Source organism: Haliotis asinina, chromosome 10 (genome assembly GCF_037392515.1).
Source record: "Haliotis asinina isolate JCU_RB_2024 chromosome 10, JCU_Hal_asi_v2, whole genome shotgun sequence".
NCBI classification, from domain to species: domain Eukaryota; kingdom Metazoa; phylum Mollusca; class Gastropoda; order Lepetellida; family Haliotidae; genus Haliotis; species Haliotis asinina.
The window spans coordinates 25,067,730-25,139,818 of record NC_090289.1 but is presented as its reverse complement, the minus strand read 5'-3'; the positions used below and the strand labels follow the sequence as shown (position 1 = coordinate 25,139,818).

At 38.7% G+C, this 72,089-nt stretch overlaps 3 protein-coding genes across 5 annotated transcripts; 1 reads left to right on the top strand and 2 right to left on the bottom strand.

Annotated features, from left to right (window-relative positions):
* Positions 1 to 19,657: 19,657 nt before the first annotated feature.
* LOC137298252 (uncharacterized) lies at positions 19,658 to 43,573 on the bottom strand. Of its 3 annotated transcripts, none has more exons than XM_067830427.1 (9): positions 43,297 to 43,551; positions 41,047 to 41,358; positions 32,390 to 32,423; positions 31,862 to 31,965; positions 30,983 to 31,030; positions 29,736 to 29,884; positions 28,821 to 29,004; positions 25,112 to 25,146; positions 19,658 to 24,075 (listed from the first exon to the last, which is right to left on the bottom strand). In XM_067830427.1, exons 1-9 carry the CDS (start codon positions 43,481 to 43,483, stop codon positions 23,986 to 23,988), a joined length of 1,143 nt encoding a protein of 380 aa, XP_067686528.1. In that variant the 5' UTR covers positions 43,484 to 43,551; the 3' UTR covers positions 19,658 to 23,985. The 3 variants fall into 3 exon arrangements, with proteins under 3 accessions (XP_067686528.1, XP_067686527.1, XP_067686529.1); XM_067830426.1 differs by having other exon boundaries at positions 22,341 to 24,075; positions 30,983 to 31,057; positions 43,297 to 43,573; XM_067830428.1 differs by having other exon boundaries at positions 23,647 to 24,075; positions 30,983 to 31,057; positions 43,313 to 43,375.
* Positions 43,574 to 47,586: 4,013 nt separating this feature from the next.
* On the bottom strand, positions 47,587 to 59,555 carry LOC137298397 (ras-related protein Rab-13-like). The gene is made up of 6 exons (XM_067830655.1): positions 59,392 to 59,555; positions 58,738 to 58,803; positions 54,553 to 54,625; positions 53,711 to 53,907; positions 53,076 to 53,146; positions 47,587 to 49,422 (listed from the first exon to the last, which is right to left on the bottom strand). Exons 1-6 carry the CDS (start codon positions 59,485 to 59,487, stop codon positions 49,230 to 49,232), a joined length of 696 nt encoding a protein of 231 aa, XP_067686756.1. The 5' UTR covers positions 59,488 to 59,555; the 3' UTR covers positions 47,587 to 49,229.
* Positions 59,556 to 59,848: 293 nt separating this feature from the next.
* Positions 59,849 to 69,738, top strand: LOC137298317 (dnaJ homolog subfamily C member 22-like). Its single transcript, XM_067830521.1, has 4 exons — positions 59,849 to 60,039; positions 61,512 to 61,793; positions 66,083 to 66,546; positions 68,814 to 69,738. The coding sequence occupies exons 1-4, from the start codon at positions 59,928 to 59,930 to the stop codon at positions 69,036 to 69,038; spliced, it is 1,083 nt and encodes a 360-aa protein (XP_067686622.1). The 5' UTR covers positions 59,849 to 59,927; the 3' UTR covers positions 69,039 to 69,738.
* The last annotated feature ends 2,351 nt before the right edge of the window (positions 69,739 to 72,089 follow it).

Sequence of the window (72,089 nt, the reverse complement as noted above, 5' to 3'; positions counted from 1 at the left end):
CTTTACACTTCGAACATCAACTATTTTTGTGAGTGCTATGATACCATATGTCGAACAACGTTACATATTCCCGAGTTATTATTTACAGACTGCCGTGTTATAACTGAATGGTGTTGAGGTTGGCGTTATGCAGCAAGAAGAATACAGACTGGCATTACTAACCACGGGGCCGTGCGCGGGTTCGATTCCCACATGAGTACAAAGTGTGAAGCCCAGTTCTGGTATCCTGCGCCGTCATATTGCTTGCATACTGTTGAAAAAAGAGGCGTAAAACAACATTCACTCGTTCACACCAACCAACCTAAATCATGTTTCGTCTTCATCTGGGATACAGTCAGAAGTGATGTTTGTGAAACCCACGAGTAGCTAACACACGTTGACACAAAGTCAAGAGATTGCAGTATATAATACAACTCTGTTACCTGAGCCCGCAGATATTTGTATGTTTAATTACATGGGGTCTTTCACTCGCCATACAAAGCCAAGACACAATATCTTCAAACAAGATGTATAAGTTACATATTTCGACATTTAATGTATTAAAATAGGAATTTGTATCTCTCAACTTTAACGTACTATATGACATACTCATCCTGAACAATTAAGAACCATGTGTGACGGTGTCGTGCAAACCCTTCTCAACTCAATATGACTGGTCAGTCGGTTACTCAAGTGATACTTGGGGTAGTTTCTGTCCCATATATACTGACCCACTTTCTCAGTCCTGTATCACCACACTTTATTTTCTAACATCCCTGTGGTCTTCTGTGGACAACCACAAAGAGTTTTACCTTCTGTGAAGTCAAGGATTTTCCCGGATCAGATCTACCCTTCGGCTTCCTTCAAAGAAATTGATAGGATTTGGAGGACAAATTCATTGCGATTTCGTTATGTGAGCGATATCAATACCACAACTGTGTTTGTGAACAAGATACTTGACTGTATTGAATTCCAGTGAATAACTGCTCGGAACACCAACTTCGACGACATGGGGAATTGCTTAAACATTCATAGCAGGGAACATAACGAACATGTCAGATAAGAAAACTTTTCAGAATACAACCAATTTGTTAGGCATCACAAGCAGGCGCCACGACTTCTTCCCATTTCCTGTGAAGAATCTTGTAACGTCAATAATGACCCATGCTATGAAGCCTGCCATGTACCTCTCACAATCTCGGATTACACATATTGGAAGCATGCATACATTGTGGCATTCGCAAAACCTGTATCCCATTTGAAGTCAGTATAAACATATGGTTAAATCCTGGTAGAAGCTAAGTCATACTTTAGTTTCTTTGATAGACAACATCAGGACCATTCTTCGTGACATATGTTTACCCAAGTCTGCATACCATGGACAAAGTTGAGACAGGACTAATCTTTAAACGGACGCCTCTTTCTCAGAATAACTGCAGTACTAATCTGTGGATTTCGGTTTGATAAATAGAGGATATTTTGTAGCTGAAAGAGTTTACCAAAGTGCTTAGATAAATGGAAAGATGAAATAGGGTGACGCTTACAAACATCATATTAAACTGGTTGTAGCACAATCTTTCTTGATGAAAGGTCTTTGATTTCAAATTGTGAAATGACCGGTTGATGGGATTGAATATGTTTTAGAGCTCATAACACATGAACGTACTTTGATTTCAAAAAGCAATTAATTTGGACAGGTAATTCGATATGGAATACAGAAAACACTACAGAAAGAATAACCTTACAGTGTGCATTAAACATCAAAACTCGAATGTCGTGTACATACTGCATTTTGTTTCAAACTGTTTTCTGAAAAATGAAATTGTGTTCTGAAAAAATGTTTGAAATTTATGAATACGCATAAAACACCCTAGCGAAAAAGCTTATGTACTTGGTCAAAATAGGAGCCCAAACTGGATACAGCCAAGATGGAATAAAAACCCCATCCATTCATAATAGGGAGCACATAAAGGTTTGCTCACACAGTTATGAAAAAAAACCAAGTTGATTGAAGACGTGTTTTGCCTCTGTTCTAATATTAAATTATGTAATTCTCTAATTATTTCCCTTAAAACCGTTCCATGGTGAGGAAAGTTCAAGCATTTGCCTTTAACTCATACTGACATACTGACAAGGATATGTTGTTTATTATTAAAGCATTCGGTCATTCAATTATGAAAGGATTATTGCTGCAAGACAGTTCGGAAAGTGGATGTAAATTAAACAATCTAACTCACGCACCTATTGTCATTGATTAGACTGGGCCATGCACTATCACACTGGTCGCGCACATTGATTTAGAATTTCAGATAGATGTAAACCGTTGGGAGATTAGTTACAACAGGATGCATTGATTTATATTTTTTCCCATGATACATCAGAAACCAGAAACCTTAGTTTGCTCGAGTGTGCTATAAAGCGATTCTGAACCAACAGCAACCCTGGTTGAAAGGCGATATTACATTATTACAAATCAGGATGAACGGATCAGTCGTTCTCACCTTCATGCAATGACGTCTTTTGTTCTTTGATGTGACTTTGGTTTCAAAAATATGAATACTGACGACCTTGGAATACACAATATATTGTAGAACGTGATCAAATGTAACATAGAATTACAAATTGTAAATAAGCAATTGTTCTCCCAAATAAGATAGTTGTTGCATTTAACAACTTACGAAAAGGCTCACTGCTTTGACCATGGGCTAATTTACATGTGTCAGAGTGGTACACAAAGTGCGTGATCTTGACTGCCTTTGACTTTGTGGCAGCATCAGTGGTTTAGTGGGTTAGATCGCTAGCTTTGTGTACTGCCAGTTACGTATCTTCATATGGGAATGTGGTTTCAAATCATGAGATCGAACTAAAAATGAACCAGCACCTGTACTTTATTGGGAAAGTGTAATATAAATTTTAAAGTAACGTTGTTTTCTAGAATCCTGTATTTAGATTTGGCGAGTTGTGTCATTTAGTCGTGATAAAAAACCTGTGACAATGAATTCAATTCCAAGTTCCTGTTTACGGTTTCAAAGTTTGTCAGCACCATATTCGCACTAGCTGAAGTGGCATATGTCAGATGTCTAGATCTCAGTACCACCAAGATCCAACTGTCTTTATCCATTCTGACTTAACATCAAGAACAAGTTGTTTCTTTTTCGATACGAATAGCAGTTGACTTTCTAAATGGTCTTCCATCACAACGTTCTTGTTTGCCCGAAGTGCTTCATTTGTAGCATCATAGATAAAGCTGAATGTCATACATGCCTTAGTTCCTTTTCCTTTGAGTTCAAATAAGAAATGTGAAATTCGATACAAATGTAACTTCAAACCAAAATGGAGTAAATCGAACGTGAAAGTGTTAACAAAAGTACATTTGAGTGTTTGGTCCGGCTGATTTCCATGTGAAATTGAGTGAGTAGAAAGACTTGGCCAAGTACCCCATTCAAAGCTTTTAGATTGTACCTTCAATCAGACCCATGCCTCCCAAATAGTATCACTGTGTTACTGAAAATGTTTCCCATATTCTCCATATCCCCAGTCAGAGCATACATGTCATGAACTAACGTATGGGATTACAGTAAATGAAGCTGAAGATGAAATGTTACCATTCTTGAATTCCATTCATTCTTTGGGGTAATACAAGCAGCTGTTTGATACTCACTGAAAAAAAGACTTGAAAATAGCACGATTGGGAAAATGAGACAAAATCTATTCAACGAAATTGAGTGATTTGCTTCCGACTTGCAGCCCCAGAATGGAATCTGTGAGAATGTCTGTTCCTGATGTGCGTACTTTGGTCCTTAATAAGAAGTTATTTGTGGTAGATACTGTATCTCATGGGCATCTATAATCCTTCCCTTCATCAGGGAACATTTACTCAGCGATCAGTGACTTGCGTTCCTTGCTTGACATATGTATTTGTGTTACATCATTTGTTATTGACTGAGGTCGATACGAACGAACTGCGTTATAAAACCATTGGAAAGATTGTCGTGGTGGCTTTCCGCCGTCAGGAACAAAGGGATACACTGAAATAGTGAGTGAGCTGGTTTTGCGGCCCTTTCAGCAACATTCCAGGAATATATTTTCGTTGCGGAACACCAGAAATGTGCTTCACAATTTGCATCCATATGTGGAATCGAACCCGGGACTTTGGCGTGATGAGCGAACGCTTCAACAACCAGGCTACCCCACCGCCGCTACACTGAATTAACATTCAGTTAGCTATATGTATCAAAGTAAGTGAATGGTATTTTATGGAAGAGTCGGCAAATCCGCCTTCCACTTCGAACATCAACTATTTTTGTGAGTGCTATGATACCATATGTCGAACAACGTTACATGTTCCTGAGTTCACAGACTGCCGTGTTATAACTGAATGTTGTTGAGGTTGGCGTTAAGCAGCATGAAGAATATAGACTGATATTACTAACTACAGAGCCGTGTCCGGGTTCGATTCCCCACATGGGTATAAAGCGTGAAGCCCAGGTCTTGTGTCCTCCACAGTCAGATTGCTGGAATATTGTTACAGAAGACGTAAAACAAACTCACTCGCTCACATAAACCAGCCTATGTCAGTTGATTGTGAAGCTATGAGCAAAAAGCAAAGGGAAAGTCAGTTTGATTAAGTCCACCAAGTGTCGTCTTCATGTGGGAGTGCATCAGAAGTTATGCAGATCTGAGACATATATTACAAACCCACGAGTACCTAACACACGTTCACACAAAGCCAGTTCAACGAAGGACAACAGGTCGCAGTGCATAATACCGCTGTGTTAGCCGAGCCTGGGGATGTACAGAGAACAAAATGATGTTTGTACTTGCAATTACATAGGATCCCTTACTCGCCATACAAAGCCTTATCAAACAGTGAAGTTAAAGTTCAGATTTTTTATCACTTCCCCAAGCTGTTTCGTTTTGAAATCTTCGATAGTATCTTTTGACAAACATGCCTGCTGACGCGGTCTTCGGGGCAGTCCTTGGGCAAATGACCTTCAAGATCATGCACAATTCAGGCCGTCCAGAAGAACGTTTTTAAAAATGTGTGAATGCATCATAGTTATGGAATTGTTTCACGACACTTATTAGAAGATATTCGACATGCAATAAGAGAATGTATCTCATTTATGTAATTCATGGATTTCTATATTTACTTTATTGCCCTTATATCAACCTTAACAGAAATGAACATTTTGTGGCATTATGCTATCACAAATCCCCCCGCGCGCGCGCGCGCGTGTGTGTGTGTGTGTGTGTGTTTGTATGTTTTGTCTGTTATATATATGTGTGTGTGTGTTTGTGTCTTGTCTTGTCGTTCAGGCATGTTGTATACATTAATTTTTGTTCATCAGTTTGCAAAAAAGCAGTTTCAATGTAAGTGATGAAATCGTCTGGTTAAGGTGTATATATGCAACATATCGTAACCTTATAGAAAATCAAAGTTGGAAAGTCAGACTCATAAAGTTACTTACTTCGGTTTCTAATAATAAAATACAGACGTTACATATGTTCAGTAACAAGCAAACTATATCTTATAGTTTCTCAGCAACCAATCCAAATAGAATGTTTTGCAATGTAATAATAACTTTACAGATTACATTTGGCTGTGAGGGGCTCAGAAGGTCAGGCAGTCAACAAATGTTATCTCTCCGCCATTACTACCACATTCTGGACCCGCAGTCTCATAAACAAGGGCATGTTAATCCCGTCCTTGGTCAACTTTGTCCTAAGCTATTTGACAGGTTCAAGCCATCCTCCATTTTGATTAGATTTGTGAGTACCGCTTGTCTTCCACGTGGAAGTATTTCACTCACAACTAATTAGACTCTCTCAGCGTTGCTTGTGCAGCAGCCTACATGCCTTCCTTTTCAGTTCCAGTCTGCCTGGAAGCATCAATGTTTAATGCTATTCCACGGTTATCCTTCAATTACATCATCACTTTAGTCACCATTTCCAGTCCTTTTCTTTACCATTCCGATGTCTCACCGCTACAGCTACATTTAAAAGTAAAATGATACTCTTTAAAACCAAATTTGATCCTATTATTTTGGGCTTATTTTGGGTTTTTTTGTAAAATATATACAACTCGGTCAAAGTTAATTTAGTGTGAATTTCCATTTTAAAGTGGGAAGATGTATTTAGATAAATAGGCGTAGGATTGGGATAGGAATTGTGAGGAATTCAATTTACGACATTTTTTCAACTCACTTCAGCTGTAACTCTGGGTAATAATGTCACGTTTTTTGTCTGTCTATAGAGTGATGACGAATGTACTCAGTAGGTGTCAGTGTTGAAAACTCTCTAGTGTGAATTTGTTTTAAGGCCTCTCTATTTTACAGTAATTGCATTTCAACATGACCTCTGGTTTAAACAGCAACAATGCCCCTGTGTCAGGCTTTCATGACTTAAACATGAACACAGTGTTGTTTCTTCTTGTACATTTTGTTTTCAAAATATTCTCCTTGTCCTGTTAGCTTTTGATCATTTTGTGATTAACAGAGTACCATTTGTTTCACGTCTATTCCAAGACACAATATCTTCAAACAAGATGTATAAGTTACATATTTCGACATTTAATGTATTAAAATAGGAATTTGTATCTCTCAACTTTAACGTACTATATGACACATACTCATCCTGAACAATTAAGAACCATGTGTGACGGTGTCGTGCAAACCCTTCTCAACTCAATATGACTGGTCAGTCGGTTACTCAAGTGATACTTGGGGTAGTTTCTGTCCCATATATACTGACCCACTTTCTCAGTCCTGTATCACCACACTTTATTTTCTAACATCCCTGTGGTCTTCTGTGGACAACCACAAAGAGTTTTACCTTCTGTGAAGTCAAGGATTTTCCCGGATCAGATCTACCCTTCGGCTTCCTTCAAAGAAATTGATAGGATTTGGAGGACAAATTCATTGCGATTTCGTTATGTGAGCGATATCAATACCACAACTGTGTTTGTGAACAAGATACTTGACTGTATTGAATTCCAGTGAATAACTGCTCGGAACACCAACTTCGACGACATGGGGAATTGCTTAAACATTCATAGCAGGGAACATAACGAACATGTCAGATAAGAAAACTTTTCAGAATACAACCAATTTGTTAGGCATCACAAGCAGGCGCCACGACTTCTTCCCATTTCCTGTGAAGAATCTTGTAACGTCAATAATGACCCATGCTATGAAGCCTGCCATGTACCTCTCACAATCTCGGATTACACATATTGGAAGCATGCATACATTGTGGCATTCGCAAAACCTGTATCCCATTTGAAGTCAGTATAAACATATGGTTAAATCCTGGTAGAAGCTAAGTCATACTTTAGTTTCTTTGATATACAACATCAGGACCATTCTTCGTGACATATGTTTACCCAAGTCTGCATACATTATTCAAAGTTGAGAAAGGACTAAACTTTTCACGGACATTTCTATCAGAATAACTGCAGTACTCATCTGTGGATTTCGGTTTGATAAACAGAGGATATTTTGGAGTTGAAAAAGATTACTAAAGTGCTTAGATAAGTGGAAAGATATTGTCATGACAGAGGGTATTGTTTAGAAAACATCATATCAAAATGGTTGAAACTCATTTATTCATTGATCGAGTCTTTTTGGATGAAAGTTCTTTTGATTTGTGGAAAGAACGTTTGGTGGAACTGAATGTGTTTTAATACTCATATCACATGCACATACTTTGATTTCAAAGAGCAGTTAATTCAGACAGGAAATTCAAAAACAGAACACGGAAAACACTACAGAAGGAATACCTCTGTGTGCATTAAAAGTTGAATGTCATTTATATATATGCACTTATTTTTCAAATAGTTTTCTGGAAAAAAATGGTCTAAAAGCTATTTTGAATATTATGAATATGCATTTAACAACTTTCCTACAGGACATATGTACATGGTCCTAATAGGAGCCAAAACTGGATACAGTCTGTATTGATCTGTAGTGCCACCTTTTCATAGGTGAGAGCATATGAAGCTTTCCCATCACAGTTATGAAAACACACCTTGATTGAGACGTGTTTTAATATTTTAATTTATGTTATTAATTCCTTTAAAAACCGTCACACTTTGCATGACGAGGAAAGTTCAAGCATTCTCTTTTAACTCCTACTGACATACTGACAAGAATATGAAGAACATTATAATAACACATTCGGTCATTCGATTATGCAAGGATTAGATCAGCATGACAGTTCGCAAAAAGGCTGCAAATTAAACAATCAAATTGAGTCACGTATCTTCATTGTTTACTAAGGGACAGTGCTCTATCACGCTGATAGCGCTCATTGATTTAAAATTTAAGAGAGACGCAAACCGTTGGGAGATTAGTTTCAGCAGAGTGCATCGGTTGAAATTGTTTCACGTGATACTTCGGAAACCTTTCCTAGAGTGGGCTTTAAAGGGATTGTGACCAAACACTGGTGCTGGGCGAAAGGTGATATTACATGATTAGTTAATAAGTTGTTCACTGATCACGAGGGGCCCATCGGTTCACATATTCTCGATGTTTGCTTATGTTCCCTGACCCGGAAACTGTCACGCGACATCGAGGGTACATCAACCCCATGGGCCCCGATTGAGGGACCAGTGAACAACGTATTTATCTTACCGAACACCTCAGTGTTAATTCTGAACTGTTTGAGAGCTTGGGCATCAGATCGTACACTTCAGCCAACCTGTGTGAATTAAACGATTCGAATCTTGCATCTTGCTGTATTGTGTAATTCTTACAGTGTAATTCTTAACATTCACATTGATTACATTTGAACGTTTTGAAAATTTATTTATTGAAATGCGATGCACAACATTTCGTAGCCATTGCTAGATTTTGCAGGTTTAGAAAAACAGGTTTAGAGTTATCTCCCTTTTATCAATTTGCATTCACAAAACATCTGTTTTCCGTGCATCATGCGTAATTCAATGTTATTCGAGACAAAGAAGTACTACCACGAGGTACCGAATGTGTTGCCATTGGCAGTGGGGTATATTGCAATGTACCAAGGTCGAAGGAGGGGCGCATTAAAAATAATAGAAGAGCCCTTAACCAGTCAGAAATCGACATTTATGTGTGAGGTAAAATAAATCAGCATGAACGACTCAGTCAAATTCATTTATCACGTCTTGGTACACACCTTCATGCAATGATGCCCGACAATTTGTGAATGCCGGCCATGAGCCAATTTACACATTACACAGAGTGGTACACAAAGTACGTCATCAAACCTTTTTGTGGCAGTCGCGGTGGCTCAGAAGGTTAGATCGCAAACTTTGTGTGCTACCAGTCAGGTGCCTCTGTGTGTGTGTGTGGTTTCAAATCCTGATTGAGACCTAGTACTAGCATCTGTATTTTACTGAGAACGTGTAATCCTCAAATGTAACGTTATCTTTTTAAGATCCTCTATTTTGCTATAGGGAGTTGCGCCATGTAGTCTTGATAGAAACTATCACCATGGGTTCCAATTCCAAGTTCCCGGGTTTAAGGTTTAAAATATGACGTGATATATTTCAGATGTCTACATCACTGCCTTGGTTCCACCAAGATCAAACTATTTTCATTCGTTCTGGCTTGATGTCCAGAACAAGCTGTGTTTCCAGTGTCACACAAACGAACAGCAGTTGACTTTCCAAATTTCCAAATGGTCTGGCGACACAACATTCATGTTTGCCCTAAGTGCTTCATTCATAGTACTATTGACATAGACTTTCTGTATGTTTCCTTTTTTGCTTGACGCAAGATTCCAGATGTACTGTGTAGATAACTAATTCTGTACCAGACGAACCGGTGATTGAGATATGATGACATGCATTAACCAAATCAAGTGCCCTGACCACCGACCCCGTTAATTGTCTCTTACGGACAACCATTGTTTTGTGACGACCAAATCTTCCCTGGCCTACATTTCTACCATGTGTGTATAATTCCTTCGAATTCCAATATGAAATGTGAAACCTGATAGAAATTTATGAAACTTCAACCAAACATGGATAACAATAATGTAAAATATTCATAAAGAGCCTTTAGAGTATTTGGACCCTCGGATTTGATTAGGAAAATGAGTGAGTAGAAAGACTTGGCCAAGTACCACATTCAAAGAGTTTAGATTGTACCTTGAACCATGCCTCCCAAATAGTGTCCCTGAATTTACTGAAAAAGTTTAACATATTATCCACACCTTCAGTCAGGGCATAAATACGATGAACTAACGAATGAGATTACAGTAAATGTACCGACCCTTCAGTCTTTGACTGAGGATGAAGTGTTGCCCTTCTTGAATTCCGATCATTCTTTGTGATAATACAAACAGCTGTCTGATGCTCGCGAAAAAAAAGAGTTCAGCATAAAAACGATTGGGAAAATAAGACAAAATCTATTCAACGAAATTGAGTGATTTCCTGGTGACTTGCAAGCCTTGTAACCCCATGATGGAATCTGTGAGAAGATCTGTTTCTGATGTGCGTACTTTGGTCCTTAATAGGACGTTATTTGTGGTGAATACATATATCTCGTGGGCATCTATAATCCTTCCTTTCATCAGGGAACACTTACTCAGGGATCAGTGAGATTCGTTCCTCGTTTGATGTGACCATACGCGTTAACATCCAGGCTACCCCACCGCCACTACACTGAATTATTATTCTGTTATCTATGTTACATCATTTGTTATAGGGTGAGGTCGATACGAACGAATCGCGATATAAAACCATTGCAAACATTATTAACATAGTGAAACATGTTTGCACAACTTCACTCAGTTTGTATGTAGTGTCTTTGCTCCGTCAGGAGCCGAATGATACGCTGAGTTAGTGAGTGGGTTGGGTTTTACGCCGCTTATAGAAATATTCCAGCAATATGAATGTGGGGAATCGAACCCATGAACCCTGACGAGCGACCGCGTTAACATCCAGGTTACGCCTCCGCCGCCGCCGCTACACTGAATTAACATTCAGTTATCTATGTCTATCAAACTAAGTAAGTGAATAGTGTTGTATGACGCAGTCGGCAAATTCACCTTAAACCCCAAACATTTATTATTTTAAGGAATGTTATGCCTATTTATGTCTAACAAGGTTACATAATCCTGAATTATTATTTACAGGCAGCCATGTTATTTCCTGAATATTGTTGAGGTTGGCGTTAAGCAATATGGAAAATATAGACTGATATTACCAGTTACTGAGAGATGAGTCCCACATTGGTGCAAAGTGTGAAACCCATTTCTGGTCTACTTCGCCGTGATATTGCTGGAATACTGATGAAAGCGACGTGTAACGTCTAAGATGCTTATCACTATTGTGAACCCCACGTGTATGAGGGCTGTGTTAAGTGTTACTGACTCAGGCCGACTATGTAAAACAGATGCAGAGAACAGTAAAATGATGCATGTATTTATAATTACATATGATCACTCACTCGCCATACAAAGAATTATCACCCCTAAGAAACAATGACGGTACATTTCAGACTTTTGTGTCATATCCCGAAGCTATTTCGTTCAGGATTCTCTTGAAAAAAATACCTGTTGAAGTGGTCCTCGGGGCAATCCTCGGGCAAATGACTTAAATATAATGTCCGATTCATGCCTACAAGAAATGATGGGTTTTTTTTAGTAAAGTATTCAAAATTTTATAAAGTTATACAGTTGTCATAAATCACTTCTAAAACTAAATTCAACATGGGATTACAGAATGCTAATCTCTATAAATCTTCATGAAATTTCTGATGTTTTTCATCTACTTCTTTATGTGTAAATCAACCTGGACAAAAACAGTGTAATAATAATGAATAATCTGTTCAGATTAATTATCTTGCGCTTAAACCATACCGACAGAATGGTCATAGCGCAGACATTTTGTTATCACCCTGGACAACCTGGACAACCTGGATAACCTGGATAGCCTGTGAAGCGCTGGAAGGTTATAGTCTTGTCCCAACGGGTGCCCATTTTTCTGCTGGGTGAACAGAGGCAACAAACTCACATGACACTTCCCCACACTTGTGCTTCGTTGTGGGACAGGACAGAAGTCACAGAAACTCTCGGGAATTAAGTTGTCACCCATACAAAATCTCTCCTCATCGAACGTTGAATTGTGACGTGGACGCTGTGCACATAACCTCGCTAGATTATGCTGAAATAGGAATGGGACCACTTCGGACAAACAATAAATAGACGTGACGGCTTTTGTAAGCTTTTTGTGAGCACTTCAAGAACTTCAACATGCTTCGTGGCTGCGGGCTGTGCTTTTCCATTTCATCAGCTGGTTTAACGTGCTGGGTCACTCGGTGATGCGTAGAGATCTCAGAAGATCTAAAACCATCATGTCACAGGCTAAAAGGTTTTGTCATTAACTCTGCACCTTACTTTCAGCACTCGCTGATGTTGGCATACACAGCCCACCTTACTTGTCTGACGTACATCCTGGGCCTAGGCACATGCAGCCCATGCAAGTGTTGCAGAGGCAGGTCATATGACTGCTCTCTATAAAAGCTACATGTGACAGGGGCCCAGCACACACCATGTCAGGCAACAACTACAGCATGTTGGTGTGGTCCACAGGTATGTTGTGAATTTTGAATGATTGTGGTAATTATGCAAAAGGTATTTATTTTCATGTATAACTTTTGTTCAACATAATATCAAACCATGTTTTGGGAGAATTGCAAATGATAATTTTAATTTATAAAGTACATCTAATCCCACCAAATATATTTTGAATATTTGACAATTATTTAACCTTAATATTGTCTGTAGACACGCCCATGGTCCCTAGTGTGGTGATCTGCCTTCAGTTGTTGGCGATCTATAGCCTGTTTGTATACTGTATTGTTCATATAATGATACCAGCTTTAACTTTCCACACCAGTTTTAATGCTAATTGTGATATTCTAGGAGTTTTACTGTCCTTCGTTGACAGGTTTTTTAATGTACATATGGTCCTTTTCATTGTTCAATGTTCTCGTCACGATATGGCTGAAATATTGCCGATGTTAAATATTAACTCAGTCAATCAATCACTCTATTGACACACCATGTCAGGCAACAACTATGGCATGTTGTTGTGGTCCACAGGTTTCTCATTCTTCGAATAAAACACATCAGCCAGAATCAACTGTCTATAGTTCCTCCGACAATCAGAATGTAAAACAGTATATTTGCTCACCTCCCTTTCAGCCGAAAAAAATCGGGTACTTTTCTATACTGGACAAAATAAGTTAAGGATATTAGCTTTTTTATGATTGATATTTTATCAGTGTGTCAGTGGGTAGACAGATTATCATCATTCATAATTTCAAAATGTATAAACATCCCTAAGTATTTTGTCCAGTATATTTTTCACGTGTCGTGCACACTATCATTTAAAGAGTCAGTTATTTATGGGTCGCTTCAGTCAATCTTGAGCCTTCGTTGTTAACAGTGTCGGATCCGTCTTGCGTCCGCCTACATTTATAGAGAGCACATATGTGTGTGTACGTGTGAGCGCATATGTGTGTGTACGTGTGAGCGCATATGTGTGTGTACGTGTGAGCGCATATGTGTGTGTACGTGTGCACGGTTGGGGAGTGTGGATATGGTCGAGGGAGCTTTCTATTTGAAGTGATAAAATACGGCACAAACTAAGCAATATTAAGTGCTTATTAATTAGATTCGTCAATAATAATTCTACACTTTGATGTTACGAACGATATCAAATGGTCCTGGTGTCGGTTTCAAATGGTTTCGGGCTATCATATCCAGAATCTTTCTTCATTATTATCTTACTCGTGAAAGTATTCATTCTTCGGGGGAAATACATGTATAATAAGTCTGTTGTATGGTTATCCTTTTTCAGACTGTTAGTCAGAATATCACAATTGTTTAGCCATACATATCTCAGAGGTAATGGGCCAACCCATTGGCAATAGTTCCATAGGTCCGAGTTCCTGTCTCCACATGGACACAGTATGTGGAGCATGCCAGTATGTGGAGCATGCCAGTATGTGGAGCATGCCAGTATGTGGAGCATGCCAGTATGTGGAGCATGCCAGTATGTGGAGCATACTGCGAAAACCACAGTGTCTCAAATTGGCATTTCAGCATTCCTTTTCGTCATTAGATTCCCTTTATCCATTTAGGGATTCTGCCATACAGTCCGTTAGTTATCAAACTTCATTACTGGAATAAATTCTATTTAACTGAAAACCATCAACCCATCTAACAGGGTGATTAGTCGTATAAGTATCTTGAATATAATTTCTTGTCTACAGTTCACACTTGCCATACCTGTCTACGTGGGTATAAAAAACCGGGCACGTTGGAGGCATGCGTCACTTCCGGTTTTGCTGAAGCTACCACACTGTGGTAAAACTGGAACAATAATGCTAATATTACTGACCCATGGGCGGCATAAAACACTGACCCATTCTACCACGCGACAAAGCCTTCAAGAAGCCTCCGGGAACACCAGATGTCCACTTGCTGTAACACACAATCGTACATTTATTTACACAAAATAGAAACCAGGAAAGTATTAATTTCGTAGAAGCCTTCCATGACTGCATGCTCAAAATTAGTCAGTCGATTTTCAACGAACCCACAATATACCAGATGATCATTATCTTACTCATTTCGGTGAATTAAAGCACATGTGAGAACATTTTACACTATCTGTGTGGACACCTAATCCTAGATGTTAACTATCATTCAGAAGTATACTCCAGTGACAAAATTATTTATTTTAAAAAATGAATTTGAAATTTTATGGTTTTGCTCATTTAAAGTTACAGGAATGAATCCAAACAGTTAGACCTAAACAAATCTAAAGACATTCCTTTCTGTTTGTTTTACAGGGGTCCCTTAAATCCTCTCTAGTGTGCGCTATGAGCATGCTACGGGTGTGGATGTAGGGCAACATAAAAGGACTAATTATTATTTTAAGCATAAATTGATTCCTCTCTCAGGAAGCTGGAAGAGAAAGTGTGACATTTGTATTCGTATTGACCTTGGTCCGTGAACAACTAGGGGTATAATTCCCCCACGGGTGAACAATGCAACTCCATGTGTTGTCACGACCTTCCTCTACAAATGCCAGCTGCTGATCCCCAGCTCTAAGTCCCTAACGGAAGTTCGTACTTAAATCTTGTCCGCCGTCTTGATTGAAAAATGGATGCCAATTCATCCAGAGCCATTAGACTTGACCTAGTTTCTGGAACAATCTTTGGGCTGAGAGCAAAGGCGACATCGTGGGTTTGAAAATGCCGCCTCATATTTCGATGTGTAAGCTAAGATATATAACGAAAACACTTGCACGAACTGCCGTTTGCTATATATTTAGTCGAAATACGTATAACCAAAACTAGTGGTCGTTTGAGTTCGTGTAGTGAGTGTACTCAAAGTGAAGACTGCATGTAGACGAACAATCTGACTGATCATGCAAATCAAAACATATTTAAAATTGTTCAAACATACATTTGTCAATCAAAATGATTTTCTTAATTATTACATTTACCCCAATCTTTCTCATCTTTCTGTTCTTGTCTGTCCATCTTGTATAATGAATGTAAATAATATTATGTAAATACTACTGAGGTGTTCTAAGTTGTATAACTTGTACCCAATCCTTTTCTCACGAATAAAATATGTTTAAAACTAAAAAAAACAATGAGGGCGTGAGTTCGAGTTCACGTCGCTTTTCTGTAATATTGCAGTAACACTACGGTGAGTTACTCCTAAAAGCGACTTCAAATTCATTTCAGATGTATGGAATCGAATCGGGGGCGTGAGAACGCTTTAACCACTAGGCTACCTCTGTGCCTGAAGATGTTACTATCTCTCAGTTCAACACTGTTCCGTCTGCAAATCCCTTTGTTTGAGATTGAAAAATCAGTGATCGATTGCATGAGCAGCCTTTAGACCGCTAGATTCACAACAGCATTGGTACTAGAGTACCAGATTAGTTACAACCTTGTTCACCGTTTTCCTAGATGACCTATTAAGAAGTACCCCAAACACATTATGATCACCAAGCTGTTGAAAGAGATCCAAGACTTGTATGATGCTGGCAGAATCATATGAGATTGTGTGAATTCTTGGTTGAAAATGCCTTCAACTTCTCGACTAGATAGCCTTGTTTTGAATTTTTCCTAGCGGAAATTCCTCTTCATATGGTTCATTATTGGGAATCCTGACTTATCTCCGAGACAGATCTGATGTCACATTTGGTGGTGCCAGTAATACGTATCTCTTTGTGTGGTATTTGTTGGATTTAGTTTAGATGAGTAAGTTTAGTTTCACACCGCACTCAGCAATATTCCAGCTATATGGCGGCGGGCCTTAAATACTCGAGTCTGGACCAGACAATCCAGTGATCAACAACATGAGCATCGATCTGCACAATCGGGAACCGATGACATGTGTTAACCAAGTCATCGAGTCTGACCACCCGATCCCGTTAGTCGCCTCTGACGACAAGCATAGTTGCCTTTTGTGGCAAGCATGGGTTGCTGAAGGCCTATTCTACCCCGTGACCTTCACGGGTGATTTTGGTTCAAAAGAGGTATACACTTATCTTCTGATTTTAGAGTCAAGAAACACAAAATTCATGTTCTGAGATAGTTTATATATGGCAATATTGGACAAGTGTGTTGCTGAATCTATACATGTATATTCACTCTATGGGTAAATCGCATCCCCAGTCTGTAGATCCGTGAAGATCCGGGTGAGCATTGGTCATCAGTAAACCATGCTTGCCGCAAACGTCTACTCTCGGGATCGGGTGATCAGGCTTGCCGACTTGTTTGACACATGTCGTCGGTTTCAAATTGCGTAGAACGATCCTAAACCATCCTAAATAAATGGATGCAACTCGCTACATCAAGGATCATATGTCGATTGACACTTCACTCAGCCGACCCCTGAAGGCACGCGTTGTTTGCCGCGAAACAGAGAAAAGAGAGGCTACGCTTACTGACTAGCTCCACGACGGTCATCTCATTCTACTTACGCAAGTGCATGACGTCAATCACTGGAGTTTCTAGCTCAGATTCGATATTTGAAGATCGTCGTCACGTCGCTGGAACGCGGCTTTTAGCAAGAACAGAAAACACCTTATAACCAGCCAGACGTGAATTTTAAGACACTAAACTGGAGTGAATGTGTGAGTTAAGGTTTACGCCGCACACAGCAATATAACAGCTATATGGCGGCGGTCTGTAAATAATCGAATCTGGACCAGACAATCCAGTGATCAACAGTAGTCAGTGAGACTGACCACCCAATCCCTTTAGTCGCATCTTGCGACATGCATAATCGCCTTTTATGGCAAACATGGATTGCTGAAGGCCTATTCTACCCCGGACCTTCACGGGTAACACTGACCTTAAAATGAGGACTCTGGAATAACCAGTTCAAATATTCTCCCTAGCTACACGTTGGTATCACTGCAGGTAGGTAAGGTCAATGTCAGCTTTGGAATTACCAATTCAAATATTCTCCCTAGCTACACGGTGGTATTACAGCAGGCAGGTGAGGTCAATGTCAGCTTGTTGATGCATGTGTTCCTCCATCACACTTGAGCGAGTGAGTGAGATAGTCTGTTTTTACGCCGCTTATGGCAATATTCCAGCAATATCATAACGGGAAACACCAGAAATGGGCTTTACACTTTGTACCCATAAAGGGTATCGGACCCAGGTCTTCCATGCGACGAGCGAACGCTTATATGACTAGGCTGCTCCACATAACAAGTGATAGCATGTGAATGTCAATCGCTGTCTAACAAAATCAAACGGACTAGCGGAAACCAGCGTATGCCTCGACCGGTATGCACTCAGTTTACAGTTTTGACCAAGTTTACGTTTCACGTATGACGTCATGAGTGCCTGCTCCACCTGTTGTCTCCTCGTTAGAACTCCTTTAGCGCAAAAACTGTCCAAAATTAGCACCACGCCAAAATCGAGAGAAACTCCTTTCACATAAATATCGTCCATAAATAGAACTACGTCCCTCCATTGACGCATCTGTAATGTACAAGTAACGCCGCGTCAGAAGACAATAGCTTATATCAGTTTTGGTTTATCCCATTTGTCCTACAGGTAGCGTTACGCATAATTAACACAATATTGTCTTGTGCTGACGGTTCTTTAATCCGGTCTGGTAATACATGGGAGAGTCATGCATCTACGCACATACGGGTGGTTGGTTAAATGACACCAGTCGTTGTGTAACAAGGGTTCGTTAACCCGTTCCGTCTGTACTGGGGGTGTTACTTATGGTTAAAATACATCGTTTTGTAGCCATGGAAGTTAATCCGATATCATACTACCTGGAGACCTACGTTCGATTAAATGACAGCCCATCGTTGTGTACTAATATCACTTAGCAGGTACCTCACGGTGTCGCTGCTTCTTAAATCTGGTCTTTAACTAACCGTTGGATATTGTCATTATGTACCCACTGGTCGTTAATAAGGTGTGTACTAAAACGAGTTAACCGTGTCGTCATTGTGTACCACGGGACCAACGTATAGCTCAGCGCCATAAAGTAACAGAACCAGCTCCACCTTCTCGACAGCAAAAAATACGGCCTAACCTACCTGCAAACTGGACAGTCTCTCTCTCATACCTTTCTCGCCTCATGTAAAAAATCATACTTTCATAATCATACTCATACTTTCTCATCTGGATTACTGTAACAGCTTACTCGTGGGAATATCAGATCAGCTAAACAGACAGAAGGAGGATACAGAACAGGGCTGCCCGTATCGTAACTAGGACTAAGCTCCATTCTCCCATCTCCCCAGCTCTAGAGTCACTGCACTGGCTCAGGATCCTTGAAAGGATTGACTTTATGATCCTTTCTTTAGTCTACAAGTCTAGTATTAAAAAAACTGCCCCTGTCTATCTTCAGATGTTTGCACACTACAAGCCCTCTAGAAATCTCTGATCAGCTGACCGACTGCTCTTGACTGTACCAAGACATAAACTGAAATCTTCCGGGGCTGGATCCTTCTCACGTGTGTTACAAGTGTGTATTTTCCGTATATATTTGTTATTAATTAAGTAATAATTATTATTGGGTCACAACATTTAGTGTTTTGAATATTAAATATGATGGGTCACATTTCGTTTTAATAGATGGTCAACACTTTTAGGATTCTGGTTTTCCGGAATTTCTCTTCTCCTAGTTTTCGATGTGTTTACTTCCATGAGAGACTTATTCTAGGGCATTCTACAGTGTTGACGATGTTCGTTTGTGCCCGAACTTTCGGGAAATGACTTAGAATATATTAAAAGGCTGGTTGCCGTGTGGAGGGGGACACTCATTCATATTTGCTGGAGTTACAGCCAACGCCTGATCATCAAAACCCGTCAACGCCTGACCTACATTATCTGCTGTCAAACCGATCGCTGTGTTGACATTCTGCATAGTTGATTACCTCTCGTACTGAGACTTTGGTGAGTTTGATATATTATATTTTTGCGACCCACTGACTTAGATTTTGTCTCTCTTGAATTGTTTGTAACCAGCATTGTTATATTGACTTGTGACTTTGTATACCTTGATCTCGTTGCATAATAATACAATTTGAACATGCACGACATGTCTTTCTTCTGTTTTGCCAGTTCACAAGGGCATTTCTTACATTTTTCACGGTACAATTTTAACCATAACACATGCAGCTGCCTCATTATGGAATTTTATTAAACCATTAAAGCTCAAGGCACAATTCATACTTGGTGGTTGAGAAGATAAACAACAGTGCAACATTCCACATACTAAAATACGATTAATAAAGCGATTTTCATCAATGACTCGGAAGAGCGCAACATTACGATTGGTAAAAATGAGATCCACATAACCACTTTCACACATGCAAAGATACGTATGTTTAAACACATCAATTCATGTTAATCAATGAACACATGACCGCAAAGTAACTATCTATACAGCACGTTCGATTTGCAGCAGACAGAACATATTTGACCATTAAAACCCTGAGGTTATATAATTAGATGGCGACATTCACACTGTTCCAATATAGACAACAGTTTATCAAACATGATGAAATTTCTGAAAAGGCACATTTAAGCAAAACATACACGCACAACAGTATTGCTTCAACAGACTTCCGGGAAATATTACCCGTGAGGATCCGTGTTAGAAATGATCTTCAGAAACCCATGCTTGTCGTCAGAGGCGACAAACAGGATCGGGTGGTCAGACTCAACGACTTGGTTGACATATGTCATCATATCCCGGTTGGAATATGATGCCATGATGAGGAGGTATAAAATGCCCCAAAATACTGAAAATAATGCATGCACAAAAAATAGCATTGTTACGACGAGCATCAAAATCAACGTGAAAGTGGTACCCGTGATTCTTCATAAAGATATCTCGCTCTGGGCATTATAATGCTTTTGAAATTACTTGTAAAAACTAAGATTACAAATGCCTGGTAGGATACGAAATGCATATTACAAAGACCTTATGAAAGTCTGGTGGAACTTCATAGATAGCATCCACATCGATAGTATAAATGACAAGAGCATCTTAGCACAATATGTATGGTGTAACGAGAACATAAGAGTCATCAGAGGATGACATATCCCCTCAAAAACATATTTGAAAGGACAAATCATCTGACAGCTACTTCATGTTTTCTTAGATTAAGTTTGAATCGTTTCCATGGAAGTCATGAAAAATATGAATCTGTAAACAGCAAAAGGCACCAATTCAAGATCTGTCTCCAATATCTGCCAAGATCTGTTGAAAGACATGAAATGGTTTTCTCCGGAAACCAAGCCCATCCCTCCATTTTGAGACTAATAATAAATCACAAAATCCTGTAAATGGCAAAAGGCACCACTTATGGTTCTGACTGATATATCTACCAAGTATTGCAGAAGCATATTGAACGTTTTTTTAGTTCTGCTTCGGAAACGAAGCCCACTCATCATTAGACTAACACCAAACTGTTCCATGTAAAAACAAAACAAACAAAAATGCCCAAACTCTGTAAGTAGCAAAAGGCACAACTATAGGTTGAGATAATTATATCTGTCAAGTCTGGTCTAAATATACTGAACGGTTTCTGAGCTCCGGAAACAAAATGATTACGGACGGGCGGACGGACAGACAGACGAGGCGTCGATTAAGGAAATACCAGCATATTGTGCAAAGACTGGTTTGTATCATAATGTTGTTATTAACGAAGGAAGGATATTTTGATATTCATTATCAACATCATAAGATCCCTTTAAACGAAAACAATCGTTTCATTGTTTTCATATGTTGCTTGTGTGTATATTGATACTATACACGTGGGAAAAGTATTGCAACACCTCACACTTTTTTTCTCTCAATATCTAGAAAATTGCCTCATGGCAACACTATGAAAACATGAAAAAAAAAACCTATTACGTGTCTCAAACATTACAAACCAAGACGCACGTGCTGCAGGTAACACGTGTGGAGCATATTACACACTTTTTACCCCTCGTGTCAAGAAAATACAGTTTCAATTATTATTCACTCTTGTTAGAAAACTGAACTAAAACACATCCTTATTGTTTTATACCACTTCGTGGGACCCCCTCAACTGGTATGGTTGATGCAAGGTTGTCCACGATAACAACGTCCACACAATTAGGTCACAACCCCTCTCCGATTAGTCTGTTAGTGAGGAAATATAAAACAAACAAGATGACGTAAAGGATCTGCCTCGTAATGCAGACCAGCTAGACAAGACGCACTGCTCCTTAGACCTTTCCGCCGATTTCCCTTTTCAACAAGTCTAATTTTAAAACAGCAATGCCTTCCACATAGGCCACCTTTTCATAAAACTGTTAGAAATCAACTGAAAACAGCAGCGTGTAAGGCCAGGTGACCTGCCCGACGACCTTTGTTGACACGTGCAAACATAGCTGAAGATTACAATGGTGCCATGACCAGCTTCGGTAGAACCTGGTTCTTGAGGGAAGGTCTATTTCTCAGACGAGAGTCGGTTTTGCTGTTTGGTATTGACGGAATGATGTGTGCATGGCGACAGAAGAACATGGCATATGTTCAAAAGAACATCCTGGAAGACAGTCCATTTGGCGAAGATATGAGATATGGTATGAGGTCGAGTGTCGTATGACTGCAAACAACAGCATGTCAGAGTGAGAGGCACATGACTGGACAAGGATACCATGAGGAAATGTTGAGCAGCCATACACGACCTCATTTTCATAACCGCCCCTCTTTAACAAGTCAAGTCTTTATGGATGAATACGCCATACACACCATACACCCCCAAACCCCCAAACAGGATTATGCGTCGATCGAGTTACCCGTGTGAATCTTTTTGACACGTTATGTTATCTTAATTGTAGTTTTATTTCAGTACCTATGTTTAATCAAATTACACCATTCAGTTTCTTTATTAAGTCTTTAAAGGGCATGTTAGAATGAAGATTTTATGGATATCAACTTCTTTGTTATGGGAACACAACGTCTCATCAGGTGAATGAGAATGGGGTTCAGAGCTATATTTATATGTACAGGTAAACAATAACAAAGTAACAAGTGGAATGAATTAACGAAAGCTGGAAGCCAGTATAAACAAGCACTGATGAGAAGCCGACAGTTATGATAACAATGATGGTAATTACATTACACATGATAGGATTATGTTAACATAACATGATTGGGGATTAAGGATGGAAGCCAATGGTATTTACATTACACATGATGCACATGATTTACATGATTGGGGATTAGGGATGATGATGTACAAACACAAGTAGATAAGGGGATGATGTACAAACACAAGTAGATAAGGGATGAAGTACACACACAAGTTGACTATATACTGGCACACTATTGTGTAAACACTATTGAATTATATAGATAGAATGTACACAGACATATAAGATTAATTTATCAACATGTACATATAAATATAGCTCTGAACCTCATTCTCATTCACGTGATGAAGGAGTAAGCATTAACTCCGAAACGTTGTGTTCTCAAAATAAAGAAGTTGATATCCATAAAATCGTTATTCTCAGTTTCTTTATTGTTGGCTTTTGTGTTGGTGAAAAGTTTTTTTTTAGCACTTTGGCTAAAATATTTTTCGTGAAGACGCACGTGACGTAAAAACTATGATTAGATATAGGTCCTGTGATACAGCTTGGGTGTTTTCCCCATCTGTATGTAAGATGGACAAAAGTGTCATATAATTTGGGTGTTTTCCCCATCTGTATGTAAGATGCACAAAAGTGTAGATTCATCCGAAACCTTTGGTCTAACCATTATTCAGGCAACCGTGAAGATCGGGTTTAGAACTCGTCATAATCATTGTCATCGTATCCTACTTTCGCATGATGTCAATCACTTGATAGTCTGGTTCGGACTCGATCATTTACAAGATACTGTGGCGTCAAAGAACAAAGAAAACGCCGCTTTAAATACACACCTGTATGAACCATATCTGAGATCACTAAGCTTGTATTTGTGCTCGGTACAAAATCGTAAATAGTGATCTGAAAGTCTGAAACTCAGGCTTATGTCAAGTCCTATGCATTATCTAAAACGTATAGACTGTTGTGTCAAAATAAAATGATTTCATTTTATATTACAGCATTTCGCCTTCATCTTATCTTTCGTTTCTTCTCCCTTTCCTTTCATAGCAAAAAGTAGTGTAAAGGATTCAAAAAGTCGTGTCTAGACAAAATCAATCAATTCAAACCCAATGGATGATGATGGGTAAACATGCATCTTCAGTCGACGCTAATACTCGGGAAAACATAATAAAATAATACAAATTAACTGTATGTGTACAAAAGGATAGATTAAAATTCACTTTGATAATACTCAATTTAACCAACGGCATCCGTCACATGCAAGGGAAACTCAACGATCAGTATTAACTCATTATCTATGTTCAGGCGCACCCTCCTCCCCTCTCCCGTCTCCAAAATCCAGGATCACCCACCTCACCCCACCCCCCTCCTTGAGAGGCTAGACGTTCACTGCTTTGCCTTTCTGTCCCGGGGAGGCAAGTTCCAGCAGAGGACGTTCCTCAGATGTTTGATTCTCAGCAGCTGAGACCTGAAGTCAAAACATAACAACCATGATAGTTTGACTTGATTTTACCACATTTAGTGACAAAAGTACCCCCTCACTCAAAGTATATCTCCTTCGTCACTATTAGGAAGACATACGTGAACGTTGTTACTTTCAGTAATAATAATATACATATATTGTTTTGTTTTTTTTCAGCATTAATTATAACAATAATAATATGCATGTTACCCATTGATGTCTGAAAAGAACGATAAACTGAGACACTATATAGCCGAAATACTGCATTTGTGATTTTCAATATTAACTTAAACACACTAAAATAATCTATGGATGCCAAAAGATTTCTACGATAACGTATACTGTAGATACAAATTTTGTATGCACAACGTACATTATACAAAGGCCATTGCATTCCGCGTGCTTAAGTGAGTGAGTTTAGTTTTACGCTAATATTCCAGCAATATCACGGCAAGGGACATTAGAAAAGCGCTTCGCACAGAGTACCCATGAGGGGAATCGAACCCAGACCTTCCACGTGACGGGTGAACGCTTCAATCAATGGGCTACCCCACCGCCCCAGCGTGGTTAAGACGTGTGGCAACCACTAAACTAATTCCACCCTTGGTTATGTTTGCTTTTTCAGCCAACAGGCAGCAGGCTAAAGTTTTATAATGGTGCATCGTCGGGTCCTTTTACCACCGTAAATAAACATGACGGATGTCTACCACTCGTAGGTATAATTTGTGCGACAGAAGTTACGTCAAAGAGTTTAAGTTCGTTTGACATAGTTTTTATTACACTGACTACGATAATTCAATTTCATTTGAGACGATGTGTAATGATGCTCTGATATGTGTCGACCAAACGCAAATTTCCATAAAACAGCCTCCGCCCGTGTAAACGTTTTGATAAAAAGGTGCCTTGTTAATGAAGTCCAACAGCACAGAACGACCGAATACTTTCTAAAGTTGATATTTGCACCATGAAATAATTTGTGATAAAAAATTCCTTTTTCAAGTCAGAATTGATTGAAAATAAGAAGCAAACAAACAATATTTACCCTTTCTCCGCTCTTTCGCAATTCGACTGTTTCACCTGCGAAAGAATCAAAACACGTGTTGAGCACTATGACACCTGATTAAGCACAGTTCTACCTATTTGAATGCCTGATATCAGAATGAACGTAAGTTGGCTAATAACATGTTCGTGACGCTGGAGAGATTACTTGAATTTTCTTGTAAATACTTTCCAAATATCAAATCATTGCATGTCACAATTTTTGTGGCATTTTTTTTTTGTTTAACTGACAGTGTATCGGTAGTGTTTTGGACTAGTAAAATAAAGAGTGTTTGCAACATTTAGTCAACAGCCACCCTGTAATATGATAACGTTCTTCATAAGGAATTAGAACCACTCCATAGGGGACATACTGTCCGAAATTAATAAACGGAATACAATACAATAATACAAAAAACTAATCTGCAGATACCAGAGAGACATATTGTCTTCAAATTTATTTTGATTTAACAATGATTTAATGGCATATTTAAACTAATCCACAGAAAGTGAGAAAATTGGGGCTGTCCTATTCAGAAGAAATTCTCAAATAAAGAGAGAAATATATAATGAAAATAAAAACAACGAAGGATGACAGTAAACTGGATAACACACTTCTTACATCTATACTGATCCACAAATGGTTCGTAACGTTACAAGTCGTAACTCTATAGTTCATCATAGGTTTATGAATGTCGTAGCGCTATGAATGCTTTGTGGAGCTGGACCCTGGTGTGGGACACTGCAGAAAAACTATTCCCTCTGTGATCACCCATTCCAATATCCACCCTACTAAACGGACATTTTGACCACCCGATATCCAGTTTAGTCGACGTTTCCGATAAGCATGATATATTAAGAACCTTTGATGGCACAAAGCCCCTGGAGTTAGGATAAGGTAGTCACTTTAAATATCATAAATACATGGGCTTGAACAGAAAAAGCTCAAGGCAAATTACGAGTGTGTATGGACGCGCATTTGTGCTTGGTCGGAGAAAATATCATCTACGTACATGGAATTACATCATACTCTAATCTTGTATGAGAAGTACATCATCATCTAAGCATTTTATATGTAGATGTATGTATCATCAATGTAACTGAAAGCACACTATCTATGTGGATATTAGTATCGTAAACGTCGACGAACGTATCATTCACGCAAATATAAGCATCATTTCCGAATACCGGTATATAATTAATTATTAGTATCTTCTATGTGGATGTAACTATAGCATACGAATACCTTAGAAGTGACTACGCAGATATCGTACACGTAACTGTACTTATCTTATACGAAGGTGTATCAGTTACGTAGATGTTACAATCTTATTCGAAGACGTAAGTATCTTAAACGTAGATGTATTTTATACGTAGGCACGTAGGATAAGTAGGATATGTAGATACGTATTCTATACGAAGGTGTAAATATCTTATGCAAAAGGCTAAACATCTCATACGTACATGTATGTATTCTATACGAAGATGTAAATACCCTACACGAAGATGTACATATCTTATGCAAAAGGCTAAACATCTCATACGTACATGTATGTATTCTATACGAAGGTGTAAATATCCTATACGAAGGTGTAAATATCTTATGCAAAAGGCTAAACATCTCATACGTACATGTATGTATTCTATACGAAGATGTAAATACCCTATACGAAGGTGTACATATCTTATGCAAAAGGCTAAACATCTCATACGTACATGTATGTATTCTATACGAAGGTGTAAATATCCTGTACGAAGGTGTAAATATCTTATGCAAAAGGCTAAACATCTCATACGTACATGTATGTATTCTATACGAAGATGTAAATACCCTATACGAAGGTGTACATATCTTATGCAAAAGGCTAAACATCTCATACGTACATGTATGTATTCTATACGAAGATGTAAATACCCTATACGAAGGTGTACATATCTTATGCAAAAGGCTAAACATCTCATACGTACATGTATGTATTCTATACGAAGATGTAAATATCCTATACGAAGATGTACATATCTTATGCAAAAGGCTAAACATCTCATACGTACATGTATGTATTCTATACGAAGATGTAAATACCCTATACGAAGGTGTACATATCTTATGCAAAAGGCTAAACATCTCATACGTACATGTATGTATTCTATACGAAGATGTAAATACCCTACACGAAGATGTACATATCTTATGCAAAGGGCTAAACATCTCATACGTACATGTATGTATTCTATACGAAGATGTAAATATCCTATACGAAGATGTACATATCTGATGCAAAAGGCTAAACATCTCATATGTACATGTATGTATTCTATACGAAGATGTAAATACCCTATACGAAGATGTAAATATCTCATGCAAAAGGCTAAACAGCTCATATGTACATGTATGTATTCTATACGAAGATGTAAATATCCTATACGAAGATGTAAATATCTCATGCAAAAGGCTAAACATCTCATATGTATATGTATGTATTCTATACGAAGATGTAAATATCCTATACGAAGATGTAAATATCTCATGCAAAAGGCTAAACATCTCATATGTACATGTATGTATTCTATACGAAGATGTAAATATCCTATACGAAGATGTAAATATCTCATGCAAAAGGCTAAACATCTCATACGTACATGTATGTATTCTATACGAAGATGTAAATATCCTATACGAAGATGTACATATCTGATGCAAAAGGCTAAACATCTCATACGTACATGTATGTATTCTATACGAAGATGTAAATACCCTATACGAAGATGTAAATATCTCATGCAAAAGGCTAAACATCTCATATGTACATGTATGTATTCTTTACGAAGATGTAAATATCCTATACGAAGATGTAAATATCTCATGCAAAAGGCTAAACATCTCATATGTACATGTATGTATTCTATACGAAGATGTAAATATCCTATACGAAGATGTAACTGTCTAAGTAAACTTAGTCTCAGTGTATTTCGTTACACTCTACCACTGAGTCTAACAAAACCTAGTGGAAGGTCGCGTCAGGTAACCTTTCAGCGCCTAATGACCGTCCAATCAAGCCCGAGACGGTTAAACAGATTTAATCAATCAGACAAAGGCTACTACTTAGGGATCGAAGGGACTTTCAAAATATTCTGATCACGGACACCGACACCGACACCGACACCGACACCGACAACGACACCGATCCCTTCAAAAACAAGAATCCGCACATAACACAGATATTTGACCTGCAGTATATATGCTTTGGGGGTTCCGTTGACATGGTTACCATTAGTTAATATTTCCGCAAGATAACATCCTTGAATATTGCCAAAAACACTATTTTCAACGACTGTTTACTCACCGTCGTCATGGTTGTACGTAAGCCGTGTGCTTCACCCGGAAGCGAGCGTAGGCTAAATTGCATTCAGAATCTTTCTGGTACGAACCTTTTCGAGAAAAAACGTTCAGGTATGGGTGAATATGCACTTTCGCGATTTGGTAAACTGTTTTCTGATTAGTCAATCTAAAAGGTTACCTGACGCGACCTCCCATAAGGTTTTGTTAGACTCTGTAGTGGAGTGTAACTAAAAGTACAGAGGATAAGTTTACTTAGACCGGAAGAAGTAAGCATCATATGTGTAGTTGTACGCATTTTATAGGCATATGTAAAGCACCTTATATACAGTGTTAAAAAAACCAATACGTTTTCAAAGATGCAATATTCACATACTAGACAATCTGTTTCTGATGTTTTCCATTTCTTCAGCAACGTGTGAAAGGCCAATGCTTTCATGCTTTAGAGCTATCGTTAGCCTCTCGACCCAGTTATCGGGGAATTGTCTCTTCACTGTCCGCAGGAGCTGAGCGGCGCCGTCTTCTCGGGTGTTTTTCTCGATATACTCATTCAGTTTTTCCTAAAAACAAAATCGGTCGAAATGCGTTTTATTCGAAGAGTTTTTCATTCGCGAACTTACGTTTACCTGTGTACCGCGCATTTCCTAACTTCATAATTTTCGTTAACACTTTTACCCAGTCTTGGTGCGGTGGGGTAGCCTAGTGGTTAAAGCGTTCGCTCGTCACGCCGAAAACCCGGGTTCGATTCCCCACATGGGTACAATGTGTGAGCCCCATTTTCTGGTGTCCCCCGCCGTGATATTGCTGGAATATTGCTAAAAGCGGCGTAAAACCAAACTCACTCACTCACTCAATTTACCCAGTCTTACAATATTAATCCTTATATGCCTTCATATTTTTAAAGAAAAGCCTTTTGTCGTCACAGATTTACGGTGATCCTTTTATATACTGTTAAGCATGTTTTCGCATTTTATGCCATATGCAATTTGCTTCGGAACGCTATCGGGACTGGGGTCTGTTTCGTTGACTTTACATGTTACAGCTGTATATAACATGTCTCCTTCCACGAACTAGGAGCCTCTCAACTGTCTACAACTGTCCAGCTATAAGTTATTCGAAACATTACATTTTAGAAATATCTTTCTTAGAAACATTAAAAATCTCTTTCACAGACGAGTGTACAACTAGCTATAAGATGAGACGACATTTGGAGTCGTGGACACACTCATGAGCAAAATGTTATATCTAGTCAACCGAAAAGTAATGACATTATTTTCCTACAAGCACTTACATCACTGAAGTCCCCGAAGTCTATCCGTAGTAGAAGGCTCTTCGGATCAACAGATTCAATGAATACCGTCTTTATTCTGTTGAACAGTTGTTCTCCCCGCTTGTTTTCATTCATGAACTGCACCACAGCGCTGGATGGACCTGCTTCGACTGAAGCAACGATCAGAATCAACTTGAAAAATATATTGGTTTGTTTAAGACGGAAATCCTATTATTCCAACTATATGGCCACGGTGGGTAAATAATATAGTCTGGACCAGAAAATCAATCCAGAGATCAACATCATGAGCATCGATCTAACCAACTGGAATACAAGTGTTCACCATAGGTCTTACGACATCCATGGGTTCCTGAAAACCAAATCTAACTCTTCACGGGTCGTCTGTACATTGAATTGGATGTAAACAGACACATAAGCATCAGTTGAGAAGCGCATCCTTCCAAAGCAAGGGAGTTAATTGACAGATTTAACTATTAACTACCGAAGTTGGAAGGAATTATTTAGACACAAATACATCGATGTCATGTGTCAGAATATATAGAACCCTAGAGCTATGTTTGAGTAATACCATAAACGAATGTCATGCTTGGGCAGATGTATGATATAATACCTGTAACCTGATAAAGTGCAGTTTTTGATACATTTACGGGTGTCTCTTTGTCACGCTGTGTTCATGTGTCCACGTTACAGTGACCTTCGAAAGAAATATATTAATGATCATTTGATAAGAACGAATCTCACATATAAAATATTTCACTAGATATTAAATATGAACTAGTTAAAAGAAATAAAATGTTTAAGAACATGTTGCGTCCTGTGTGTAACATTAGGATATGTATATACTCTCTTGTATATAGGCCGGAGGACATTTGTACAATTAACCTTTCTGAATCTTGACCTCTAATTTGATAAAGTTCAGTTTTTCAAACAAGGGCTCAAGTTAGAACTGGTCTTCAACAACCCATGCTTTCGATAAATGTTGACTATGTTTGTCTATAAGACTAATGGGATGATGGGCTGGTCAGGCTGGCTGCCAAATGTCATTATATCCCAACTGCGTATAGATCGATGCTGATGCTGTTGATCACAGGGTTGTCTGGTCTTGGCTCAAATATTTATAGACTGTCGCCTGGCTGGAATATCGGTCAGTGTGAAATTGAACAACTAACAAGCAATAAAGTGTTAAAACGGAACACACCACACCTCATATCTCACAATGACAATGGATGTACAGTAAAAGTCTTTACCTTCTGGCCCAGGTGAACTGATCATTGAGTTGGTCTCTCCTCTTGTCACTGAAACGTTATGCGAGTTCCGATATCCTGCATTGGAACACCACTGGCTTTAGACAAGACAATATAAAGAATTATCCCACACATTATATATTGTGTCCATTACAATATAAGATCCGGGTTAGGATTGATCTTCAGCAACTCATCAAGCTTGTAAAAGGTAACCAACAGGAATAGGGTGGTCAGACTTGCTGACTTGGGCTAAATTTTCGAAGCTCTGTTAGCGCTATAACAGTCGTAAGTGCCATACGTCAACATTTACTTACGACTACTAGTATCTTAGCACTAAGAGAGCTTCGAAAATCTAGGCCCTGGTTGACACATATCATCCTATCCTCATTGCGTTCAACGAGGCACTCAGGGACATTCTAGCTATATGGCAGCCGTTTGTAAATAATAGTTTTGGACCAGATAATTGTGGTCAACATCATGAACATCGTTCTTTGCAATTGGAATACGATGGCATGTGTCAGCGTGTCAGACTAGATAGTCCCGTTATTGGCTTCTTACGAGAAGCACACTTTCAAAACAGAGTGACGTGCGATAGCGTAATGTGGGTGTCTCTTACTACAAGCATAATTTCACAATTGGGATACGATGATATGAGTCAACAAAGTCAGCGAGCTTGACCACCCGGTCCCGTTAGCGGCCTGATACATGCCTGAGTTGCTGAAGAAAAGAATATTGAGAATACAAATACATGTTGAAATAATAAACTAACTGATCTCAAGAGCAATTACAATGAACAAAATACATCTGTACATCTTCACATCTGTACATCGCAAGTACAAATTCACGGAATGTAATTCTACGATTTACAGCAAGGCCACTTACGTAGTATGACCAAAGTTATAATGATCAGGATAGCAATACACAAGAGCACCCCCAAGATGATAGCTGATATTGTAGCACCTGAAGGTCCACTTGTTGGGCTGTTCCTGATGGAGACAGGGGTATATTCATAAAATAATAATGCATAAATAATAATGATATTATACACCATACGGCAGCCATGACTGGTGTGAGGGTATTGAATTATTATATATTCACGATTGGATCACTACAAGAATTCAAACTTAAGTACATGAAGGTGATAGAAAGGAAACGCTGGTGAAATATTCATTTAAAATACTTTTTGTCAGTGTAAAAGGTAGGTTAGATGTACAAGCGATCTAGCTCTCATGCCATGCTAAATAAATACACACATTGAATGCATTGTAATTTTATCTCATTAAATGTTTGAAACGTTGCAAAGCATAGCATTTATATCAATTTCATGTAATGTTTAAATCGAATCATGCGTAAATAACAGCCGGTAGTCCACGAAAATGGTGAGAATGTCCAGCGAGAAAAGATACTTACAAAACTGGTTTACTGAATGGTACACAAGTGAAATCTGTAACGGTAAAAGGTGAATATTTCATGTAAAAACCTGAAAAAAACGAAATCTGAAATCAAAAACCAGTTAAAGATTTTTCATGAAACAGTGACATCCATTTCGGTTTCTGTCGTGCACACAAAGCAAACTTTGACTCATAAGAAATTTTAACAAATTCTGTGTCATTTGAAAATATATTGACGGGTAAACGAAAGGAAAAATTGGGACATTGATTTATAAAAAAAAATTGCAAAAGTTATGAAAACCTTCATCACAACGAATCCAAAGTACAAAGCTGGTAGTGTCCGCTCGTAAAGGTTCGATTCCTCACATGCGTGAAGCCCGTTTCTAGTGTTCAAGCAGTGATATTGTTGGAATATTGCTAAAAGCGACATAAAGCCATACTCACTCACCCAGTCACTCGTTTTAACCTACCACCACTTAATAACGCATGCTTTCTTGTGTCTGGGAGTTTATTTACTACTTAATTATTTCCCGATGTATAAATTACATCCAAGAATTAAGCGATGACGAAACTTTCTGGTTGGATGTATGTATAAAATATTAATATGCTGCCTGACGTAAATAACATTCCTTTTACATTGATGTACACTTCTGGTATTAACCTCAGAGCAAAATATATACTACTTGATGATATTTGCTCAGAGTGAAAGGGTACGTAGGTCCACAAACATTCAAAGTAAAGTATTTCCATGTTTTTAATCGTAGAATACGTGTTCTTTTACTGAATGGTTAGATTTCCCGAATTGCTGACAGCTGAGGGGATGATGTAAATCCAGCTAGGCTCCATGCAGGTAACAAAGGTACTGTAAGTCCCCATGGTCCCTAGTATGGTGATCTACCTTCAGTTGTTAGCAATCTATGGCCCATTTGTATATTGCATTGTCCTCTATAGATAAATTGTTTTATGTATAGTTACTAGTCTTATATTCTACTCTGTGATATTCTACTTGTTTTACTGTCCTTTGTTGACAGGTTTTATAACAGACATATATTTCATTTCAGTATTAAATGTTCTTGTCACGATATGGCTGAGATATTGCCGATGTGACGTTAAATATTAACTCACTCGGAGTGAAAGGTATACCGCGTTATCAGTTGAGCCGTATTTTGCCATCGGTTTGGTATACCGTACTGCAATCCAAACATTCGGTATTGTCGGTTTTCCCTGTCGGTTTTTCCCATGTTATGAACATTTTTAATTCTTTTCGAAATTGTCTAGAAATCTAATCATTTTGTATTATGATCATGTGCCATATAGCGAGCGGAAACGGACCGAACCGAACATGCGTATTGTATTGCAATACGTCGCGTACCCTTGTGAGTGCATATCGTCTCACCCCTAATTTGTATACCGCTACAAACACCTTCCTTCAAGTTTATCTTTCACATTTTCACCTCCGTGTCTTTTAAATGTGTGAAAAGTGTGGCCGACACGGACCTAAAGCGCCAATATTTGTTGTGCAGACTTTCGGCACTCGTTGAAGGAATAAACAAACCCAAATGACGGACGCCGCTGCAGATGATGTTTCTCAAGTTCCAAACTTCAAAGTCTTCCATTTGGAAACATTTTCAACTGACCTTGGACAATCACGTCTGAGTCCTGATAGCGGACATGGTTTCAAAAGAAAGGGAGAAACAGTATTTTTCTTGCAATACACACTGCAAAACGCCAACACATATGAATCAGTCTATCACAATATGAACATTTTGGCAATACCCAACCTTACTTAACTTTCAAAACTATGACCCCGTTATCACTGTTTTCAGAGCCACAGAGACTAATTTCGTACCTCATTTGACATTATTTCCCAATACAACGCTTGATGCAACTGACACCTTCCTAAAGTGTATTTACATAGGTCAGTCACAGGACCGTGAAGGTCCCGGGGTAGAATAGGCGACTATGCTTGTCGTAAGAGTCGACTAACGGGATCGGATGGTCATCCTCGCTGAATTGGTTGACACATGCCATCGGTTCCCAATTGCGCAGATCGATGCTCATGTTGTTGGTCACTGTATTATCTGGTCCGGACTCGATTATTTACAGACCGCCGCCATATGGCTGGAATATTGCTGAGTGCGGCGTAAAACTCAACTCACTCACTCGCGGTCATGGACAACATGCCAATTTGCGCTTATCGCAGGTACAAGCAGGTGACTATCTACGCTACCAGTTTCCAATGTCCATCTATAGTTCAAACCTCTGTGGCGTTGTGAGTTAGGCCGCCTGCTTTTGTTAATTTACTCTGAGAGCATCGGTTCGAATCCTGTATGAGACACAAACCAAACGAGTATGTACTCTCCCAAGAATCAGCAGGTTTGAGTGCTGGATTTGAAGAGAGTAGTACATTTCGATCACGACCTGTTAGCATGATATGGAAGGGAAATAACTGTCACCATCTCAGCGCTGACAAACCTAGATACATCATCGAACTGGCATTCGAACCCACAATCAAATATTGTTAAGGCCTGTCTAAGTGGCGTAATTCTGTGCAACGAATTCCACCGCCTCAGACCATTTGCCATCCGTGCTTCCACTGGCAAAGATAGCGTTATTGCAAATAAAGCACTTGGTGCATTGATCTGCCAAGCACGATTTAACTGATATATTAATAACAATAACAAAAAAAGATAATAATAATATGTCATTTTCTACGTCACAAAGTCTCCAAAAACAGAGCGCCACCTACAGTCACCACATGACAACACGTTAACCATTTGCTCTTCGAAAAGCCGGCTTTAAGTTAAAAATGTCCAACATGAAAAGAAACAACAGAGCAAAACAAGATACAGATGCGCCCGGTAAGCCGTCGCACACAATTCTAGATGATGGGGCTCAGACAAGATCCAGTATGATCACCGAGAAAACAACAAGCACATCTAGCTTGTCAACCACGCCAGCCGCCATTGTTCTCGACTCGGACAAGGTAGACCGGGACGACTTAAAAAGCTTTATTGCTGAAGCTCTACAAGTACAAACTAAGGAAATAGTAAGTAGAATGGAATCAATGAATACTGAGATAAAGGATTTACACACGAAAACGTCCGACATACTTGCCACTGTTCACTACAATGCTGAACAAATTGAGGCGAACATTTTGGAAATAAATCAGCTAAAAGATGATATGTCGGCGATGAAAACAGAATATGACAAAAAGTTTCTCACTCTTGAACTTTACTCCAGGAAAAACAATTTGCTAATCTATGGCATACCCGACGAAAAAGATCCTGAAACAGCCGCAAAAGAAATCTTCAGTCTACTAGGGATACAGCATGCCAAGGAGATGATGTTCGACAATGTGCACAGACTACCCAGAAAAAGCACGGATCCTCAAAACTTCAGGGCTTCAATGCCGAAGCCAATCGTAGTGAAATTCGTCAGGGCAATAGATAGACAGAATGTCTACAGTGCTGCAGGCAAGAACTGGGGAATTCTGAAGGAAAAGAAGGTCACGATCCGAACTGATCTCCCTGTCTCTCTGAAAAAACACCGTGGTCGCCTTGCAAATAAAGCCTTTGAACTGAGAAAAACCCATAAAGTACAGACACGGATTCTTGAAAAAGGAATCGACATCTCCTTGCAGGTCAGGAAGAACCCACAAGATAACTGGAGAACAATTGGACTGTACGAAACTTTCTAATCTTTGTGTTCTGTTTGCACGGATATGTAAACATGTGCACCACTCCGGTAAAGGGATAAATAAGTATTCAAACGACGTAATTTACTTTATATACATCTAAGACTACTGTTGAAGTTGGGCACGATGACTATACAACCCAAATGTGCCGAACAATTCGACGATCTGGCAACGAGAAGCTTTCTGGGAGCCATTCTCACCAAAACGTTTCCATCCTTGCTTTGCTTCTAATGTTTGTAAACAAATACACGTGGTAATCTATTTATAGCGGCTTCATTCACCCCGGGGCTACCGGATGTTGTTACGTTACTCTGATGGATGTGTTAGCACAGTTAGACGAATTTCGTATGATGTTATCTATGACGTTCTACGCTTTTTCTCCACTCAGTATAAGGATGTTTCTGGATAAGTATTCCTCTTTCAATACTATTAGAGGCAGGTCCCGGCATCAATGTATATATATTACGTCAGTTGGACATCTAGCTCTAGTTCACATTGCACACATTTGGACTATCATTCATGCGGCTTGACTTCGAAGACCAAGAACATGGTTCGCCCGCTATTTCGTTTTAGTTACCCTCTATTTCTTTTAATACATGTTTTCTATTTATCAGGAAAAAAAGGTTCTCGTGATATCACAACACAAATATTTACTGTACAAGCTCTCCCACAAGCATGTTATGAGCGCTTCTACCTCCATTCAGTTGGCAAGGATACCACTGTGTCAGACAGTTTAATTTTAGGTATATTGATAGTTCTCGTAACCATTGACTACAATGGATAATGTTAAGAAAATCAAAGTTATCTCAGCTAATTGTAGAGGACTTGCAGACAAATTTAAAAGAAAAGAATTAATGAACATACACCGGAAAAAACTACACTCAATCATATGTCTGCAAGATATTCATATTGATGCATCTACTTGCAATATCATGAGAAATGAATGGGGTTTACAATCCATAATTGCACCTTTTAAATCTAATTCCAGAGGAGTGGCCATTCTCTTTAATAATGATGTTGATCTTAAAATACATAAGACCTTAATAGATGAAAATGGAAATTATATAATAGCTGATGTAACAATAGAGGATAAAAGACTAACACTAACGAATCTCTATGGTCCAAATATCGATGACAGTAATTTTTACACTAATCTATTTAAAAATATTCTAAATCTTGAGAATGATTCTCTGATAATAGTTGGAGACTGGAATTTGGTGATTGATCCAACAATTGATCTTGAGAATTATAAACATGTAAACAACCCTAAATCAAGAAATACTGTTTTAGAATTTATTGAATCTTATAATCTTGTTGATGTTTGGAGGAATATGAATGATAAATGCAGAAAATACACCTGGTGGGAAAAAAATCCAAGACAACAAGCCAGACTGGATTTCTTTATTGTATCAGAGGATATATTTGACATAACTCTAGACTCAGATATTTTGCCAGGCTATAAAAGTGATCACTCAACAATTACATTAACCTTTTCCAACACTTTAGGCCAGGAACGAGGACATGGATATTGGAAGTTTAACACTTCATTGCTGTTAAATCCTGAATATGGAAACTTAGTCAGATCTATTTTGAACGACACAGTTCAGGAATATGCAACAGAAAAATTGGATGATCTTAATAACACCGAAAATATTATACTTACTATTTCTAACTCCTTATTTCTGGAAACGTTACTAATGAAAATTCGAGGAAAGACTATATCTTTCTCATCCTACTTGAAGAAAACAAAAGCAAAAAATACAGAACAGTTAGAACTTAAAATAAAACAGGTTGAAGATACTATAAGAAAAAACTTTCAAAACATAGATGAAGAACTTTTGAGTGAACTATCAAAATATAAGAAAGAAATGGAAGAAATTAAAAATGAGGAAATGAAAGGAATACAAATTCGAAACCGACTTCTTTGGTATGAAGAAGGTGAAAAACCTTCAAAATATTTCTGTCACCTGGAAAATAGAACGTTCACCCAAAGATCAATCAACAAGTTAGTAACTAATGATAATAGTGAAATTACTGACAGCAAGTCAATACTGAATGAACTAAAATTATTTTACAAAAATCTGTATGCCTCTCACAAACAATATGAGGATGAAAATTGTTTGAAGGATATTAATACTCCAATCTTAAACCAAACACAGAGGGACTATCTTGAAAGAGAAATCAGTTTAGATGAAATTAGTAATACTGTGCACAGAATGAAGAATAATAAAAGTCCAGAGAATGGTTTTCCTATTGATTTCTTTAAATTTTTTTGGAAAGAATTAAAAACATGGATCTATAGATTCATTAGAGATGTATTAGCCAAGAATGAAATGTCTGTGAATTGGAAAAGAGGTGTTATTACCTGTATTCCAAAAACCAATAAAGATAGAACATTACTTAAAAACTGGAGACCGATCACTTTACTGAATGCTATTTACAAAATTATCAGCTCCTGTATAGCACACAGATTAAAAACGACCCTAGACGAACTCATTCATTCTAACCAAACTGGTTTCATACCAGGGAGGACAATTAGTGAAAATACAAGATTATTATATGATATTATGTTCGAAACAAAGAAACAGAACATCCCTGGTTTGCTAATCCTTATTGATTTTGAAAAAGCTTTTGATTCTGTTTCAAAAGATTTTATCAATCTAGTCCTCCATAAATTCAAATTTGGCCCCAAACTGATAGGATGGATAAATACACTAACTTACGAAACAACATCTTGTGTCATCCAGCATGGTAACTTATCTGAGTTTTTTTCAAATGAAAGGGGCTGTAGACAAGGAGACCCTTTATCCCCATATCTTTTCCTCTTTGTAGCTGAGATTCTTGGTTGCATGATAAGACATAATGAAAATATCAAAGGTATAGTTATTTATGATAATGAATATAAACTGAATCAATATGCCGATGATACTGAACTATTTCTGAATGGAACTGAAGAGAGTTTGTACTCTGCAATAGACACAGTTAATACTTTTTACAAGATGTCAGGTTTGAAAATTAATGTGGATAAATCAAAAGCAATATGGATTGGATCAAAAGCTAAATCTACTGATATGATATGTCATGATCTAAAAGTTGAATGGGTAGTTGGTGAATTTGATGTACTAGGTATCAAATTTACACCAGATCTTGAAGATCTATGGGTAATCAACACTAGGAAAAGACTTGAAGAAATTAATAGACTCCTAGCATCTTGGAGAAAGAGAAATTTAACACTTATTGGTAAAATAACAGTAATAAAAACTCTAGCAATCTCCAAATTGGTTCATATTTTCAATTCCCTGCCCAACCCACCAGCAGATTTTATTACTTCTATTGAAAAATGCTTTTTAAATTTGTTTGGAATGACAAGAATGACAAAATAAAGAGGAATATAATAAAAAATAACTATAAAGAAGGAGGTTTGAGAATGATCGATATTAAAACATTTATAGACGCTTTGAAATTATCCACGTTGCGACGATACTTCGGAAAAGGTGATAAGGAAAATCCATGCAACATACCTTTCAAAGACATATTTAATTTAGGAGCAAATTCTGAGGCCTACATTAAGATTGAAAACCCTTTTTGGCAGGATGCACTGAAAGCATGGCAACTATTTCACCAAAAACATTATATTGACCCAAATAACATCAATGAAATTCTATCACAACCATTATGGTTTAATCACAATTTCAAAAATTCATTAAACTATATAAAGAATTGGGCAGATAAAGGGGTTATTAATATTAGGGATATTTGTGACGAAAATGGACTATTGTCATTGGAATCTTTAAAAGAAGTATATGATATCCAAGGTACTTTTTTAGATTATAGATATTTACTACACACATTTCCAGATTCTTGGAAAAATACTCTAAATCAATGTCATTCAATACCAGTCTGGGATTTAAATATTAACCATTGCCAGACTTGTCTCATAAAAACATCTAAAGGATGCAGAACTTTTTATGATAAACTTATTTCCAATGATATATACCAAAATGTTTGTAAAAAGTGGCAGCGGTTTTTCCCAAAAACAGACTTTGACTGGGAAAAAATATTCACAGGATACAGAAAAGATTTGCAAGACACAAAACTCATAGATTTTCAATATAGATTTCTACAAGGTGCTATTTATACTAAAAGAGAATTGCTTAAAATGAAGAAAGTTGATAGTAGTACATGCTGTTTCTGCAAGGATATAAATGAGACTGTCTGTCATGTGTATTGGGAATGCCAAGTGACCCAAACATTTTGGAGAAAATTACAAATTTGGCTCAACAATTCATTCCCTCATCCATTTCACTTTACAAAACATATGGTTTGGTTTGGTACTCTAAACCGAAATACATTACTAAACCACATCACCCTTGCAGCCAAAAGACACATTTACATATGTAGTATTAAGAATATACATCCTGATATGACTTCATTTACAAAAACCCTAAAAGAAATATTCTTTGTTGAGAAACATATATGCCAAAAAACTAATAAAATAGATCATTTCAGTCATAAATGGGGCCCTCTTTTCCCAGTACTTGGATAAATTTTAATCTTCCTATATACCTACCAATCACCTATATCAACCTGTATATGTCTATTACCAAAATGTTGATATGATTTCTGTATATCATCCATCCATATGTACCTGTGTTTTGTACTATGTGTAATCACATGAACCAATAAAAAAAAAATAAAAAAAAAAAAAAAAGTCTCCAAAAACCAAGTGGTTGCTCGCGTACTTAAATCAGAATCTGATTATTATTACTCCAGATATCCCATAACCCCAGCTACCTGTTAAAGGCTAGAAGGTTATAGTCACATGCCTTTATTCAAGGGTTACCCATTATCAGCTGGGTGGAAAGAGGCTATTTTAACAAACTCACCTGCCTAAAGTGAACAGCATGTTTCACATGTACCTCGATGTTAAACACTATTTAAAACAACCAAGAAGTAACTCATATTTGCACGACACTTACTTGATGTTAATGTTTCACTAGGTCGACATTGGTGGTGCTGGCATACACAGGGGCTGAAGACCTTGACAAAACAGCCACATCCTTCAGTAGGATTAGGTCTCCATCCTTGATTTTCATCACAGGTACACATGAAGTTCTGTGAAGGGGAGTCATCTGCACATAGCAGCTCACCTTCTTCACATGGAGTTTTTCTGTAGTCACAGTTGGGCTGGGTGAAGGCTGTGGAGAGTTTGGCACTGGGCTGGTACATCTCTGGAGAGCATGGCGTGCATGCCACGAGCTTCTCCATTGAATTGAGAGAAGCAAATGTTCCTGCAATTGAAAATAGCATGTGCTCGTTTTAGGGACTTAATGCTCGTTATCATATTGATAACACGATGTGATCCTCATTATTAGGACTGATACACTGAGAGACATAGAGAGAGATAGGCAGGTCGTGTGTGTGTGTGTTTTCGTGTGTGTGTGTTTTCGTGTGTGTGTGTGTGTGTGTGTGTGTGTGTGTTTTCGTGTGTGTCTACACTCCTTGGCTCTGCCAACGTAAATGAAAATCATCTCCAATTGGGGGTGGGGGATGGGGTTTAGATCGCCCTCTTTGGATCCGCCCATGCTTGTGTGTGTGTGTGTGTGTGTGTGTGTGTGTGTGTGTGTGTGTGTGTGTGTAAATGTGTGTGTGTGGGGGGGGGGGGGGGGCGGGGGGGCAGTATTGACAATAGCATGTGATCATCATTTAGGATCATTGATCTCCATGGTCTCTATCTATAGCCATCTCCAGTCAACAACGTAAATGAAAATCATCTCCAATGGGGGGTGGGGGATGGGGTTTAGATCGCCCTCTTTGGATCCGCCCATGCTTTTGTGTGTGTGTGTGTGTGTGTGTGTGTGTGTGTGTGTGTGTGTGTGTGTGTGTGTGTGTGTGTGTGTGTGTGTGTGTGTGTGTGTGTGTGTGTGTGTGTGTGTGTGTGTGTGTAAATGTGTGTGTTGGGGGGGGGGGGGGGGGGGGCAGTATTGACAATAGCATGTGATCATCATTTGGGACCATCGATCTCCATGGTCTCTATCTATAGCCATCTCCAGTCAACACCATTCATAAGCAGTGTCTGAAATAGCATCTACCCGACGGCCCGCTATTTCCATGGCTGTATAGTTTACCATGTCACTGTCTATGGGTGATATTTTGAAAATAGTTTACAGTTGTGGTAGCAAGACGACGTCTGTATGTTTAGTTCATGATCAATGAAACCATAACTTCCACGGATCGGCCTACCCATTTATCTAACACTAAACGTGATTGGTCTAAAGAATGCTTTCAGTCACCAAGTCGTTTTTGTCACATTTGCTGTTGCACATGTTTACTTTTCACGAGGAGAGTTACAAATCCCCTGTGCTAACTGCATGAAGAACATGTAGAGGTCATTTTTGCCAAAGATAATGACCATTCTGTTTGTCGCATTCACATGGCAGTGTCACTCAATGAATCAACAGGGACCACCAAGTCATGCTTTGTAAAATTTGCTTTTGCATATGTTTACGTTTACCTCACTATAAGAAATTCTTTGATTTTAACACCTTACCTCAGTTTCCTATTTTTAATGCAGGGCTGGTTACATGTTCACAGGGCATGTTATTTAAGGTGATTTCACAAAATTATGACCCACGAACCATACATACATTATTGCTTTCCAATTTTCTTGCCGAATTGTTTGTTGTTGTTGTTGTTGTTTGGGTTTGTTGGCGTTTTCTGGGCGCTGCAGATTTTCCACACTCCACATAAAACGAACATCTGTGTTTGAACTAAGAAACATCTCTGATCCTATTTCGCTGATCCTACTTTTACTACAAAAGCGTTAGCGCCATCCCTCATAGGACCAGTTGCAATGATTCGCAGATAACACGCTCCGTGTCAACTCTTAGCATTCATTATTATCTTGGCATAATTGTAAGGACTTGACGCATTAAGTATTGTTCAACATATGGCTGGTCCCGCAGACGTGTGCACAAAAGATGCTTTTTCTGAGGACATATTCAAAGTGGGGCGCGTTTCCTGTTGCGCCAGGAACGCTTGTCAAATTAAACACAAACGAAAGTAGGGGGGGCCACAGATCAAATGATGATGACAGATCTGTTCCTTTATTTTTTACAGTGAGTAATATATGATGGTGGATCCTCATGTTTTCCCAGGTGAGAACGTTTTGAGGCCGAATGTGACAGTAATTAAGAAACGTACATAGGTACGCTGAGGTTGTATACTACCTGCACTGCAATTCACCTCAGGCGCACAGAGTGTCGTTGTCGTATCAGAGTCAGCGTCGTACTGGCAATGGTACTTGATCGTTCCTGAATTTCCACATTTAGCTACTCTGTCCACATTTTCCGGACACATTGATAAACATGACTGCATGATACTGGAACATAGAATAATCCAGGTCGAATATCCCATCTCGTTTTAGCAGTTCAGGTGGGTGTCAGTACAACGTAGTTGATAGAAACCTGCATGCGCAGTCTAATGTGCGAATTTCTGTTTCTAAATATAGAGCAATGGGAGGTAACCGGACCATTACGTCACGACACCACGAGTCAACATTATTAAGATCCCGTATTGTCAGATTAGGAAAGTATTCGTACAAAGCGAAAATTATTTCTTCAGCGTTGTGATTCGACCCGATTCGGTAGGGGGGGGAGGAGGGGGAGTTATTTTTGTGAGTTCTCTACAGATTGTTGTGTTATGTTTTGTTAATAATTTTAGTATAGATTAATTCGTAAATATTATTCGGGATGGGTAACTAGAGGAACTCTGTCGCATAAAGGAATGGAGTTAGTGTGAAAAATATGTTAATGGGATATCTGCGTGACAAATAGTTCACACTGAATACAAGGCCGGGTCAAGGCTGGTTTCCATGGTTGGGGAAGCCAACCCAACATACCCACTGAACCAGGCTACGAGTCCTACTAAAACTGATTTCATCATATTAAAACGAAACATGCGTGGATCAATAAAGTGCCCTCAAGTGACGATAGTGGCAGAGAGGAGTTAGTCACGGTTTTTGACAGTGAAATTCCACACATCTGATATAACCGATCTAGCCAGTTGTTTCAGGTTTGACTACTACTGTAAATGAAATTTCGGATACGACCAAATACTAATTAAGACTAAAGGAAAAAAGAATAATAAGTAAAAATAATAAAACTAAAACAGTATATTCTTGACAACTGTTCTCACTTACCCACTCACTTATTATATATATCCTTCCTTTGAAATCTGCCCTGTTGTCAGAGATAGATAGATAGATAGGATATTTATATAGCGCACATATCCACGCACTAGTGCATGCTCAAGGCGCTAGTATTTTTCACTGGATGTCAATCTCAACAGCACATCGTTTTTCAATCTCAACTCCCTGGGGAGTATACAACTCTTGCTGCCACTAGGCGCACCGAGTTTAGTGTGTCTCTCTCATCCTAACGAGGTACCCATTCACAGCTGGGTGGACTGGGACACATAGTCACAGCACTTTGTCCAAGTTTGCTGCACGTTGTTGTACCCGCAACTAGGTGTATTTACGTGTTCATGTGGCCACCATCTGGTCATATACCAACGGATTCGTGGGTTCTTTTAAGTGCACAGGGTTGTGTACTGTACACTAGGGGTTGTGACAACACTGAAAGAGTCTGCACACAAAGTTGACTCCAAGGTTTTTACACCCGGTCACCCGGTCAGCAATACTAAATGGAATTATCCACCCTTGAACATGACTAGAAATAATTCTATTGTCGCACAGTATGAAGAGTAACCTATGTTAAACTTGCCTTGTATTAGACATCATTAGATTATCATACTTATTTCACACATGTTATAAACCATAATATTGCGTTCTAATGCTAAGCATATCGCATAACATACAGAATGTGTTATACTCTACCTATTTTACATATAATGCACTACAAAATCATGAAAGTGTGATATTTCAGACATTTTGCACATGTCATTTAATAAACAGCTGAATGTGCAATTTCATACATATTTTACATTTGTTATATTGCAAAATATTATTATGTGTAATATTATGTGTATCATATAACAAAATCATGAATGTGTGATATTTTAGATATTTCACATTTGTTATGTTGCAAGATCACGAATGTGTAATATTATACACGTCACATAACAAAATCATGAATGTGAAATATTTACATAGTTTTCATACGTAAAAGCACATATGTGTAGTTTTACATATACATATCCGACAAATTTCGTGCAACAAAATCATGAATGTCTGATAGAACAAACATTTTACATCTATGAAGTTACAGATCATGAATGTGTAATTTTATACATATGTTACAGGTGTCATTTGACAAAATCAAGAATGTGTATTTCCTATACCTATCTTATATGTAATATAACAAAATCATGAATGTGATATTTTACATATGTTACCTATGTCATGTGACCAAAACTTCAATGTGTGATATCATGCATGCATGGATGTGCCAGTCACGTGCACACATGCTGCATACATGCAGATTACCTCTCTTGTTATAAGGGCACATTTCTAATTACACGGGGATACCATCCAATTAGATATTTATTTGTATACATGGCATGTTGGGAATCACTTACTTTTGTACATGGATTTTAGGAGTTGGGGGTCATGTACATTGTGCATGTTGTCTGTAAAATTCAGCACACCCCACCGTGTCAGTGCCTTCAATACATAGGATATAAGATATTTATATAGCGCACATATCCGCGCGAGAGAGCATGCTCAAGGCGCCAGTATTGTTTCCTTGGACCACTGGATGTCAATCTCAACAGCACATCGTATTATCAGTCTCAACTCCCTGGGGAGTATACAACTCTTGCAAGTACGAGGCGCACCGAGCTATTGTGGTTTTCTCATCCTAACGATTTATCCATTAACAGCTGAGTGGACTGGGACACATAGTCACAGTATTCATGTGGCCACCATCTGGTTATATACCAACGGATTCGTGGGTTCTTTTAAGTGCACAGGGTTGTGTACTGCACACTAGGGGTTGTGACAACACGGAAAGAGTCTGCACACAAAGTTGACTCCAAGGTTCTTACACCCGGTCACAGGTGGGCTCGATCCTGACAGCTCAACCTCGCTGGATCACTAGCCTGGCGTCTTAGCCAGCTCGCCCTCTCTTCAGTCAACACACATTTTCAGTGTCTACGTAGTCTCTGCTTTGTTCACCCCAACACCACTCCCAGCTCTTGCTAAATATTAAAGTCACAAGTGAAGCAAGTCTACGTTTCCCCAGGTTCTATCCAAATTAAGCGTTAGTCTAGTGTCTTCATAGTTGTTACTCTGAGAGTGCTGCAGTCTCAAGAAGGCGTCTGTTACATCTGGAGACGTTATCTTCCTTCCACATTCACTGTTTTGTGGTATTTAATACAATACTGGACCCGTGAAGATCCAATAAGATCTAAACCCATACTTCTCGTAAGACGCGACTAACGGGATCGGCTGGTCAGGGTCGCTGACTTGCTTGACACATACCATATCCCGACTGCGTAGGTCCAGGCTCATGCTATTGATCTCTGGTTTGCCTGGTCCAGACTCGATTATTTACACACCGCCACCATATAGCTGGATTAATACTGCGCGTGGCGTAAAGCAACAATCAACCAGTAATGTAAAGAACGAACCTATATTTTTTTTCAAATTAATTTTGATTGTTGCTTCAGTCGAAGCAGGTCTCCCAAGCGCTATCGTGCAGGTCATGAATGAAAACAAGCGTGGAGAACAACTGTACAACAGAATAAATGCGGTTTCCATTGAAAGTGTCTAAAGAGGATCGGGTGGTCAAATCGACAACTTGGTGGATTGCATGTCATCGTGTCCTAGTGGTATGGCTCATTGTTTAGATGTGCCTTCACCGGACACCTGGTTTAGCCTCGACTATTTTCGGACCATCTGTGCCGTCACAAGTATTCGCACACTCAAACTTTCATCCCGGTTTGGAGTTAGAATCCAGGCGCCACACAGGAGGAGATAGCCCCTGACACAGGAAGATATCGCGCCAGAGGCGTCCAGAGAAGTTGACAGATCCCTATGAGAAGGAAGAAGCACCAAGACAGTGACAATACCATCAATTCAAACAAGGTCAAGAGGACTGCCCAGCAAACCCGTAAAGGGTGAATTTTGGTATATGGCGGCCTGACTTTACCTACCAGTTCCGGTCATGTCACTCTGAGTTCTCCATGGCCAGGTAAACTGTCTACCCGTGGCAGTGTGCCATAAAATTACATTACATGCGCCATTCCTTTTCACAAAAAGACTTCTGTCAATTTGTCTCAAGTTTGGAATGTGGTGCTTGTAACATTGTGCATATTTATGCATGTAAGTGTAGTGAAGATGTTACCTATTCACCATCTGTCTCGTCCTTGGCTTTATCATTTGCACTCTTGTAAATCCAACATCTTGTAATTTTTGGAATGGTATATTTGTACCGTTAAATGTCCTCGGTGACATGCAACAATGTAGGATATTATCTGAATGTGTCCAATCACCATCAAAGAAGAAACAAAATTTTATTTTCAAACATTTCAAACAGGTAATTTACAAATTTAATACGAGTTACCAAGGGCATACACAGTAGCTTCTCCGCGCAGGCCGTACAAGAGAACGATGAGTACTTCTGCTGCGGGGAGTCGGTTTCAAGAGACTGAAGTCATCGGTTGATGTGACTTCAAGTAACGCGTATCCGCCATATTTGTCTGAGATCAGACCAACACAAGTTTGTTTATCAGAGATGTCAGCGAGACCAGTAGCTACTATATATTGGTCACCACATGAGGATATTACCAAGTGTCATGTTTGCCTGTAAATGCAAGCCACTGTACATATAGACAATATTGAGGAACGTGTGGGTTCGGTGAAGCCTAGACGGATAACAGAACACAGTGGACGTTTTAGCACCTCCCAGGGATAACTCATGAATCGGTTTGGTGATGCATACATCATTATGTCTTGACAATTATCGATGCCAATCTTTCTAATTTTTGATATGTTGATGACACATAATGCAGGTTTTCGGCAGAATTTTCCGTTATCACATTTCCCCGTTACAAACAGGATTCCTTCCATCTGCATGACCACTTGAGATTCAGGGATCTGTTGTAAATGGATAATTCCGCCATCTGATCTGTTGTCGGTCAATGCCGGTTGTCGGTTATCACATTTCCCCGTTACAAACAGGATTCCTTCCATCTGCATGACCACTTGAGATTCAGGGATCTGTTGTAAATGGATAATTCCGCCATCTGATCTGTTGTCGGTCAATGCCGGTTGTCGGTTACCACATTTCCCCGTTACAAACAGGATTCCTTCCATCTGCATGACCACTTGAGATTCAGGGATCTGTTGTAAATGGATAATTCCGCCATCTGATCTGTTGTCGGTCAATGCCGGTTGTCGGTTATCACATTTCCCCGTTACAAACAGGATTCCTTCCATCTGCATGACCACTTGAGATTCAGGGATCTGTTGTAAATGGATAATTCCGCCATCTGATCTGTTGTCGGTCAATGCCGGTTGTCGGTTATCACATTTCCCCGTTACAAACAGGATTCCTTCCATCTGCATGACCACTTGAGATTCAGGGATCTGTTGTAAATGGATAATTCCGCCATCTGATCTGTTGTCGGTCAATGCCATCATCTGGGCAGTTGTTAGTGATTCCATCAATCTCATCAGCTTCCTGTCAATGATTCCACCCAATCAGTTATCTAGCAGCTATCCCGTCCATCTGATCACCCGTCGATCAATGTTCCCATCCAATCAGTTGTCTAGCAGCTATCCAGTCCATCAGATCAGCTGTCGAATATGATTCCACTTAATCAGTTGTCTGGCAGCTATCCCGTCCATCTGATCACCCGTCGATCAATGATTCCATCCAATCTAGCAGCTATAACAGTTGCCTAGCAGCAACAACAGTTGCCTAGCAGCTATCCCGTCCATTTGATCACATGTCGATAATTGATTTTCCCCAGTCAACAAGTGGCCAATCAGTCTATCCATGTGAAACGTCACCCGTGACAACAATGTCCAACAACAGCTACATTTATGAATCTGCTCATCCCTGAAAACAACACCATGCTCACTCACTTGTTCCTGTACGGATCAGGTCATGTCGGACTTGTCTTCGACGACCAGCGGTCATACCCGAGCCGACTTTCCCCTTTCCTTGTCCGGGAGGGGGCTACATAGTTCAGACAGTCTTTGGGCCTCCCACTTTTGTGACCACGTGGAGTTGGGTTTACCCCCTCCCTTCCTGTTGTAGATGCCTTGTAACAGATCACCGAACAGCTGAAGCACGCCCTCTCCCGTCGCTGCCGAGGTCTCGTAGTACCTGGAACAAAGAAACGTAAGTGACTCGGTTATCTTCGCAAGTTTCCGTTGCGAGTGTTATCGTCATTAAAATAACTTTAGAATTATGGTTAATTCGTTATTCAATTTGACTTCTAAGTACCACGGGGACTTGTTAAACCAGCGTCAAGCATTCAAGCAGATTTGCATCCCGAGGGCGTCACAGGATCGGATTTCGAATCCCGGAGCCTACAGCTCTGAATCATATCGGTACCAAACCAAAAATCATCTACCTCCATCTCGCTGGTCAGGCTCGCTAACTTTACTGGTAAATGTCATCGCATTCCTGTTGCAGAGATTGATGCGCGTGATGCTCTGCCAAGACACGATTACTAACAGACTGACATCATAAGAAGCGAATAAGAACATCATTGCATGCCACATTACTTGTTAATTTCTAAATCAAAACCGGTGTCATCAAACACGGTAACACCAAACTGGAGTCATCTACGTATGTAGCCAGACTTTCAAGGGCAGAGGGGTAGCCTAGTGGTTAAAAGCATTCGCTCGTCACGCCGAAGACCCGGGTTCCATTCCCCACGTGGGTACAAAGTGTGAAGCCCATTTCTGGTGTTCCCCGCCTTGATATTGCTGGAATATTGCCATAAGCGGCGTAAAAACAGACTATCTCACTCACTCGCTCAAGTGTGATGGAGGAACACATGCATCAACAAGCTGACATTGACCTCACCTGCCTGCTGTAATACCACCGTGTAGCTAGGTAGAATATTTGAATTGGTAATTCCAAAACTGACATTGACCTTACCTGCCTGCAGTGATACCAACGTGCTTAAAGCGGCGTAAAACTAAACTCACAAAAACCATAGATTTTCAAAATCAGATGGTAATCTCGGGTTCGATACATACAATAACACTGATTCGATCTCGCCGAAAAGAAATACTCGCTATATTCCACTACTAGCTATATGAGTTAAATTTCAACCCACTACTAGATATATCCAGAAGCTCGTTTTAGTCGACCGCTCGATATGACTAGCTATCCGCTATAGCCGAATACACGATATGTCCAACGAATGTCTTATTCATTGTTGAATGTCAATCAATGCCATATCATAATTTTAATACCGTTTAAAACATACATGTACTAAGTTAAACAATCACCACATGCAAGAAATATTCAAAGATTATTACTGATTTTTGGTTAACCACGAGCAGGTGTAGAAATACTAAATCCTCTATCAAGCAAGTACTGAATGTATGACCCAACAACTGTTATAATCAAATGATAGTTTCTCCACAAACTCGCGAGTCTGGACGTTTTTCTTAGTCCCAGTAATCCTACCTTAAGTAATAACCTGCGCAATCAGAGACCCCCGGCAGTTTGCTCAAGCTGCCGTTTCATATAATCCGGACAATCAAACTCTGTGCCAACCACGCCAATATGAAGTCAATATCAAGCCAATATCAAAATGTACAATTCCAGTATGTTTCAGTACATATTATACAAGCCTGTAGATTCCGATGACTGTTGGTAGCAAATTCCCGACATCGGGTCTGGGAGCTGGCAATCACGTTGCCGCAAATTGTATGTTCCCAAGCTCTATTTCAACAAGGCGCATGGCGTTTCTCGTCATATTTCACCTTAAATGGATGCAAGTAATGTTCAAAGGCAGTTATTAGACGAAGGTGTCTCACTGTACTAGGTTAATGAAACCAGATGCAGCGACATGGATACTTTCCACGTTGGAATTAATACATAGAAAGGTGGAGAGATATTGCGTGAAAAAATAATACAACACAAAGCTAACACTTGTTAAGTCCAATTTCAGTTCAGCGATGATGAATATCAGTACAAAATGTATAAAGAAAACTAAAAGGGTTAATTCCCTATGAGTTGCTGCCTCTTTCAGTCTGTCTAGTCGATGTGTGTGTGCATGGGTATGTGTGCGCCCTACCCGTGTGTCTGTGTATGATGCTTGGCAATATTTGCCGTGTGCCTATCTAACTGATTGCCGACAGCGACCTGTACATTCTGCTTCCGCTACGTATGGATGTTCCGATGATCGGAAATAATCGAAAATCGATCGAAACTAGGACTGAAAATAATTATCGATTGTAAAAAATTTGTTTTCGATAATTCGGAATTTTGTCATTTCACTTCCATGACGTAAACTAACCATTAAATTGCACGAATAATCACGAACAAACCCTAATACGCCACCATACTCAACAGTGTAAAGCTGTGGGTATTGAAACATTTTAACCACTTTTCATGTTACAGTTACAATTCCAGTGTCTTTCTTGCAGGCATGCATTTCCTAGCATTTCTCCATCATGTAGCTTGCTGTATTGACGGGTTTGATAAATGAGCTTAATATGAAAGACTACGAGAAGCACAGATGTAAAGGCTGACGAACAGTATATGCTCTTGTCAGTATAAAACTCCGACAGGTATCAGCGCTGTCACTTTCTCTTGTTGCAAACAAGCACTCGTTCTTGCGTGTTATTTGATAGGAATATTTCTCGTCATTTTAGATCTGTCCGAGATTACACTAAAAGTACAGGATCACTGACACATGTAATTTGTAAATGTCATGCCGTGAACGGTTCAAGAATCACGTGCTGAAATACGTCGATGTGTTGGGTATTATATCACTAAAACAACATTAAGTGGCACCATTTTTATGAAAGTCCGACTGACATGTGTTTTGTGGGTATAAAACCACTCTGAAGCAGGATGTAAGTTCAGGTGATATACAATAAAGAGAGTTGCTTCTGAAGTTGATGACTCGGAAGATGATTGGAACACAAGCAGTACAGGAACCGAGTTTCTCTCCCTTTGTTGGGACAACCTATTAAGTCTCCGTGTTATTTGTCTTCTTCAGCTTTTTGCCATGCTATCATTCACTTAGAACATTTTTATGGTATTATTATGTTTGTCGAGGTTCGATATATTACAACAGTACTGAAGAAGTCCCAAGGTGGCGTGGTAGTCCAGTTGTTAAAGCGTTCGCTCGTCCCGTCAAAGACTCGGGTTCGATTCCCCAAACGGGTACAACGAAGCCCATTTCTGGTGTCCCCTGCCGTGATGTTGCTGGAATACTGTTAAAAGCGGCGTAAAACTATATTCACTCACTCTGCAGTCCCATCTGAAACAGGATATTATATCTTCTGCTGATGCTACACAAGGAGGTTTTTGTTTGTTTGAGTTTGTTTGCTTGTTTGTTTGTTTGTGAAATGAGACACTAGTCTATTAAACTTTTAGAACGTTTCTTGTTTTCTATCTTTGTTTCAGTTGGATCGATCGAAATGGAATTATGTAAGTGAATGGAGTTTTAACGTTTCTTTGACCGGATGTCGTCTCAAACGGTTTGTGACAAGGTATGGTATCGCAGTAAAATGTCTCATTTTGAGACATGTCTCACTCAAACGCCGAGATAAAACGTTCACAGCAGCATTGTAAGGTGTTTAACCATTCGTATCGGAATATGTTACATTCAGTGTATTTGATCAAATATATCTTAATATTGGTATGTTATCTGCAGTTTGTTTATTTTTGTCGCCCACCAATGATGGTGCTGTCAGTTGAATATTATAATAGTTTATTTTTCATATCATGACATTTTGGTCCGGTTGGTAAAATCCGAAAACATATAAGAAATGTTGCTGAGTTACCTCATCTTGTTCTGAGAAGCCCACTTTTTACCTTCAGCTGTCGACACACAACGCTTCTGCTTCAAGTCTGTCTGTGAAAAAGGAACATTTCGTAAATAAGCATGTTTACACACGCCTTGAGCATGTACTATTTGCGTGGATATGTGGCCTATATAATTCATGTAGTGTCAAGAACTTGCTGTGCTATGACTGACTTATTCTTTGTGTGTGTCTTCAGCCGTGAATCAGATACACATGGAAAATCAAATGACTGAATTCTGTGGTCAGCAAAACACACATGCTAGTAACACCGACGGCCTGGGTTCGATTCCCTCCAAGGGCACAACATGTGAAGTCCATTTCCCGTGTCCCCTGGCCTGATATTGCGGGAATATTGCTAAAAGTGGCGTAAAACTGAACTCGTTCACTCAGACGCTCAAAGGTCGCCACATTTCGATAACCGCCCGATTGCGAGACGTTCCATCTTTAAGGATGACCAGGTTAGACATCTCTGTTCTCGAGCCGTCATCACCAGTTTGCAGAACACCACCATCGAAACATGACCCCAGGCCCACGTAGAGCCCCGACATGACTCCTGCATGATCAATGCTCTCATGTGTGTATGTAAACTAAAGCGCAGTTTTGAATCCTGTTACCTTGTTAGCTACAATGACGATTTCTGGCGTTCCAGATGAATATTTTTTAACTTCTCGCATCCATGAGTCCAGCGTTTCGAACGATGCCGCATTTGTGACGTCATAGGCCAAGAACATGGCATCTGTTCCTCCGTAGAGCTCGTTCCGTACGTCCATGTACTCCGTACTGCCAGACAGATCCCAGAGGTGGACTCGGACTTGGGGAATAAACACATAAATATCAACAGCAGCGTAAGCACGTTTTTGTTCATATCTCATTGTATTCAAGAACAGACTATTCAATATTCAGTCATTTGTGCAAACACATATAATCAGAACAAGGGGCGTAGATAGTGATACTGTGCTTTTGGAGAGTGGGCTTTACGCCGCATTCAGCTATATGGCGGCAGTCAGTGAAATCTCGAGTCTGGACCAGATAATCCAGTGTTCAATAACATGAGCATCGATCTACGTACTTGGGATACGATGACATGTGTCAACCAAGTCAGTGGGCCTGACCACCCGATCCCGTTAGTCGCCTTGTATGACAAACATGGGTTACTGCAGATCAGTTCTAATCCGGATCTTCAGGGATTAACAAATTGTACCGTGGAATCGAACTTGGATCGGAGTGACAAGCTTACGCTATATCCGCCAGAAAAACACATCGTTCCTCCTCGTCGTGGATCTGCAATAGCCGACTACATAGACAGTGGCATTTCGCGTTACGAAGCGACCCGCGGCCTTCAGACTGACCGCCGAACGCTTTAACCACTTGGTTATCAAAAAGAGTATATAATGATTTGATTTCACACAAAACTGTAACAGATGTTTGATGGACTGTGTAATGGGACATTACTTACGATCGGTCCCTTCCACCTCGTGTATCTTAAATCCATAGTCTACTCCAACAGTCGGCTGGTACCCGGTGTTAAACTTGCAAAGTTCAAAACGTAAAATCACATTAATTGTATTATAATTGATATAATTAACTAAAGTAAATACGAAATGAAATATTGGCTTGTGTAATGTATTCGCATAGTCATCAGCTGTATAAACAAAGAAAGCTGTACAAGAAACACACACATCTGTAGCATATTACCTGCTCCTGTACAGAGTGTACACATTTTCATCAACTGTCCCGAACAGTGTTTATCGTACACTACTCATCAAAGGTTTAGAATCACTTAAAACACTCACTATATGTTACATATATACATATGGATACATAGAAGATTAATTTCACCACTAACTTAGGGGAACTTACAACCAACTGCAAACCTTAGGAAGATGACTTGCACAAGGATCGTGCATCAGACTGCTGAAAAACATGTGCAAATACTGTGCATGTGAACAGCTGCGTTATGGTGTAATTTTTACCAAGTTTTATCATATTCTGAACCCATGGCAATACTCTTTTCAAAGTTACAAATTTGTTTTACAATCCATCGGTTAGTGTGTAAGCAGTACCTAAAACAGTGTGGAATGTTTTTTAAAATCTAGTTTAGAACAGTTTACTGAAGTAAGTGGTTACACTAGTGAGTGTAGACTTTTGATGGCTAGAATATACCAGGATACAAATAATGTTACTGTACAGCGATAAGTAGAGGTCACATGTTAAACCCATGCAAGGGGGAATCGAACCCGCTTGGGAGTGGATAGCGAACACTATACAACTTCAACCCCCATGAACGCTTACATACAAAGCGCGTTTTAACTCAAAACGTCAATCATGTCACATTGAATTGTTATTGAGATCTGTTATTACATTTCAATCGGAAGAATATATTCCCCATCAACAAAAAATAAACATTTCTAAAGAAATACGACCTATTATCTACAAAATACACACTCAATATTCACTCAGATATAGGTTCTACTATATATATACTGTATATTATATCTATGCTAAATTACTCTGTCGATGTTTACAAACCTAATATATTTCTACAACATGTCAGGGTTGACCTTACTTAAGTCTACAAAAGCATCACTTCTATTCAAACCGGGGTTTTTTTCATTATTTTACCGACATGACTGACAAGTATATATATTATTTTACTAAACATGACGTTTATATAAAGTCTCGGATCTGTACAGCGTATTTCCCCAAATGAACATAACACAGTAACCCACTGTGAATGTTATACATTATCTGCTGCAGACTTCATCAACAAGGGGGTAAGTTTAAGGTTAAACCTATAAGAACCAGTAGTGTTATAAATGTTACAACCACAGACATCTCCCCATGTGTGAATATTCCGAACCCGGAAGTATGAATTGAGTACTATGCTGAAGTCCATATTAAAGGTAACCAGTGAACGATCATCCCAAATGATTCTCAAGCCATTGTCATGGCGTTTTAGAGGCTCTATGCGTATATGAATATCCCTATTGGTAGTTTCAAAACAGGTATCGTATGCAAAAGGAGAATTCATCTGTGACGTACTTTGGTCACATGCTGCATTATACCTTGACATTTCTGGGCACCGTTTGATAGTTACCTTTAAGAGTGTCATTAAATACAAATGCACGACGGAAGGGTGAACTGGGAACGTTATTCTCCATAAGAGAAATTCCACCATACCGTGTCAGAGGACCTAACAAAATGTAGTTACCAAGGAGCAAAGGGTTAGGACTGACAACTGTGTGTATCATTTACAATGACAATGAAGTGTACAATATGTACATCAGATAAACCTAACACCCGCTCATTGCCGTTCCGTTTCCATCATATCCCACACTGAGAACCATGAACAACTATCCTACTTGAGGGGCCGGTCATTTATTATGGGGCTGGGGGTGAGGGTGTGGTTTGAGTGTGAATTTGAGGCTGTGGATGTATTAAGTTCCTAGTAAGATCTTGTCCACCTTCGCTAGTCCGGTGTATCATGTCCCCATTCTTCTATGACAAATACTTCGACTTCTTTCGCTTACAGAGCTTCTCTTTTAGTCCGACTCGAAACATGCGACGTCAAAACTTTCCATCCAATCAAATTACAGATATGTGCGATAGAAAACATGTGCTAAGTCTCTGCATAAGTAGACAGAAAATCAACCGTAAAAATGTAGGCTAATGGACCCAGTGTATTAAAAATAAAATAATGGAGATTAATACACTTGATAATCCTTGATATACCTTATTTTTTACTTATCAGCTACAATCTTTACGTTCACCCTAGTGTATGAGTAAATACGCCATTCGTTGCTTTGATTTCAGTGGGTTTTGATATAAATCAATCGTCAGTTTCTGCATTGGATCGTGTGGGGTTTTTTTTCATTAGGCGTGTGGTTTTGTTTTTGATGACCCTCCCCTGGTTCCCCTCAATTCAATGGGTCCCTCAGCCTTATAACGCCTGACCGCCCCTCAAGAGTACCTGGCCATCCTGGCTGTCTGGTGCTATTGTGGCCTGTTAAATAATTACACAATAGTTAGTTCCGCTGTAAGGATTAAACTTACAATCGGCTAGTGGGAAATATCTAAAACTCCCATTCTCTTTCAGAGACTGTTCAAATGCAACATGTTATATTTTGGATGACACTTTCAAGTAAAGTACAAAATGTAGCACCTAGAAGCATCGGTGACTGTGCTGATTATCATGTCTAAATTGTACCCAGAAGTTTGAAACTTCACACTGAGAGTGTGGGTTCGAATCTCGAATATTACTCGACAAAAAGTTCTAAAATCGAAAGCGTAATTCCATGCAATATAACAGATGTTACATAAGGAGCATCTATATATATTAATCTAAACCTACAGGTACTCTCGCACTTACTGTTCTCCTGATGCCTTCTCTACATTGTACAGTTATGAGTCAACTTGTTTAGTTGGCTGGTGATATATCCTTCTACACAATGAGTTCATTTAAAAACATCAATAATTTTTAATAAACGCAAAAACGGTTGCAGTCGTTTTCCTTGCAAACGAGAATGCGTGACCTTTATCATTTATCACGATTTTTTTTTGTATCTCAGTTATCTGTTTTTATACCGATTGTAGAAGAAAGCAGTTTTAAAAAATCATAATGTGCGTGTTATCCACATCATACAGAAAATTGCCGAAAAAAACACGTGTTTGCATGAAATATTGCTGCAAAAATACAAACGGTGCGGTTCAATTCTGCGGACACATGATGCAACGATAACCTTGTTTTTCGCGTGAATGTTACAAAAAGACAGTGTCACATGACGTGTTTAACCTTTCTATATACTGACCTCTCGTGCACGTGTCTTTCCCTCCTGGACATAAACATGACATTATTATGAAGACGTGTGTATCAATTGTGCAAAAAGGAAAGAAAGGACTTTGAAAAATGGTATCTTTTTAAAGATCCAATTTTCCTACTTCATGAGTTCTATGAAATGCTGATAGCTTGTAGTTGTACGTGTCATTAAATTTGGTATGTACACTCATACTCAATTCTTATCATTTTTAGGCCTACGAATATTTTTTTATTCTTAGTATTAAACACAGAATTATAATGTAAATACATAAACAGCAATAAAGTATATACACGTGTATACCTTGGAAAGAGATCGAAAATATTCAATGAAACAGTCAGTTATCTTATGGGTTACTTCTCTATTTTTTACGTTTTCACTGAACTTTCGAATAACTGAAAGACCGTAAGAAATCAGTTGCCATGTATTTGGTTATAGCGTAATAAATATGGAGAACCGATACTACAACATACTCCTATCACAAAAGTTCAAAGTTCAACGTAAGAGTTTGTTAATGGGTGTTCATGTTTGTGCTCATTTTATTTGAAAGAACAATAGTAATGCTAATGCTGTGTCTCAGATATACAATCATGGCAACGTGTTTACACTTAGTGGTTTTTCAACTAACTAGAGCAGGAAAATATGCACCATTATAGTTAGCAAGTTATTTAAAAAATCTGGCTTATGTATTCAGCAACGTTTCAATGCAGAATTCTACCGTTATTAGGCTGAAGTGCAAAATTATTCCATGACGTTCTGTGCATCCTTATTTACTCGCCAAGATCCAGATTGAAATGTTGACCAACCATAGTGTAGAATAGTCTTACCTTGCTTTCACAGAAGTGTTTAATTAGACACGTCTTGCCAACAGCAGTGCTGCCTATCCCGACGATCTGTACAGAAATATTGCATGTCGTAAAATTTCGTATCAACAGTAACAAGCAGAAAATCCGAGGGAACGTTATTTCTTATTGTGAAGAAAATTTAAATAGAAATGTATATGACTAACACAGTCGCATCACAAAAACAGCATCTTGATCCTAGAATGTATATGGAGCGTTACTATGCCTGTAACTGTCGTTTTGAGGCGACCATTGGGCTCGGGTGGTCAGGCTTGCGGGCTTGACAGACACATGTCATCGTATCCCAGTCATGCAGGTGGATGCTCATGCTGTTGGTCACTGGATTGTCAGGTCCAGACTCGATTGTTTACACACCACCGCCATGTCACTGGAATATTGCGGACTGCAGTGTTAAACAGCAAACATTATCTGCTAAATGAGAGAATATGAATGCATATCCCTGCGTATATACTGTGTAATATACAGTATATTCAAAACGCAGAGAAAATCAGAACCAGTGTACATCCTACTGATACCACGAATCATGTGACTGGAACTACCAACAGTGATTATTTCGTATGCTGAGGAAACAAGGAAGTTAGTTCACGGCTCGATCGGTGATGTATTTCTGCACTATACCTTCACCCAAACCAACGAATCGACTGCTAGCTTGACATCCACGGGTAAATGTCCAGTTTTCCTCTCCATCTTGCAGTTTACACCACCAATCCTCATTTATTATTAAATTACGTTCGTATGATCAACCATTCTGGTCTAAGTGAAAGCACCTGTGGTTGCCTAACAACCATACACAAACTGTTGCATTGTGGGAATGGTGGGAAATCCCCTTGGCCGAAATCCACGGGCACCAAAGGAAGGGGTTCCCCGCAAAGTTACTTTAAATAACTTGTTGTAGAACTATTCTCATTTCAGTATTTTACTCTTCAGTGTTGCCTCCTACTATTAACAAAAAGAGTTATAGAAAAACACCACACATTATCCCTAAAACAGACGCAAACTATTGGCTAAGGACACGTCACTTTTATAGCTTTATCGCTCTAACAGGTGACTGCGCATGTGCAGTAGTGGGAATTTCCGTTCAGGAAGATAAGATGACCTAGGACTGGCATGGGTCGTGTATAAACTCTAGGACCTCATAAACGTGGCATTTCGTAATGGCTCGGCTGGTTATAGCATACGTCCTCTGGTTCTTCGGAGGTTGGGTCGGTCTGCATCACTTTTATCTCAAACGGGATCGTCATGCATTTGTTTGGTGGGCGACTTTAGGTGAGTTGCCTACATTCAGGTACATTAGTGTATGTCAAGGTTCCCTATAAAACTAAATCACTATGACATTTAACGTATGTTAATTTTTCTGGTGCTGTATAACATGGAAACTCGTGTGCTATTACAGTGCTTCCAAAGAATTTTTGGAAAAACAATGGTATTGAACAAATTAGAGTGCGACTGTTAAGTTGCACAAATTATAATGTGACAGTGTCAAGTTTAGGATTCAAATTGTGGCACAACTGCATATAAAATCATGTAAGAACTTTGATTTACCGTTGCTATCAATTACTATGCATATTTTCATAATGATACACAATTCTGTCACTTTTTTTCATAGGAAAATATATGAAACTGTTTATATAATCTGTTCTTAAATTAATTGTGTGAATTTGGATAATGTTATATTTATACAGAAAATCAGATTCTGTCATAATGTGACTAATAGTCCTAATGATCTAGGAAATGTGTGATCGCAGTATTATGTGTGCCTAGTATTATTCATGTACTTCAAAATGAGAAACAAAGTAAAACTGACAGTATATCTTAAACTTTATTTCTATTTACAATGACAATACAATGAGAAACACTTAATCTTCATTATTAAAAATGTGAATAATAATTGTGTAAAGCATTGTCATGAAATGTTTTTTATTAATTAGCTAATACTGTTCTTGTATATTGATGACTGAAGGATGTACATTGTTTTAGTCAAATTCTTCCAGTCTGAAACATTAAGTTACAATTGTTAAACTGTTACCTATACAAAACCAGTGCTCTTCTGTTTTAGTGACTTGATGCAGCTGACATGGAATACTGTTACAATGTTTGATGCATGCATTTCTTTCACTAACACTACAAACTGAAAGCGCTAGTTTCTGAATATATCATTTTGATTGCAACAAATACATCCATTTAAATTGAAAGGAGCCCCAGGGTGCCCAGTGATCCTGAACCTTGCGTCATTTAGACCTTTAGCATTGCAGAGAATGCTAGGCAATAGGGAAAATTATTTAGTCAGGGACTGTGAGACAGCCAAATAAGCCTCTTACGAGAAGTGAAATTAGACTGCAGAGGTAGTGAGAGTGTTATGCCCCTAATAATAAAATATATAGTTCCATGGCTGCAGCTTTTGTGCTAGCGCTGTTATAAAATAATAGAATTTTTTAAATTATTAGCAAGGTACTTTAAATGAACACTTTAGCACAGGTAAAAATAAGAATATACATGAGATACTTGTCAGATACATGAGGTTAACAATTTCAACTAAACAATGGAGATGTTTTATTGTTTACAGAGTTGGGGTTTTTTATTTGGAGGGGGGTAGAAAGTTTGTAGGGTTGTTTATTTATTAACTGAATGCGACAGTTTCGTACTGTGAATCAATATTTTTTCAAGTCGCGAGCCTATGGACTGAAAGTAATATTAGATATCATGCATTTATGGAAAATCCATGACTGATCATATTTCAGGTGGTGTTTTTGGACTTGGCTGGATACGAGATTTGTGGAAATTACCAGAGTATGTCCAAGAATGCAACCGAGATGAAGACTGGGAAAAGGAATTTTCTGAAAGAATAAGTGTCATCCGGAAACCCTCTCGGAGCACCAGCAGATTTGCAGGGGAGATAATCATGGGCAACATCCTTGGCTACCTTGTTCGATCCCTCTTACCTGAGCAGTATGTAGACAGCACAAAGCTGGACCTGGGCTTCATCCTGGCCGTCTCCCTACCTCAACTTGGGGCTGCTATAGGTGGGTACATGGGGTAGCAGGATCCTGCTAATCCCATGGGGAGTAATGTACATGTTGAAGCCATATGTGGTACTGACCCTTCATCTTCAGCATGATGAATGAGCGTTTTAAGGGCAAAGAATTTATTATGGATTTACTAGATAACGACAATGCCAGGTTCATTACTAGGTACATGTGAACATAGTGTCAAAGTGACACAGCCATTTTACAGTACTGCTGGTGATGTGACACAGCCTGGTTCAGTTCTGGTGTCAAGCTCCAATGGGGTAGCCTTCTGGTTAAAGCATTTGCTTGTCACGCCAAAGACCTGTGTTCGATTGCCCACATGGATGCGATGTGTGAAGCCACTTTCTGGTGTCCCTCAATATGATAATGCTGGGATACGGCTTAAAGGGGCACTAATGCAGAGCAATTTCTGTGGACTGGTGTAAACTTTTGTTATTGTTTTTCTCCCGTAAGTACCCGGATGATATCCCAGAATTCGTGACTGGTTCGTGACCTCTGCTGCGCAGTCCTTGTGCGCAATTGATAGTTTAATTATAGACAGATCAACTAAGATGAAGTCATTTTTACTTCATTACAAATGTATTGTGAAAACAAATGAAACACTTTGAAGGTTAATCATCTGCCAGTGATACAAATAGTAAAAAACTATTAGGACAGAAAAATAGCTAAGTCAATGTACGTCTCTATATTTTGTCTCATAACCCTAATTAGTTTATTGTATATTTGTATGATTTTGAAAATTACTGAAAGAACACACGGTCTGCTTATACTTATAGTACATTTCTAACATGACAGCAACATTTATACATTGTATCAGGGATTTCCTACCTCTATATACACTCCCTGATTGTATAGATTGCCAATGTGGATCCTGTTTCACATACATAGGCGATCTAGTGTGTGTTTTCTGTCATATAGATTCTGCTGAATGCTACAACAAATAAATCAAAACAAAATGCAAATAATGAATGTAAAACAGACTAATTTTAAAGCAACAATGTCAGGATACTACCTTGTTCAGGAATGTATTCATCAATATCCACATAAAAGAAATCGTATTCCATTCATCTGCAGCTGGTAAATAATCCTGCTTTATATCGTGTGTCTTACAACAGTCTAATTTGCGAAAAAGTAACACATCATTTCACGCCTTTCACATTGGTGAAAAACTGACAAACCTCTCATTGGTCACCCAAGATAGCACACCTGGCAACTAATTGTATGATATCCGCCATTCTAAGTAATTTAGTTAACCAATAATGAGCAATCAATCAATCAACGCAAGGGTGGTTAATTCTTTGAAGGGAGGATGGTGTTTTTACACTCGCACTTTATGACAGGGTGTAGTCAGTATGAATTAGTACATCTACACACACTGCCTTTTGACAAATCCGCTAGAAGATGAAAGTACTTAATTAATCAGTGTGTTATCGGTTAATCCTTTGATCGATGTTTGTTTTTGTAACTCAGCTGATAAATCCTCTTGCATCACATACATGCACATATTACATAACATACAATACATTTGCCATTACAGGCCTTAATTTATAATGTTGAGTATTTACACCAGACAGGAGAAATGCCAAATGGGAACCTTTGTTGAGTAACCGAAGTGATGGTACTACTCATTATACCATTTTAATTTCATTAACTGACCGTCCAAAGAATGATTACAAATAACACGTGTAGGTTTACACCATCAAACGTGAGTTACAGCATGGAAGATGTAATCTCTGTGTTGCATGCAGCCTGAAAACACCTATGGGCCGAAACTGTTTTGAGGATACCAACGGAACTTCGTTACATAAGGAATACATACTGGCATTTGCAGTATACTTGGGTAAATAGGTATAATAAGTTGGGTTTTTTTACGTAAGAAAATTTTCAGATTTCTCTACCAAAGGCAAAGTCATTGTTTTTAGTTTACGAATTCAAATAAATCAACATAGCTACCAAAATTTACGTATGATATTTGCTATCACAGCTGAACTAACACTCAAAACTAGCTAAATATAAAGCTTTGCAATCTTTCAGACTGAAACAAATGGCTTGCTATTTTTAAATAATGGCATATGATGGGCATCCGGCCTCTTGACTGTTTAGGTGAAGAAATTCTGCTAATATGGACAGGAGTCCAGTTCCTTTGTCCGTCATGGTCGAGGGAGTGGGCGCTGACCAGTTTGCAGTTTGGTTTCGTAATTAGACCATTGGCAAGGAACATTATTCGCTCCGCATCAGTGCCCCTTTAAGGCAGCACAAAACTAAACTCACTCTCTTTTGTCCAGTGTGAACCAGCAGATGACTTGACCAACAGGTCATGAGATAAGGATGAGGTGGGGGTGTTTGTGGATATTACAGAGAGGGGGAGATGTTTCTTGTCTTATCTTTCAGATACCCATATATCTATTTTCTCACGTTTGGATTAGCAGTTTGTAGTTGTGAGTTAACACATTAGGTACTTTGACTATGGATCAAGTATTGCCCCTTCTGCAGACTCACCTCAGTGTAGGTTTGATTTTTTGGCAAGTTTTGGGGCTGTTGCTTGTTTCTCTTTTCACATCTGCAAATACCTTTTTAACCTGTCATGTATTTCCACACTGATTAACATTCAAATTTGGTGAATTCTACTTATTTTACCTCTTACCTGCGTCTGTTCATGTGTATTCCATGTGTAAGCTCAAAACAGCGATACATGTCAATTAGGGATAGGACCCCTGAAGATCCGGATTAGAATCGGTCTTCAGTAACTGATGCTTCTTATAAGAAGTGACTAATGGGATCGGATGGTCAGGCTCGCTGACTTCATTAACATGTCATTCTATCCCAATTGCATATTTAATTGCTCATAATGTTGATCACTGGACTGTCTGGTCCAGACACAGTTATTTTCAGACCACCGCCATATAGCTGGAATATTGCTGAGGATGATGTTAAACAACAACCAATCAACCAATCAATTAGGGATAGGAAAGGTAGAAATTTTGAAACTAGATAGCTAAAGCAGCATTGTTCGACCCGACCCAGTTACCCATTGCTGCTGTATTCACCTTAAGCATTAGCACATTCTTCAAATTAAAATTTTGTTATTTTGTACTTGAATCTGACAGCTGTTTCTCTATAATATAGATTGAAATATATACCCTCACTGAGACATATCATAAACAATTCATCACAAATCCACTTTCTGTTTGTCTGTGAAGTTTCAAATGTAAAAACTTCAAGATACTTAAAAAACATCTGTTCCAGTATTTTAGAAGTAATATGTCAAAATGTAACCATCTTTCTTGATCAGATGTTTGAAATTATCTGATACTTGTTTGAGATCTAGTGTATGTGGTAGTCAGAATATGGCTGAAAAACATATGTGACTTTGAATATTAACTCACTCACTCAAATGGGGGTGGATGGGTTACAGTTTTCCATCAGACAAAATCATATGGAATTTACAGTTCAGTATAAGTGCTTAATTAGTGATTGTATTCATAATTATGTCACTCTGAAATTGAATGGTATTTCGTTTGATGATAAAATAAGTTAAGAGGTGGAAAGAGTGAGTTGAAAGCTCTAGTCTGCTATCAACTAGCATAAATGGTTGTGAGGTGAAGTTTCAAAATAATCTCTCTTTTTTGTATTTTAGGGCATTTATCCAATTTTTATATCTTTCACTTCACAGATCTTACTGTTTATGTCTGTTTATAAATTTTGTTGGTGGTGTGCACTGAGCTGAGATGAATAACTGTTGAGCTCAGAGAGTCCTTGGTTGGAAGACCATATGTGATAGCTTGACTCCTTTCTTGGACTTGTCCTGCCCCACACCTTAGGCAAACGAGTTTCTTCAAAATTACCTCTGTTCACTCAGCAGAAAATGGGTACCCGGTGAGATAAGTCATGTAATTGTTAACCTTCTAAAGAATAAGAGGCAGCTTCGGTTATTGAATATTGGGGATAAAAATAATCAGATTCTGATTACAGTGAGCAACTAGTTAGATGGTAGTAGTAGTAGTAGTAGTAGTAGTAGTAGTAGTAGTAGTAGTAGTAGTAGTAGTAGTAGTAGTAGTAGTAGTAGTAGTAGTAGTAGTAGTAGTAGTAGTAGTAGTAGTAAAACAAAATTTCATGCTGGTCAATTAATGAGAAGAAAATGCATTGTATATGAATTTTTAACAATCTTAAAGTTTGATTTTGACAAGAAGACAATATAAATGCTTGTTAATGCAAACTTAAGACTATTAGTGGTACAGTTTTTATCGTGAGGGTGTTCAAAGTAATGTAATTTTTTTCGATAGGCGTTCATCTTGTAGCAAACATTGGCTGTCACAAAGGCTCCTGGAGCTGGGCTGCACTAGGGGCATACATTGGCACTCCCTGGTTAATCCTTAATCCAGACAACGTGGCTGTAGCACCCCTCCTGTCAGCCATCTTTGTTCAATGGAAGGGTGTGTCATGGAGAACTGAACCAGAGCCAAAACGAGGCTTTTTTCGACGTGTCAGCAAACTGACTTTCTATGGCACTCTTTATCTAGCTCTATGGGGATGTGTGATTTATTTTAACGGCTCTATCACAACGAAAGATGGAGAGGACATTCCTCTGAGGGAGGCCATTCCAAACTTCTTTAAATCTCCAGCTTGGGCTGAAACCAAAGACTCCATGCACCGACTGTATAACTATTACCAAGCACATGGCTGGAGGAAGATCTGGGATGAAATCAAAGAGACCTTTGATCCAGTAGGAGAGCAAAACGCATATAAGGTTGGTGTTGCTAATATTTCCTCTTCCACTTAAAAAAGGATTTCATGTTTTTTTCTTAATATCATAAAAATATCAATAAGCTTTTCTTAACAAGTAATCAATAACAAGTACTGGAGACAGCTTGAAACTGGAATTAAATATAGCCTCCATCATTTGACCAGGAAAAACTACATCTCAATAGGTATTACTTACACAAACATATAAGGAGAAATATTTTATAAAGTTTGTTAATTACTGATTAAGATTTCAAATTGCTATAACGTAATTTTTGACAGCAGCATCAGAGCAGAAACCATGAATTATCAATAAATACTAAGTAGTGTGTATGTGATGCATGTACAAGTGCAGATGAATACATGCAAATACCTAGTTGTGTGTATTACAACATGTAGTAACACTTGGACAAGGTACTGTGTGCCCACCCAGCTACCTCAAAAGGATGGGAAAGCCACATTAGCCACAGGGAGTTGAAAATGAAAATATGATGTGTTGAGATTTACATCTGAACATCGAGAGAAAAAACAAAGGTCTTTGAGCATGTATGTAGATGGGATGTACTATAACAGTATAACAGTATAACAGTAACACCAGAAATTATACTATCATGATATGAATATTATCACATAGAGCGTCTGCCCAGAGGACAGAAGGTAGTGGGTTCGATCCCCGGTTGCATTATACCAAAAGATCTGCCTGGTGCTTAGCATAAAGTTCAAGAAGGACTGGTCAGCTCAGAGTCAATCTGACGTGTCAGAGTGGGGCATTCAAGCTTAATGTATCTCCGTAAAAAAATATAAAACTAGCTTAAGTCAGAGCTAGTACAAGCAGCCACACATACACATACATGCACATCTTCATATGAGCGAAGTATAAGTATAATGTTATAGTAATTCCCAGAAATTATTGATAATCATGTTGCGTCATGTAACTCACTATGTTTATTAACTTCTGGCGTTTTACTTACATAAACATGTTAAAACATCATCCTTTTACAGTCTCAGTCTTGTTTTAGTACTTTGTTAGACCTCCTCGCTCAGCAATGCATGCCTGAATACACCTAGGCACGCTACCCATCAAAGTTTGTAGGTAATCGTGTGACAGGGTATCCCAATATTGGACCACCTTGGCCTTCATATCTTCAATATTTCTCAGTCCCTTTTGGTTTATTCTGTCCTTCATGACTCCCCACACATTCTCAGTTGGGTTTAGGTCTGGGCTGTAACTGGGCCAGTCTAAAACTTGAACATTTTCGCCCGACAACCACTGTTTTGTGTAGCGCGCAGTGTGTTTTGGGTCATTATCATGCTGGAAAATCCAATCATCTTCATACAATGTTTGTGCTGTCGGAAGAAGGTGACCATTTAGAATGTCAATGTATCTTTCTTTTGTCAAGTTTCCCGTGACAACACACAATGGCGTCACTCCGCGAGCTGATATGCCACCCCACATGTGAAACTTCGGGCTATGTTTTGGTCGCTGGTAGATAGGTTTGACAGTATCTTTGGTCCAAATTTTCACACAATTAGGGAAAAGCCAAACAGAACTTTCATCCGAAAAGAAAACATTATCCCAATCTTGATTTTCATGAGCCCGACACCAGTTTAAACGTTTTTCCTTTTGTGCATCTTTCATCAACGGCGAGGGAATTCCACGTTTTTTCACCCAATTAAGTCTGTCATTCCTGCCTAACTGTTTCATTGCATACCTGAGGACTTCCTCTGCTAATCATTTCATTTCTGATGTTCTCAACACTTTTCAATTTGCCCCTACTCACAATCTGGCCAAGTCTTCGGCGATCCACAACACTGAATTTCCTAGGCCGACCTGCCCCTGCTTTGTGCTCTATTCCGGTTCCTGTTTGAATATTCTTCAAAGTTCTGTATACTGTAGACAGAGGAATACCATGTCTACAAGCTAACACTTTAGCATCAGCCCCACCCCTTTCAAAATCATCTAGAATGAGCTTTCTTTTCTCTCTTGCTGTAAATTCTACCATGTCAACACAGGAAGCCGTCTGCTCAGACAAGGGAGATAACTCTTGACGTAATGAGCTGCCTTCTAAGCCTTCAAGAGTTGTCTCCCTTATTTAGTATGCTTAGTGCATAGTGAAAGCCCTTTTTCCAATCTTAGCATCATTAGAAAAAAACCAAAGATTTTCTCAATAATTTCTGGGAACACTGTAAACACCATTTCACCTCACCTCACCTCACCTCACCTCACCTCACCTCACCTCACCTCACCTCACCTCACCTCCGTTTCTACTTCAGGTTCTCGGTGTTAGCGCAAGTGCTACTCAGGAGGAGATAACCCATGCCTATCGGAAGATGTCACGTCAGTGGCACCCAGACAAGCAGAAAGATCCCAAGAAGAAGGAAGAAGCTCAAGAAAAGTTTATAGAGATCCAGCAAGCTTATGATATACTGTCCTCCATCAAGTCCAGGAGATCTGCCAAAAATAAACAGTCAAGCAGGCCACAAAAAGATGAATTTTAGTCTCTGAAATAGATTTATTTGTAAAACAAATATGTCATATTTGATGTCATCTTCAGTAATTTCCAGGGTATAAATCTCCACTATACTCTGGATGCATCTGTGGCTCTATGATTTTATTACCTCCCTTGGCTGGCTTTTTATCCAATCAGGTGTCTATGCTGGGAAGTTGAGCGTACTAATCACAACTCACTTTCGCTTCTTATCTTATCGAACTGATTGAACCTAACAACTCATATGATGCAGAGGTACTCTGAAAGAGGTAGAAGGAGCTCTTGCATGTCAATTTGTATGATTTTCCCCAAATCTGAGTCCCATTGTGAGCAAACCTTCACACCATCTTTGTTGACACTGACAAGTTTGGTTGTAACAGTGGCTTAGCTGATTTGCAACTGTGAGAATTTAGATCCAGCAAAAGGAGATTTATAAAATTATCAGGTGTGAACGCATCCTAGGTATAGTGGAGATTCATCGTAAAGTATACCATGGAGATTATCAAGAGTGATTTGATGCAAGTCTGCAAAGTGTTTCAAGATACCTGTTTGTATGGTTTTCTTTTATATACAAATTAGAAATGAATAGTTTCCCATTTTTCTCAAAGCCAGTTTTCAGTCACTGGGTCAACCAAAAAAGTATCTTAAATTCCCAAATTATAATTTTTCTTATCAATTCTGGTTACTCCAGTAATTCATACAAAAACAAAGAGAACTTTGAGTATGCCTATGTAATTTCATTGAGAATGTGACCTGTTCTCCATCGGTCACTAACTCAAGATGTTTTAAAACCTAAAATTGAGTTTTAACTGAAAACACTGCAGTTTTCAAATTTGTCCAGTGTATCATATGTTATCTTTGGGAATACACCTCAGTAAAGTACAGACTGAAGACTTTGTTCTAGAATCTTTATTTTACTGAGAAAGTGTTTCCCCAAATATACCATAAGTTTTAATTAACAAATATACCGAGCCAAAAATTATGTTGAGCCTATATGATACTTACAACCTTCAAATGTTTTTAAAATGGCATCAAATGCTGTATTTAAACAAATAATGGCTTCAAGAAAATATAGACTATAATTTTTACCAGTAATATATTTGCCAGAGTTTGCCTGCCATGTAAATAGTTCATTCTCTACACCCTGGGGAGTATACATGAATTCAACAGATTATTTGCTTCTCTTGTTAATCAGGGAAAGTGTAGTCCAGGTTGTTATAGAAATAACAGATTTTCTTGATAGAAGATATTTCCAAGAGAGGTAATATAGTTCAGTCATAAGAATACACTTCGTGAATGGATCTGATAAATGTAGTTATTATTCAGCTTTTGATGTGTGGGCATGTATGATTCCTGATAGTGTGATTGTTGCCCTGTTGACCAGTTGGACCTAAGTGCAGGTTCCAAAGACTTTTTTGATGGTTGTTACTTTTTATAAATATGGTTTATTAATGTCTTATAGATTTTATTTTTCCATAGAAATTGTGAGGTGAATGTATGCACACTGAAATCCTACACATGGAATTGTCCCTGTGGTAACTTGATGTTTTTTTTAGATCTGGAAATGTTTTCACTCAGTTTTTATAAAATGGACCTGCAATCTGCATAATGTTAAAGTTGGTGTCATGTTCCTGCAGGGACATTTTGTGTTGACTTTGCTGCAGGGTAGATGAGTAGCTGAACACAGACTGTGGTTATTCTATGTCATCACCGTGTCAGTTGTTATTATTCCCAATCTGTGGTGTTAGCATCCAAGATGACTTTCAGTTTGAAATTGAATTAGAGGTAATCATAAAAGGTTGTGAAAAGGCTTCCAGATCAAACAGCAATACTTGATTGAAATATCCTTCAGTGGAAAAATACGATGCCTAAGAGCATAGAATTTTGATTGATGAATCTGACTGTTAACAATTAGCTAGTGCACTGATGTAAATTGTTTGTTGTTATGATCAGAGACATTGACCGAGAACCTCCTCATCCTAGAACCTACGTCTCTGGTGAAACAACTCTCTGTGACAGCAGCAAGCACTGGTTCTAATGTTAACATATCGGTGTTCAAGATGAAGCAAGAGAAAGAAGGGATCCTTGTCGTAATCCTATTGTAACATATGACTAATTTAGACCTTACTATTGATACAGATTAAAGAGATTCATAATCATTAACTAAATAGGGATTGATTATTGATTGATATTTGAGTAACAGTTGTGACAATAAATATTAAGAAGTGACACGAATGATGGATATTAACGCATCTGTGTAATGGACTTTAACGAAAACAGAATTTGATTTAATTCTTAACATATTTTAAAAACTGCTCATGAATGAAGATGTCAGTTTGTATATTGTGTGAGTAAACTGTAAGATAGTACCTATGACACAACAGTTTTTCATAATTGTTCTCAGTGGCGGTCAGTAGTGGTTTAGCCTTTATTGTGGTTAAAGTGTTGGCTCATCACAACGAAGAAGCGGGTTCAAATCCCCACATGGCTGCAGTGTGGGAAACCCATCTCTGGTGTCCCCAGCTATGATGGTGCTTGAATATTACTAAAAGCGGTGTAAAATCATACTCAGTCAATCTGTCTCAATGACGACATTTCCAATTGTCAGTCCCTTCAGTGATATTGAAACACTATAAGAGCAAATCAATTTCACCTGGACCCTTGATAGTTTTGAACACTGATTGTTCAAAAATGTATATATGTATTTTCTTACAAATTGTAAGAATTATTCTGTGACAAAGTGTCCTTTCATGTTTTATGCAAATTTACCACCGTCCACCAAGAAAATCTACATTCAGGTTCTCAAAAGATGCCATTTTGGTTCCAGTTTTTCAGGTGTTACAGACTTACTGTATGTGTGATTAAAGCGTGACTCACACGGGTTGGCATGTCATACCAATCTGTTGATTTCCATACATTGTACATGTTTGGTGGTAGTAGCAAATATAGATTATTCAGTCTGCCAATATTAGTGTCAAGCTCATATTATCTTAAGATGTTATATTTCCATGGTATGAAAATGCTCAAACCAGCCTGGCAGAAGTTAGACTAAAGATTTGTG

Coding starts and splice junctions, on each gene's coding strand:
- LOC137298252 (XM_067830426.1), bottom strand. CDS start 43,483: ATGGGATATTCGACCTGGATTATTCTATGTTCCAGTATCATGCAGTCA. Junction 41,359..43,296: donor TGAGGTGAATTGCAGTGCAG/GTAGTATACAAC, acceptor TTTCAATTGCAG/GAACATTTGCTTCTCTCAAT. Junction 31,058..31,861: donor TATAACTTTGGTCATACTAC/GTAAGTGGCCTT, acceptor GTTCCAATGCAG/GATATCGGAACTCGCATAAC.
- LOC137298397 (XM_067830655.1), bottom strand. CDS start 59,487: ATGAGGATTGGTGGTGTAAACTGCAAGATGGAGAGGAAAACTGGACAT. Junction 58,804..59,391: donor ATTCGTTGGTTTGGGTGAAG/GTATAGTGCAGA, acceptor ATTTCTGTACAG/ATCGTCGGGATAGGCAGCAC. Junction 53,147..53,710: donor TCGTCATTGTAGCTAACAAG/GTAACAGGATTC, acceptor CCTTTTTCACAG/ACAGACTTGAAGCAGAAGCG.
- LOC137298317 (XM_067830521.1), top strand. CDS start 59,928: ATGGCTCGGCTGGTTATAGCATACGTCCTCTGGTTCTTCGGAGGTTGG. Junction 60,040..61,511: donor TGTTTGGTGGGCGACTTTAG/GTGAGTTGCCTA, acceptor ATCATATTTCAG/GTGGTGTTTTTGGACTTGGC. Junction 61,794..66,082: donor TCAACTTGGGGCTGCTATAG/GTGGGTACATGG, acceptor TTTTTTCGATAG/GCGTTCATCTTGTAGCAAAC.